Source organism: Cryptomeria japonica, chromosome 4 (genome assembly GCF_030272615.1).
Source record: "Cryptomeria japonica chromosome 4, Sugi_1.0, whole genome shotgun sequence".
Lineage (NCBI taxonomy): Eukaryota > Viridiplantae > Streptophyta > Pinopsida > Cupressales > Cupressaceae > Cryptomeria > Cryptomeria japonica.
The window spans coordinates 318,785,281-318,857,369 of NC_081408.1; the positions used below are offsets into that span (position 1 = coordinate 318,785,281).

The 72,089-nt window shown below is 35.1% G+C and overlaps 1 long non-coding RNA gene across 1 annotated transcript; it reads right to left on the bottom strand.

Annotated features, from left to right (window-relative positions):
* Positions 1-35,296: 35,296 nt before the first annotated feature.
* Positions 35,297-36,259, bottom strand: LOC131041661 (uncharacterized). Its single transcript, XR_009105063.2, has 4 exons — positions 36,081-36,259; positions 35,915-35,992; positions 35,580-35,696; positions 35,297-35,469 (listed from the first exon to the last, which is right to left on the bottom strand). It is a non-coding gene; the product is annotated as an uncharacterized LOC131041661 (long non-coding RNA).
* Positions 36,260-72,089: the final 35,830 nt, after the last annotated feature.

Sequence of the window (72,089 nt, forward strand, 5' to 3'; positions counted from 1 at the left end):
ATTACATACCACCAAGCACCAACCTGATGACCTTGGAAGAGATAAAGGCCAAGCAAGAACATATTCAAGCTATGATTGAAATAACATCAACATTGACCGACTCAGAGTTTAGTGATCTAGAAGGTTGTAATGATGCAAAAGCAATGTGGACCAAGCTCATATCTGTGTATGGCGGTGATGAACATGTTCAAAGAGAAAAAGTAGATAGTCTAAGAGGAAAACTTGAATCCATGAGAATCAATGAAGGTGAGAACATAACCCAATACAGTACAAGGTTAAAGGAGACTGTCAACCAAATTAAAGGAGCAGGAGGAACTATTGAAGAAAAGGATGTAACAAGTAAGTTGCTTAGAACCCTTCTACCTTCTTATGCCATTCGAGTCTTTGCAATCAATGAACTAAGGTCTGTACCAAACATGTCAGTTTCTTTGTATGCTACTATTGGTAAGATACATGCATTTGAGTTAAGTAATTTTGATAACAGTGGGTCTTCGGTAAATAAAGTAGAATCTGCATTCAATTCTTTTCATATTGGTGGATCTGTTGATTACAATGATAGAATGAGTAAGTACTCTAAAGGGAATCACAGTGGAGCAAGTGAAATATTTCATAAGAACATGGAAGAAGTGCACAAACTGTATGAGGAAATCAAGAAGCAAGAAGGGTTTGAAGCATTATTAGCCAGAAGGTTGCCGAGAGGAAAAGGTAAGTATAAAAGAAAGGTACCTTTAAAATGTTTCAATTGTGATAAAATAGGACATATGGCTTCTAACTGCCCTGACAAAGAATCTAGTGAAAAGAGAGAATACCGAGATAATAGGTAGAAAGACAACCAATATAGAGGACACCGAGACTTCAGAAGGAGAGACAGAAAGACATGCCTAGTAACTAATGAGGAATCCAACGATGATAAATCTGATGAAATTGATACTGAGGAAGTTGTTTATGTGGCTATTAAAGATGGATCAGATGAAGAAAGGTATGAAGAAAAAGCCTTAATATGTCATATAAACAATAATGATTCTTGGATCATAGACAGTGGATGCTCACATCACATGACAGGTGATAAACACAAGTTTGTTAAATTAGAAGACTATGATGGAGGCTATGTAAGATTTGGTAATGATGCACCATGTCTGGTGAAAGGTAAAGGATCTATAACACTTCTTGACAATGCTAAATGTGATGATGTATACTGGGTTGAAGGATTGAAATACAATTTGTTGAGTGTAGCACAGCTAAACAATACAGGATACCGAATAGAATTTCAGAAAGGAATTGTCAAAGTTCATGACAAGCATGGAAAGTTAGCTTCTACTGGGACACAAACAAAAGGTAATACATTTCATCTTGACTCAACTTAGAACAAGTGTCTTTATGCTAAGATAGATGATACATGGTTATGGCATAAAAGGTTTTGTCATGTAAATTTTGATAATCTGATCAAAATAAGTAAGAAGCAAAGAGTATGAGGTCTAGCGAGTTTGGAAAAACCTGAGAATGCTATATGTCGAGGATGCCAGATGGGTAAGATGACAAGATCAAGCTTTACAAGTAAGTCCTACACTTCTAAAGGAATTTTTAGATCTAGTACACACTGATCTTTGTGGTCCCATGAAAGTTCAAAGTTATTATGGTGATAAATATTTCATATTATTTGTGGATGATTACTCAAGGATGATGTCAGTTATGTTTTTAAAAGAAAAATAAGAAGGTTTTCAAATGTTTAAATGGTACAAGGCAAGATTTGAAAATGAAATAGGAAGACAAATGAAATGTCTTAGATCTGATAGAGGAGGAGAGTTCACTTCTGATGAATTTAACTTATTCTGCAATGATCATGGTATAAAAAGACAAGTATCTGCTCCGAGAACACCTCAAACATTTTGGAGAGAAGCAATCATCACTGCATTTTACACCCTGAACCAAGTTCAACTGAAGAAAGGAACTATGAAGACACCATATGAGATTTGGTATGACAAGAAACCCAATGTAAGTTATTTTAAAATCTTTGGAAGTAGATGCTATATTCACAAAGATGACAGAAATGGAAAGTTTGATCAAAAAAGTGAAGAAGGAACATTTCTTGGTTATTCTTCTAGAAGTAAAGCATTTAAATGTCTGATCAAATCATCTAACAAAATAGTAGAAAGTGAAAATGTGAAAATTGATGAATTTGCATAAAGAAATGATGAAGGAAATTCCAAAGAACTAGAAGATTATGAAGAATTTGTTTATGTTCAACCGAGAAGTCCTACTGAGAAAGTTGTTGAAGAAAATGAAGATAATGTCCAATTACCAAGTGATGAAGAAGATCAGACAGAACCTACCGAGCCTATATTAGCCAAATACATCAGAAGACATCATGCATCAAGTCAGATTATAGGAGATAAGGATGATCTAGTGATGACAAGGAACAAACTGAGATAGAACACATGTCTGATATCTGAATTTGAACTGAGAATAGTAAAAGAGGCATTTAACAGTGAAGATTGGGTAAATGCTATGATAGAACAGGTTGATCAAATCAAGAAGAACGACACATGGACACTGATCCCAAGACCAAAGGACAAAAATGTAATCGGTACAAAGTGGATTTTCAGAAACAAGCTAAATGAAAAAGGTGAGGTCATTCGGAACAAAGCAAGACTAGTTTGCAAAGGTTATGCTCAAGAAGAAGGAATAGATTATGGTGAGACTTTTGCACCTGTGGCTAGACTTGAGGGAGTAAGAACATTGTTGGCATATGTTGCTCTCAAAAATTTCAAGGTATATCAAATGGATGTTAAATCTATATTTTTGAATGGTATACTAGAAGAAGAAGTTTATATTGAACAACCTGGAGGATTTGTTGAAGACAAGAGTAAAGATCAGGTATGTAAACTAAACAAAGCTTTATATGGTCTGAAACAAGCACCTAGAGCATGGTATGAAAGATTGCACTCTTGTTTAATCAAGATTGGTTTTATAAGGACAAGTGAAAACAACAACATGTACATGATGAGTGATGAGGACAATGAAATATTGATCTCAGCCATATTTGTTGATGATATTATTTTTTGTGGTAATGACTCCTTATGCAAGAACTTTGGAAATGAAATGAGCAAAGAATTTGAGATGTCATTAATCAGTGAGATAAAGTATTTTATAGGTTTATAGATACTGCAAATGAAAGATGAGATTTTCATTACTCAATCCAAGTACATAAAGGAAATCTTGAAGAAACTTGGAATGGAGGATTCTAAACGAGTAAGTACTCCTATGACTACTAACTGCAAACTATCAAAGAATGATGAATCTACATCTGTTGATGAGACACTTTACCAATCTATGATTGGGAAGTTGCAATATGTTGTGCATAGCAGACTGGATATAGCACATGCAGTAGGTATTGTTGCAAGATTTTCTGCAGATCCCAAGGAAACCCATATGACAGCAATCAAGAGAATTTTCAGATACCTGAGAGGCACTAAAGATTATGGCTTAGTATATGAAAAGAGAAATGATTTTGATTTAAAAGTTTATACTGATGCTGATTGGGCAGGCAACATAGATGACAGGAAAAGCACAAGTGGTGGAGCTTTCTTTTTAGGAGAAAGACTAGTGAGCTGGCTTAGTAAGAAACAAGGATGTATCTCACAGTCAATAGCAGAAGTTGAATATGTTGCTGTAGCAATGAATTGTACCAATATAACATGGATCAAACAACTATTGGAAGGTATAAATGAGAAAGTTACCGAGCCAGTAACTATATTCTGTGATAATACAAGTGCCATTAACATTTCAAAGAATCTGGTAATGCACTCTAAGACAAAGCATATCTCTATAAAGTATCATTATCTCAGAGAAGAAAGTTGTGCTAGAATATATCAGTTCAAAGGAGCAATTAGCAGACATCTTCACAAAGCCACTACCAAGGGACACTTTTGATTATCTCAGAAGCAAGTTAGGGGTCCTACCCCTATCTTCTACTCACTGTCAAAGTTTGGTGAAAGAATCAATTCTATGAATCTACAGAATATTATGTGTGGATTGATGTTGATTTACGCACTTTAGAAGGTTTTCTAAAGGTGTGTAGGAAATAGTGAATAGAGACAAGTTGCTCTGATCGAGACTAAGATGATACACAGCAAGGAAAATCACTTCACAGAGGAAGAAATCATGATTTAGTTCTTTTACCTTTTGGCATTGTTGTCAAAGGGGGAGAAGACTAAATGGTAAAATCCTAAATGAAGAAGATAACAGAAGACTAATGACAGGGGGAGAAGACTACAAAAGGGAGAAGACTTTAGATGATTTTTAACAGCTCAAGGATAACAGGAGAAGTCTAACAGCAATCTGAATCTGAATCAATTTGAATATCTTGTTGGTATTACCATTTAAAAGTTGGTTTTTCCATCAATTCCAAAGGGGGAGATTGTTGGCATTTCAATAGAAAGAAAGATTGTTGATATTCATTAAGGATATTGAGAAGGTTGTTGAAGATTATTGATATAATAGAAAAAGGATGATAACTATCTTTATAACATTATTTTGTCATTGATGTCAAGAAATTGATTTTCTGATTCAGTATGATGTTGCCATATCTTGAGAGGATTGATTTGAAGAGAATTAAGATGTCGGTAAAAGACACAGAAAGAATGTGATAAGAAAGGGGAGAAATAAGTTATTCAATGGGCAACTATTATTGAGTTAGACAATGATGAGATCATGATGTTTAGATTATTTTGATATCTTACATATGTTGTTGATTGTAAGGTTAATACTATACTATGTCACCGAGCAAAGAACCTAGTTGGTAAACCCTAAGGAACCTAGTCGGTAAACCCTAAGGTTATCGATATCGGTTAATGAAGGCGGAATGTCACCAAGTAAAGTTTAGTATTTACCGAGTTGCAACCGAGTTATGACAGATCACATTGGATGGATAAAAGCATTTTTTAATGAAGGATGCTGATGAGCTGGAGATGTATAAATGATTGGTATGCCATGCATGAAGTTTTTTAAGGATCTATGGCAATGGAAGATCGGCAGGAATATCTACAGTGCAGATTGAACCACAATAACCTTGTGCAAGTTCCAAGAAAGGAATGCAAGTCCCAAGACGAGGTAAAACATTTTTAGATTGAAAGATACATTGAGCCTAGTCAAGATTGAAGATCTAATGGCTAAGATTGATCATGGGAAATGTGATCAAGGAGATTCAGTTGTTAGCAAATTGTTTATAAATAAGAAATTGTTGATGAACAATGTATGCGGGCAAGTGTAAGCACATGGATGCTACATAGTGATTATCGAGCCCAGAAGCTTGAAGACCTATTTGAATAACAGAGTAAGGAGCCAAGCAGAGGGATGAGATAAGTCCTATGACAAGATTGTTTTAAGCAAATAAGAATTTGCTTTAGCATTTTAGATGTGAAGTTGCAAATATATTTTTATTATTGTTATTTTGTAAGTGACAGAAAACTCTTAACCAAGTGGACTTAATAGTCTTATTTGTAAACCGTCTAGCAAGGTAACATTCTAAATGAGTGTTTGAAATCCTTTGACAAGGTCACTTCTAACAAAGTGAAGATCCTAATAGATCTGAGGGAAATCCCTTAACCGGGTCACATCTAGCAATGTGTTTGTAATCTTTAACAAGATTTTCTTTTAACCGAGCATACTCTAGAAGAGTATATTTCTTAGTGGGTCCAAAATCCCACAGTGTTTTTTCCCTATTTAGGTTTCCACATTAAATCTGGTGTTATATGTGCTATGATGATTATGTGTTTATGAGTTTGCATGTTTAGCAGTTTTTGGTTATATTGCTGAAGTTTAAGTTACTGAGGTTGAATCTGTTGATTTTATGGAAGATTAAGTTTGTATGATTCACCCCCCCCCCCCCTCTCATCTTGTTAGCTATTGGCATTAGAACTTTACACATGGTATAAGAAATGATCATAACTAATTCATCTATGACTTTGCCTCCTACAATCATAGGAGGTCCATCTGAGGCTCCGGTATGCTTTAGTTTTTTAGTCTATTCATTTTTAGTTATTATGTGTTATTTGACATATATGTTATTAACTTGTATTAATGTTGTTATACTAGTTAGAGCCCCCTTCAAGACTTCCCATAGATCCTCAGCCTCACCCAATTGCAGAAGACAGAGATGAGGTAATTAACATTTCAACTTCAAACAATTTAGAGTTCAGTATTTAGTTATTTTGATGTTATATTGAGAAAATATATATGATTCAACATTTGAATTTTCCATGTACAGCCACCTACAGAGCCACATACTGCTTCGAAGAGGCTCGATTTTGATGATCCACCATAGTCATAGATACCAATATAGACATATAGTTGTAGTTGTGGTCATTGAAGTGCCAATTTTTTTTATATATTCAACATTGGTATATGTATATATCGACTTTGATAGAAATGGCACATGCCACATTTTTGTAACTATTATTGATTTGGCATCTATGCCATTTTTTGATATGTGCATGATTATTGTTCATTTCAATATATATGAAACTTGATATACGATCCAATTTGTTCATTGATATATATGAAAGTTGATATTTGATCCATTTTGATATATATGAAACTTGATATTCTTGAAACTTAGTTATTTGCAATTAAAATATGATCAAACTTGTTCATTGTGTATATGTCTTGAAATGTGATCCAATTTATTCATTACATGTAACTGATATGGTGTATACTTTTAAACTACATTGCTCATATTGTGTATACCCACGTACCCAAGTACCGACACCAGTAATTCTCATATTGTGTATTTTGATTGAGTGAAATTGCTTTGAGTCCTTTCGAGGATTGATGAAAGTAAGCATGAGTCTGAACATTTGAATGTGCAATGAAGTAATCTTTAGCTCTTTCATAATTTTCCTCACCTCTGAGTCTGCCTTGGATTTCAAATTTTTACTTCATGACTTTACCTTTGGAGAGAACTTCAAGTGTGAGAGTTTAGGAGTGAACTTCGGCTTCAAGCAACTAGGAGCGAAATGCATATTTCAGGTATCAAAAGATTTGAGCGAAGTTTCTTACTTCATGAATCAGTGTTTATGAACAAAGTTGATAACTTAAAGAGCTGCAAGCTTCAAATGAAATTCTTTACTTCATGTTTTACCTAAGAGGAGCAAAATCATTCACTTCAAGGGTTGCTAATGAGGAACGAAATTGTTGCTTCATGAATTGGGGAAATGAAGCGAAGTTCTGCTTTATACATTTGGGAATAGGAGTGAAGGAATCTACTTCATGAGTTGAGTGTGAGGAGTGAAGTTTCAACTTCATTTTCAAACACTTTAGAGAGAACTTAATATTCACCTTTGAGCACAATGAGCGAACTTCGTGTTGGAGAGGAGATGAGCGAACTTCATGTTCAAGAGGAGATGAGAAAACTTCAACTTCCAGAGGAGATGAGAAAACTTCATGTTCAAGAGGAGATGAGAGAACTTCAACTTCAAGAGGAGATGAGTGAACTTGAAATTCAAGAGGAGATGAGCAAACTTCATGTTGAAGAGGAGATGAGAAAACTTTTTTGTTGGAAGAGAGATGAGAAAAGTTCATGATTTATTAAGGTAAAGCAATCTTGAGGGTAAAGTTGAATCAACTTCGTGTGCTAAAGGAAAGGAGCGAAGTGCTTACTTCATGAATTGAAGGGAGTAAGCGAGGTTTTAACTTTGTGTTCAAAGAAGAATAAGCGAACTTCAACTTTGAGATGATAAGAGTGAACTTCAACTTTGAGGTGATATGAGCAAACTTCAAGTTCAAATAATTAAGTGCAAAATGACAACTTCATGAGTTGAAAGTTTAAAAGTAAAATTATTACTTCACATAGATCATTATTTAAAGTGATGTTATTACTTCATGTGTTTGAGATAAGGAGCAAACTTCATGCATGAAGAGATTGGAGTGAAGTTATTGTTTCATAAACTCATGCTTTGGAGCGAAGTTTTCATGTATTGAATAAGGAGAGAGAAGTTTTATTACATAATGAGTTGAGAGAAAAAAAGATAACTTCGGGAGTTGATATTATGGAGCGAAGTCCATCATTTCAAGAATTAATTAAGACAAGATTTTAGCACCCAAAGAAGATTTGAAATTTATTTAAGGATGAGTCCGCTTAGGTAAGGTTTTCATTTAAATTTTATTCCATAACAAGTCATCTTTAGGGTAAGAAACACACCTATTCATCCAATTCATCTATAAAAGAAGATTTGAAGAAATCATTTTAACATCAAATCAAACCAATTATCTCTTCTTTTGGCGAAAACCATTAGTGAGAGGTGGAAGAATAGTGCATCATCTATTCTTTTGGTCATGGGAATGACCCGTTAGGGAAACCACATTTTGGTGTATGGGTTTATGCTAGGTGTGCCCTTGTCTCTCTCCAAGACATCTCATCGTTCTGAGCACTCAAAGTGGTAAAAGTGATCAAACTTTGACGTCGTGTAACTCGGAGACCATGTAACTTATGGATGAGTCATTTGAACCTACAAGGTCTTTTTGTCACTACCTAAAAAAGCCTCTCTTAGTTTTGGAAAACTCGATTTTATTTTCTTGTGGTGAGATTTTTTCTATATCAAAAACCGTCAATGAAAGGTGGCAGAATAGTACATCTTTCATTTTGCTCATCGTGGGAATGAACTATCAGTGCGAGTGCATCTGAGTGGCTTGGTTTATGCTAGGTGTTCCGTTTTCTCTCTCCCCAAGACGTCTGATCATTCTGAGCCACCTCATAGCGATGCGTTCCCTTAAGCGCTCAAAGTGGGAAAACGGCCAAAATTTGATGGTCCGTAACTTGGATACCATGGCACTTATGGATGATTCAATCAAACCTACTATGTCATGTTGTTTCTGCCTAAAAAATTCTCTCTCAATTTTGGACAACTCGATTCTATTTTCTTGTGGTAATATTTTTTCTGTTGCATCAAAAATCGTCAGTGAAAGGTGGTAGAATAGTGCATCTTTTGTTCTGCTTGTCGTGGGATCAAATCATCAGTGTGAGCACATCCAGGTTGTTGGTTTTACACTAGGTGCACTATTGTCTCTCTCCCCAAGACATTCAACTATTCTGAGCCACCTCATAGCGACACTTTCCCTTGAGTGCTCAAAGTGGGAAAAAAGGTCAAACTTTGATGTCGTGTAACTTAGAGATCGTGGCACTTATGGACAAGTCCTTCAAACCTACGGGGTCATATTGTCTCTACCTACAAAATCCTCTCTCAGTTTTGGACAACTCGATTCCTTTTTCTTGTGGTGATATTTTTTGTCACATCAAAAACCGTGAGTGAAAGGTGGCAAAATAATGCATCTTTTGTTCTACTCGTCGTGGGAATGAACCGTCAGTGTGAGCGCATCTGGGTGGCTGATTTTATGCTAGGTGTGCCCTTGTCTCTCTCCCAAAGACATCTGATTGTTTTGAGCCACCTCGTAGCGACGCTTTCCCTTGAGCGCTCAAAGTGGGAAAAAAGGTCAAATTTTGACATCGCGTAACTCGGAGACCGTGGTACTTATGGATGATCCATTCAAACCTATGGGGGTCATGTTGTTGATTCCTAAAAAATCCTCTCTAGTTTTTAGACAACTTGATTCCGTTTTCTTGTGGTGATATTTTTTATGTTGTGTAAAAAACCGTCAGTGAAAAGTGGCAGAATAATGCATCTTTCATTCTACTCATCATGGGAATGAACCATCAGCATGAGAGTGTCTAGGTGGTTGGGTTTACACTAGGTGGTCCCTTTTCTTTCTCCTCAAGACATTCGATCATTTTGAGCCACCTCGTAGCAACGCTTTCCGTTGAGCGCTCAAAGTGGGAAAAAAGGTCAAATTTTGACATCGCGTAACTCAAAGACCATGGAATTTATGGAAAATATCCTTGAACCTACAAATTTATGTTGTCACTACCTAAAAAAACCTCTCTCAATTTCTGACAACTCGATTCTATTTTCTTGTGGTGATATTTTTTTGTCGCATTAAAAACCGTTAGTGAAAGGTGTTAGAATAGCGCATCTTTCATTATGCTCATCGTGGGAATGAACCACTAGCGTGAGCGTGTTTGGGTGGTTGGTTTTATGCTAGGTGGGCCCTTATCTCACTCCCCAAGACGTCTGATTGTTCTAAGCCACCTTGTAGCGACGCTTTCCCTTGAGCGCTCAAAGTGGAAAAAAGGTCAAACTTTGATGTCGCATAACTCGGAGATCATGGCACTTATGGACGAGCCGTTCAAACCTATAGGGTCTTGTTGTCCCCATTGGTGGGCTTATTAGACTATAAATATAAAATTTATTACATTTTCTTGTTCACTATTTACCCTAGGATAGGGTTATAACAATTTTGACAAAAATTAATAGAACTTCCTCAATATACAACCAAATCAAGTGAAATAAATTACAAATGGAAGATAAATCATCAATGAATAATTCCCAATCGGTTTGCCAGCCAAATGAAAGAGGAATCAACAATATTTAAGCCTGTGATAAGGCTGTTACACGTGAGAATCACAAGAAAAATGCAGCAAATGGTAAGTTTCTTATTGAATATCCTTCAATACATCAAAAATCCTTCGAATGTATTTATAATCAAATGGTACAAATTTGGGCTCTCAAAATTTACTGTGTGAGCTTGAATTTCATCCTTAGAATATTACCTGTAATAAGTTAGTTTCACAAAATACAATGGAAATGCATACAGGAAATCCAAAATCCACCAATGAAACTACATGAAATATATATTAAAATAAAACATTATTTTACCTTCATGGCTTATGTCTCATTGTGTTCTAACTCCACTGTTCCTGGTTGCAGATGGTGTGCTCTCAGACAATGCACTATTGGCTTCCAAGATGGCATATGAAGAATGGACTGATAACTTGTAGTTAACTGATAGTATGATATGCAAAGCTACATGATTGTGCTAAAATGATAATGCTATATGATTATATTGCTAAAATGATATTTGCTATTTGCTTCAAAAACTCACGAATGCATATGATTGATTGAAAACTATTTTTTAAGACCCTCTTCCTCTCAATTGAAGCTCTTGATTTTATAGACCTTGAGAGGATAAGATGATGTGGCTTAGATCAACTGTCTTGATCCTAGAGTTATTGCAGCTCATGGTGGTGATGATGAGGATCCTGAGGATCATATTCCCCTGATTAGACAATGGGTTCGGAGAGTTACTCGGACTGAGGTTCCAGCAGTTGGACAAGTTGGTGGTGAGGGGATTGGGATTTGTGCACTATAGCAGGATCTACCAGAGTAGGTTTCACCAGTGCAGGATATGGCAGAGCATGATGTGCCAGGGCATGATACTATTGACAGTCTGAGAGCATAGATTGATCAGCTTCGAGCACAGATACAAACTCTTATGACTGAGAGAGGCACAACTATTAGGAGACAGCAGGATACTCAGGGTCTTCTAGATCATATTTAGCAGGTTGGGTCAGGTACTCTCTCAGCGGACACAGTTAGAGCATTATTTCAGGCCAAGAAGGAGACTTCCTATTGGTGACGACAAAATGAGAAGGCAATTGCAGAGAGCCAGAGAGCAGGTAGTTATCAGACCACCGTGTTGATGGATACTAGCAGTGGTGGGGTCATGGGACCTCCTCAGAGGAGTGGTGAGCATGGTAGATAGGTATCTGGAGGATCGTCTCACCCACATCCACAGAGACGGACAGAGTCAGGTGGTAGTGGTACAGGAGAGCTGTGACTTTGATTTGAGGCACTTGTATTGTTGTATCTGATATCATTGTATACTTGGACTTTTATTGTTTTATGATGAGCTATATGTAGACATGGTTTCTATATGATGATGCTTTAATTTATGCATGTTACTTTTTTGATGATGTTCTATATGCTTATATGTTTTAATTTGATGGATGCAAATGAGTAGATGAATAATGATATGATGATAATGACTTACATGATGCAAATGATAAGTGATTTTGATGACCTTAGATGGAAATGCAAATGATTACTTAACTTAAATAATGCAAATGCAAATGATATATCTAAAAATGCAAATGAAATGATTTCTTAATGCTTAGGATGATGTATATGCAAATGAAATGTTTTTTGGATTTTTTATGTATGCCACTAAATGATAAATGGAATGATAATGTAGATAATAATGATACACTATATGAAATGCACTTAATTGAATGCAATTAACGCAATTATTTATACGGATTTACACATGAATGATTGATTTGTTTTTTTATATGTTATGCTTATAATGATTATGAATCTAAGTGAAAAAGATGCAACTAAATGATCTTTATGAAATGATAATGTAGATAATAATGATAATACACTACATGAAAATGCACTTAATTGAATGCAATCCAATGCAATGATAAAATGCAACTAAATGAAATGGATAATGATTAAAATGATTCTAAGGATAAATGCTCCTAATATGATAAAATGCAATTGTTTTTGTTTGTCCAAGAATACTCAATCTTTATTTATGACTATTGATTTGTTAATGAAATGATATGCTTATAATGCAACTTGACAAATGAATGCTTATAATGCAGATGAATAATAAGCTAATGAAATGATCTAACTAAAAATTGTACTGCCATTCTTCATATGCTATCGGACAATAGTGCTTGTTTTCATCATTGAGATTTAAATGTTGTAAGAAAATACAAGCAACTTGACATAATGATTCAAGATGACTTTAGTATTGCTTACATGGATTTTGACATAGCAAGTTAATACAAGAAACTTGATATAATGGACCAAGTTGACCTAAGTATTGCTTGCAGAACAGACAAGGAGTATCTCCTTTCATGCATGACTTGGAACGTCCTCCTTGATCTTTTGTTGATCATATCCCAAGACAAGTTCATACCGTAGTAAGAGATAAACCACAGACAGCAATCAAAGAAAATAATCATGCCCCATCATAGCTCCTCTAGTCATGAACATCCTTGAGTTGCATAGAGTACATGATTAGCAATAAAATCAATATATAAACACTGAATCTTGTATGTCATTCACATGTTCTTATGGTCATTAACTGATATTATCATCTTTGATTGATTCTTTATAGCTTGTTGATTTATTCTTCAGTTTCTGAGTTTCATGATTCAATTGTTGAGGAAATGCCTTGATTTTTGTTTCTTTGTTACTCGTTATCTATTTCGAAATCCTAGGTGTTTTTGGTTTTTCTAAGTTTTTCGAATGTTTTTGGATTTTCTAAATTTCAAAAGATCACCTTAGCAAAAGGAATTTAGGATTTTGCCCCCAGTGGAAACAAAAAGATTTTATTATGGATATATGAATTGATCAAGATCCAAACCTTAGTGGGATACAAATGCAGATTGGTTTTGATAAAGTCTAAGACAGTGACTATGACAAGTATGTCAAAGATTGATAAATGTTGGTAGGCTGCATATTTTTTGCTAAATGGTTCAGAGAAATGGATGCGAAAGATGGAATGGATAAGCTAAGATAGATGGAAGTGATAAATACAAGAGGATGGAGTGGATAGGTGCGCAAAGCGATCTCATGGATGGAGGAACTCACTTTTTAGATAGTGCTTGTTTACCAAGTTTTTACCATCTAAATTTATTGTATTTTTGTTGTTTTATATATTTTTAGGGATTTTCTGCTTTTCTGATTTTTATTGATTTCTTTAGGACTTTATAAGACTTTTATTGATTTTTCTAAGACTTTATATCTCAAGCATAGAATTTCTTGAGATGGATGGAATTGATAGGTTCATCAAACCAATCACCTTCGGGGGTAGATAATTTGTATGCTCCTAATCCATATGTTGCTACTATGACAAAAGGTCCTAGCCAATTTGGTTCAAATTTGCCCTTCTTTTCCCGATCTTGCTGATTTCTTGGATTCTCCCTTAGAACTATGTCTCCAATCTAGAAAATGTGTGGCTTGACTCTATGTTTATAGCTTCTTGCCATTCTTTGTTGATACACTTTTAAATGATCTGTTGCATTTTGGCGACATTCCTGAATCAGTTCTAGTTCCTGGAGTCGAGAGACTCTTTGTTCTTCTTCTGGTATAAGACCACACAAGGATACTTGTAGAGAAGGTATCTCTACTTCTATAGGTAATAATGCTTCTGATCCATAGACCAAACAATATGGAGTTGCCCCTGTTGGAGTGCGAACACTAGTTCAATATGCCCAAAGAGCAGGATTTAGCTGAATGTGCCAATCTTTTCCAGCTTCATTGACTGTTTTCTTCAATATTTTTAAAATAGTTTTGTTTGATGCCTCAGCTTGACCATTACCTTGCAGATAATATGGAGTAGAGAACCTATGTTGGATATGAAATTTTTCACATAGCTCTTTTACATCTTGATTTTTGAATGGTCTTCCATTATCAGTGATAATGGTCATAGGAACTCCATAGCAACAGACTATGTAATTCAAGATGAATGATGATATTTGTTTTCCCGTCACTATTGTTAAAGGCACTGCTTCAATCCACTTAGTAAAATATTCAGTAGCAACTAGAATGAATTTATGGCCATTAGAAGATGAGGGATTGATCTTTCCTACCAAATCCAGGCCCCACTATGAAAATGGCCATGATCCTGTCATAGGATATAACTCTTGTGTTGGTGCATGAATTAGATTTCCATGAATTTGACATTGTTTACACTTTCTAGCATAGGTGAATGAGTCTCTTTCCATAGTAGGCCAAAAGTAACCCATACGAATAAGTTTCTTAGCCAATGTTAAACCACTTGAGTGTGTACCACAAATACCCGCATGAATGTCATTAAGAACTCTTTCAGATTCATCTTTTTCCAGACATCTCAATAATGTACCATCTAGACCATGCCTATATAGGATATTAGCAATAATGGTATAGCGAGAGGACTGATGGATAAATTTTCTGCGTTGATTACAAGATAATTCCATAGGAAGGATATGATCATTTAAAAATTGGTAGGTTTGACTGTAAGGATTGACTGGTTCCTGATATATGGCAAATTCAATAGGTATGCTGGGATTGAATGGTAGGGGTTAAGATATCTTCCACAAGAAACTCGTAACGTTGTTGATTCTCTTTATTTTGCAAGAGAGATGCTATTGTAGCCATTGCATCTTCTGCTTTATTTTCATTTCTAGGAATCTGGGTGAATATGATTTCTTTAAAATGTCCTTTAAATTCTTCCACTAGCTATTTGTACGGCATAAGCTTATCATCCTTTGTTTGATATTCATTATTTATTTGATTAATGACAAGTTGTGAATCACCATAGACATGTAGTTCTTTAACATTCCATTCAATGGCCATTTTGAGCCCTATAGCCAATGCTTCATACTCTGCAGTATTATTGGTGCATGGAAATCTTAGTCCAGATGATTTCGAAATTGTATGTCCTTGAGGTGTGATAAAAAAATTCTTGCACCTGATCCATATTGAGTATAAGAACCATCAAAGTACAATTCCCAAAAGTTTGTACTTATTGTCAAGATATCTACATCAGGAAAACCAATATACAAATGCATGTCATTTTGTAGAGGTACATCAGCTAATTGATCAGCAATGACTTGTCCCTTGATGGCTTTCCGATCAACATATTCTATGTCAAATTCACTTAGTATCATAACCTATTTGGCTAGTCTCCCTGTTAATGTTGACTTACTCAATAAATATTTGAGAGGATCTATCTTTGCTATTAATTTTATAGAATGAATCAACATATAATGTCATAGCTTCTGAGTTGCAAATACAACTGCCAGACATATCTTTTCAATTGATGAATAATTTAACTCATATCCAACAAGTGTTCTGCTGATATAATAAACTGCTCTTTCTTTTCCTTCATCATCATGTTGAGCTAGGAGAGCGCCTAATGATACACTTGTTGCTGAGACATAGAGTAACAAGGGTTTCCCTTTGGTTGGTGATATCAGTACTGGAGGACTCATAAGATATTCTTTTATTTGCAAGAAAGCTTCTTCACATGTTAAATCCCATTTGAATGGAACATTTTTATGTAGAAGATGGGTAAAGGGAAGACATCTATCGGCCAATTGGGACACAAATCTCCTGATTGATTGCAACCTTCCTTGTAAAGATCACAATTGACTTATGTTCTTAGGTGATTCCATCTCCATGATAGCTTTAACTTTTCCAAGATCGACTTCAATGCCACGAGCTGATATAATGTACCCAAGGAGTTTTCCAGAGGTTACCCCGAATGCACATTTCTTTGAATTTAATCTCAATTGATATCTTTCCAACCTGTCAAAAATCTTGCTTAAAATGTTCAAATGTTCTTTTCTTGTGTGAGATTTTGCAAGTATGTCATTGACATAATCTTCCATAAATGTATGCATCATGTCATGGAAAATTGTCGTCATAGCCCTTTGATAAGTCGCTCCTGCATTCTTAAGCCCAAATGGCATAACATTCCAGCAGTATGTTCCCCATGCACAGGTGAAAGTTGTCTTCTCTTGATCTTCAGGTGCGATTCTTATTTGATTATATCTTGAGAAGCCATCCATTAATGAAAACATCTCATGTCCTGCTGACAAGTCTACTATGATATCAATGTTTGGTAGTGGGAAATCATCTTTTGGACATGCTTTATTCAGATCTCTGAAATCTATGCAGATTCTTATGTTGTTATCTAATTTTGATACTAGTACAATACTTGAAACCCATTCTGGATAAGCGACTGGTCTTATGAATCCCACTTCTAATAATTTCTTGAGCTCAGTTTTGAAAAGGAGAGCAATATGTGGGTGCATCTTTCTTAGCTTCTACTTAACAGGTTTTTCTTTTAAATCCACATTAAGATGATGCATGATAAGATCTGGGTTTAGCCCTGGCATATCTGCATAAGACCAAGCAAAATTTATTTGTCATTGCTTAAAGAATTCCATGTATTCTTTCCTCTCTTTTTTTGATAATGAGGCAGAAAAATGAAGTATTTTAGGATCCTTTGATGTATCAATGTTTACTGCTTCTGTTGGTTCTATCAGGATAGCAGATCTTTCTTGAAAATATGCAGGAAAAATGTCAAACTTTCCATCTTTTGACACCTCAAGGAGGTTTTCATTATCAGATATGCCCTTTATTTTCTCTTTTGATTGATCTAATGTCGCCATGAAATGGTTTTCAACCATAGGTCTCTTTCCTTGTTTTGTTTCTCTTTTTTGACTGAAAAGTTTGGCATTTTCCTGACTATGAAAAACTTTACTTGAATCTATAGTAGAAGATATCTTAGGTGGGATGTGTTCAATAGCGTTGAGGTACACAGCTAAATCATGATCATTGGAAAAGATATTTAGTTCGGGGTTGTCTAAATTATCCCAATCAATTAGTTTAGGATGAAGAAGGGGTAAATCATAATCACTGTCATCATTAGGTGTTTCAACGTTCATGACATAATAATCATAATTTATCGTCGAATAGGTATTGTCATAGATTGAATATTTTTGAGGATTGTCTTTCTTAAGAATTTTCGAATTAGTCTTGACAAGATTAATATTAGCATTTTGTATTTCACACTCAAGTGGTTCTTCAATTGACGTTTGTCCCTTAAATGAATGGATTATATCAACACACACGTCTTTGGTATTGCAAATTTCTTCCTGATTGACTCCATTTGCAGTTTGGAGTTTATAGACTTGTGTACATGTTAAAGAGGATTCTTTTAACAGATTTTGTCTCCTTTCAAACTCATCTTCTTTTGGACTAATAGTTAATCCAACTTGACTATCTCTTATTTCTTCTATAGTTCTTGCATATCTGATTCTTGTTTGCACTTCTTGAGGCATTGTATCACTGTTTTTGTCATTCTCTTTTCTTTTTGCATATGCCTCTTTTCTCTAAATTCTAAGTTTCTCTTGTCTCTTTTCTAATTTTATCTTTTGTTCTATAATGGACAAGTCTTCTTTTGTAATGGCTGCTTGATCTTCATTGTGTTCATTACTTGATGTAGTAGATAAATTATCTGGTCCCCATTCATACTAATTGGAATCTGTTTCTGAATTCTGATCTAAGATTACTCCACTATAGCATATTGGAATGTTGTATGGTTCAAACAATTCTCTGATTTCTGTCATTTCTGTTTTTACTACTTTTGGAATATTTTGTTCAGATTTTTCTTTTGTTTGTATTTTCAGAACTTGTTGACAAGATTTTTCTTCACCTTTGATAGTAGTCTTTTCTTCTTTCTTTTCATAATCTTCTTGCTTATTTTGCTTATTGGCTACTATTTTGGCTGCTTGATGTAGCTTTTCTTGCCAATTGTGTCCTTGAGAAACTGATTTCTTTCTCCATTTTTGCTGTTGAGTATTATGTTGCTTTTGATTAGACTTCATATATCCTAACCTAGATTTATCTTCTGTTGATTGTGAATGCGGACAAATAGGTTTTGAAATACCTTGATGCTGCTTACCAATTGGTCCTTTCCCTTCATATCCCATCTTCTACATGATTTCATATCCTTTGCCATATTGTTTTATGGGAATATTGACTTCTGCTACTGTTGCTATGGTTTTATCTTCATTTTTGTATAACCAACCAAGAATGTCCTTGTCTTCATTTTCTTCCTCAAGAGTTCCAGCACTAACAAAGGTTCCCTTAAACACACGTTTTGATTTTTCTAATGATTTTGATTGAATATCTATAGGTTTTCCATATGACTTAGGGGAAAGTGGAAAATTATTCAAAGAATATTTTCCCATTCCTTCATCATTTAACTTGAGTTTTTCTTCAAAAGTTTCCCATAACTTTGCTTGAATTTCCTTGGTAGGATATACTGATTCTCTGTTATGTGGAACTGTGGTATCTTGTGTTGGCTTCAAATTGTTGCAATATTGATTGGAATCTGCAATTATAGTGATTTCTTTTCCTTTATGAGGAAATTTTACACATTGATGATATGTAGAAGGAACTACTTGCATCTTGTGAATCCAAGGTCTTCCCAAAAGAATGTTGTAGGAGAGATTTAAGTCTAAAACTTGACACAATGTATCCTTTTCCACAGGTCCTATCCTTATTGGTAGCATAACAGTTCCTTTAGAAGAACGTTCTGCTTCATCATAAGCCTTGATGGTTATTTTCTTTTTTGGGTCCACTACATTCTCTGGGCTTCATCATAAGCCTTGATGGTTATTTTCTTTTTTGGGTCCACTACATTCTCTGAATACCCCAAAGCTTTTATCAAACTTAATGCACAAATGTTTAGACCAGCTCCTCCATCTATGAGTACACGTTTGACATGAGTTTTATTAATGGAGACTTCAACATGTAAAGGAGCATTGTGAGGATGTTGTAAGGAGGCATCATCATTTTCAGAAAATGATAAGCAATGAGGAGCTATAAGATGTCCTACCATGTTTTGGAACTGATCTATATCCAAATCCTTTAATACTGTTGTTTCCACTAAAGCTTTCTCCAAAATTTCCTTATGCATAGGTGAAATCTTGAGAAGTTCCAAAATTGACATTTGAGCTGGTATTCATTGTAATTGCTCTACTAGATTGTATTGTTGTGATGTGGATGTTGAGTCTTTTACTATACCTGGAAAGGTAACCTTTGCTTTTCTTCTTGTGATAACGTTGATTGGTTCTGAAGATGGATTTTTCATTAACAATTATTACATTTACTACATCATCGTATGTATAAGTGTAATTCACTTTGGCTTTCCCTTTGTCATTTTCCAATTGGGATGATTCACCTTTATCATAGTTTGGAAGTGGAGTTTTAAAAGCCAAGTGTGATTCATTTGTCTTATAGCTATCCACCGTAATGGTTCCATTATCAATTAGATCTTGGATAATGTGTTTCAATCTTCGACAATCATTTGTTAGGTGTCCTTTATTCCAATGATAATTGCAAAAATGATTGTCATTCCACCAGTTTGGCTTAACTGGTGGTTCATAAATTCTTGCTTCAAGTAAAACAATCAATTTATTAGCAAGCAAAGTTTTTAGAGCTGATTCTAAAGGTTCTCCAATATTTGTGAATTTTCTCCGAGGATTAGAGAAAAAGGACTTGACTTTCTTGTTTTCCAGATTGTCGTTGCTTGGGATTTGACTTGATGGATTGAAAATTGGTTGTTGTTGTTTTGTAGTATTGTTATCATCATTTCCTTCATTGCTGACATTCCTATTCTTTGACCAGAACTTGGGTTTATCATTGTTGTTGTTATTGTTGTTGTATGAATTATTGTAAAGTTTTAGTTCTCCTTTCTTTACCATTGTGTTCTCTATTTTTAGACCATTTTTTATCATTTTGGCAAAAGAGGGAGGACATTGCATCCTTAGTCGATAACTCATTTCATGATAAGATTATCAATGAATATGTCCATTTTTTCTTGATCAGGTACATCCCGAGGATACCTATTAAACATGTGTTTCCATCATTGTAAAAAGATCATAAAGGATTCACCATTCTTTTTTTTAACATTGCAAAGATCTAGCATTGTTATTTCATTCCTTATATTGTAGGAATATTGTGAAATAAACCTATTCACAAGTTCTTCAAAGGATTTGATTCCAGATGGTAATCTTGAAAACCATTCCATTCATTGCCCATTTAAACTCCTAGGGAAAAGACACATAAGGTAAGTCTCATCATGAGCAAATTCCATGCTCATAGTACAAAACTCCCTAATGTGATCTTGAGGATCTGATCTTCCATCGTATTTGTCATATTTAGGAATCTCGCAATGTTGCGGAAATGGTATCATATTTAGCTTTTTATCAAAGGGATATGGACATATGTCTTCTAATGAATACTTCTTGGAACTTGTCCCATTTTGCATGTCTTGTATCTGCTGTTGTAGAGTTTGTATTTGTTGAGTAAAGTTTGAAAATGGATTATCCACATCGCTTCTTTTATCATTACGTTCTTTTCTTTTGTCATCCCTTTCTTTCCTTGTTTCTTCGCTACTTTCTTTGTTCATATCTTCATTGTTTTGCTCATATGTGTTTTGGGTGTTACTTGTTTCCGCATCTTGTTTTAAGCTTTCTATATTAAAGTCTTGTGGTAGTTTAGCTCTAGATTTTGCCAATATCAAGAGATATTTCTCTTTTTGTTTTCTCAATAATTTTTCCATTAGCCTATCAAATTTGAAATCTTGTTCAAGGTCTCTAATCATGCTATTGACAACTTCTTCGTCGACAGTGGTAAATCCAAAAGTAGTATCTTCTTCCTCCATTTGTTGTTGTTTTCTAAGCTGTTCGTATTGGGCTCTAGTCCAAACTTGCATGTGTTTATCTCAAAGTTGTCGAAAAATTCCCAAGGACAAGGTCAATAAGTAATTATTGGTTTAGGAAGATATGCTTTATTGATCTTACCACTATTGTTTGTTCGTTGGGATAAAGCATCTCTTTGTTTTAAATTTTGTACCGCAGCCACGTAAGTAGTGGCAAAAACGGTGTAGGAATGTCCTATGTTTCAGTAAGATCTTACGATTGATATACAAGAATCTTATTCTTTTCTGAGTAGCTTTGTAACTGGGTTTTATTTTCTTAAGGTGATACTTAAAAGTCATATAAGCATTTGACAGTTTACAAGTTTGATTCCAATGTTGGTGCAATTTTGGTTTTGATGTAACCTAGGTTCAAAATAGGAAAGATATATCCAAGATTAGTAACCTAGTATAGATTGATCAAGCTTCATGATAGAGGATTTGATTATCCTGATGAGAGTCTTAACAAGGATGTTGATTTTTGCACTTAAGATGTTTGAATCAATAGTTTGTTGAATGTTGATGTTTATAGAACCTTTTGGAAATAACCTATAGGATTAGCAACCTAGTTGTTTTGAGCTATCTTGAAAATACGTGATGGTTTAGAGACAAACCTACTTCAAGGATTATTTTGATGTTTTGATACTTTGATTCTGAGTTGGTTCTTCAAGTGTTGGAATACTTTTTGTTTTATCCTTTTGATCACACTTTTCAGAAATTTGTTGATTTTCAATCGCTTGTAGATGATAATATTCTTCAATTTTTGACCATTTGGAACATGTTACAGACATAGAAGACACAATGTTTAATAAATAAAATGCATAGGCAAGTACAAATCCCTATGGCAAGCTGAGACAATAGTTGTTGAATCTCACATGGAGTTTCCCCTGAGGCTACGATATTCAAAGCGGATATTTAGATGCTTGACCCCACTGGCTCCACCCTCGGCACTCACTTCTTCAGGGCAGCCAAGCACCAGTTTCCATGAAATATCCTCATGGCAAACTTTATATCTCTACTAGGAACCGTATGTGTGTGAGCCGCTTCAGAGGTCCGACCTCCTGCGCCAACAACTAGAAGGTTTTTGGCAACTAGTACAAATAGTTTTTAGTAAAGGCTTTCAGTCATGTGGCCATACATGCAGCACTTTCAGCTCTATAAATACAGAAGGTTCCCAGCCTATAGAGGTTATGCTCCATAGGGTTTATGGGGAAACATAGTGTCGGTATGAACTTATCAGCACATGTTGTTTGAACTTTCATTACAAACACGATTTATTTAGAGTGGATTGGAAGGACTCGGTATTAGCCCCGTTTCCACTTTAGGTCGTTCCCCTCTCATTGGCCCCCTCAAGGCAGCTCGGGAAGGCAGGCCCTCTAAAGGATTAATTGCTTGAAAGTAAAGAAAGCGTAAAAGAGTGGGTTTAAATTTTTTATCACCCTATTAAGGGGAGAGCATATACCTACCACTTTCGAGACACAAAATACAAGCGTTCTTTTTAACCTTTTCAAAGAAATTTGTTGGCTAAGTCCTATTTGGAGATGTTGTTCCAACAAGCATGGTGTTTATTTTAGCCCCACATAGCAAATGATTTTCTAAACTAGGAATTGGAAATCCTAGTCAACAAAATGAAAATCATTGCAAAAAGTAACTTGCTTTGTAAGAATGGACAAGTTGATTGTTTTTTTTAACTTGCAAAATATAAGATTGATTGTGCTTTTTACCTTTGCAAGAAAATAAAAGATTGTTGTTCTTTTTAGAGCCCAAGATTTGAAGTCCGAATGTCCTAACTTTGCAAGAAAGTAAATGTTTGATTTGTTGTTCTTTTTACCTTGCAAATGTGATTATTTTTAGAGCCCAAAAACAAGTGAGATACTTTTTAGAACACCAAGTTTGAAAATGAAATTTTTTTTATCCAAAAGGAAATATGAGTTCTTTTTAACCAACTTTGAAAAAGCTAGGAAAGAAATCACTAAATCCTAAATTGTCTTCTCCAAACCTGCAAGAAACTGTTAGAAACCTGCAAAATAGTAAAAAGTTAGTGAAAAACCTTAGGTGGGCTTCCACAAGCCTAATTTCAAATCGGTTACAAACTTTTTGTCAAATGCGCTATCCTATGATTTAAAAGCGCTAACTTGCATTACACACGTGCTAACCTTCATTACAAAAGCGCTAACCTGCGTTACAAAAGCGCTAATCTTTAGACAAAAGCGCTAACCTGCATGACATATGCGCTAACCTACTATGCAAAAGCATTGATTTTCTGACAAAAACGCTAACCTGCATGACATATGCGCTAACCTATTGTGCAAAAGCGTTGATTTTCTGACAAAAGCGCTAACCTATATGACATATGCGCTAATCTATGATGCAAAAGCGCTAACCTACAATGCAAAAGCGCTATCAAAATTGGCATATGCATGAATTTGCATTACAAATATGTTAATTTTATTTTTTTGCAAAATTTTTAAAGGTATATGTGAGGTCGAGCCCCACGGTGGGCGCCAAAATGTGTAAGCTTGAATTTCATCCTTAGAATGTTACCTGTAAAATCCAAAATCCACCAATGAAACTACATGAAATATATATTAAAATAAAACATTATTTTACCTTCATGGCATATGTCTCATTGTGTCCTAACTCCACTGTTCCTGGTTGCAAATGGTGTGCTCTCAGACAATGCACTGTTGGCTTCCAAGATGGCATATGAAAAATGGACTGATAACTTGTAGTTAATTGATAGTATGATATGCAAAGCTACATGATTGTCCTAAAATGATAATGTTATATGATTATATTGCTAAAATGATATTTGCTATTTGCTTCAAAAATTCATGGATGCATATGATTGATTGAAAACTATTTTTTAAGACTCTCTTCCTCTCAACTGAAGCTCTTGATTTTATAGACCTTGAGAGGATAAGATGATGTGGCTTAGATCAATGGTCTTGATCAAATCTACAATTTTAAATGGCTATGAGCAAAGGTGAAGGTTGAGAGAAAGGGAGAAGGAGAAGACAAGTGTCACTCATCTCACCTTGACTGGGTTACTGATTGAGAGAATCTAGGGATGGTTGGAGGAAATTTAAGCATGGTAGGACAAGTGGACTCAAGTCCTTCCCAAGATGTAGGGGGTGTTGGAGAGAATATAGGAAATGGTTATGAAATGTGTGTACGTACACAATTTTCATTAAGTTTGGAGGTTGAAGATAAATCATGAATTAATATTTAAGGAATATTAATTTCCTTAGCCACATGTTTGATGAGTTGGCAAAGGGAAGATGAAGTGGAGATGGAGGGTGAGTTGGAAAAGGGATATTAAATAATTTAAGAATTATTTAATATTTGAGACTATAGGATAGGAGAATAATTATTAAATATTGGATATTTAATTGTTTGGAGGAGATAATTAAATATTAGATATTTAATTAACTTGGTTAGAAGGAATAATTAAATATTTAATATTTAATTAATTAGAGGAATAAGATAATTAAATATTAGATATTTAATTAACTTGGAAGAATAGGATAATGAATTAATTAATAAAATATTAATTAATAGAAAGATATGAAAATGAATTAAATAAATTAATCTTTTCAAATTAACTATTTAATAGATGAAAAATTATTAAATAAATATATTTAATTGCTATAGCCAATTTTTAGGTGTATACAATGGTTATATTAGTTTACTATTGAACTGGCACATTGTGTTCACCAGCAAGGTCAGTGACTTATGCACAATCATCGGTATATGCTCACCGACAGGATTTATGGTTCACCGACATAGATGATGACTTGTTATCATCTAGAGATCACTTGATTATGTCGAAGGCATGGTGTTGATACTTGGTTTTGGTATTTTGGTTATTGGTCTAATCGGGTTGACATATTTGTTGTTACTGGCAGATTGGTCTAGGTTATGGACTGGTATGTGTTATTTATTCCAGATCAACACGACATGTTATGGAGATGATTTATTGATTGGATATTTTTATAAATGTATTGAGCCGACATGATGCATCACATCAAGACTTATTTGTAATTGATTTAATTTTAATATTCTTAGTGAGACGTCCTACACATTTAGTCTTAGGCTTTGTATATATGTAAGATCTCATCTATGAGATAAACATATGATATAGTTATGGTATGGTATCGTAGCATGGTATGCGCAAATATTGAAGATCATATGAGCAGACCATAGAGAAGGTTCAAGGAAGGTTTGAAGGTGTTTATCAGAGCTTAACCGGTACTAAATCCAGCATTGGAGATGCTATTTTGAGTAGTTAATTATTCTAGGATTTAACCATCCTACTGTAGTAATTGTGACTCCCATTTGAGCAGTGTTCTCTAGGCGGTTGGCCTTTCTACATGTGCAGACCCCATTTGTATACACATACTATCTGCAATAGTATCATCTGATTGTGGGTAAGGTTTCCCACCATGGTTTTTCCCCTTACAAGGTTTCCATGTCAAAATCTTTGTGTTATGTGTTGTGGATGTTGTTTCTCTTTCTGTTTCATGCATTAAGTTTCATCGATATTGATATTAACTGCTAATCTGTTAATCGACAGTAAGTTTGGTTTATCGAAATTAAGTACTAAGTTTGATTAAGTTATAATTGAGTTGAAATTCATTGACAACTGATTCACCCCCCCCCTCTCAATTGTCCTTCTGGTTCCTAACAGTATGCTCATATAGATAGAGGATGGGAGCTCATGGCCTAGAGTGCTTGTCCTGACTCAGGATGAGGTTGGGAAGGCCTTATTGGCATGACTGTACTCCGTTGTTTTCATGAAAGGTTGAGTTGGTTCCGTATGTACATCAAATAGGCATCAAGGTCTAGAGTTTGGAGAGGGCTAGACTACCAAGAAAACCCATGTTGATGGAATATTATGACACTCTTCCCCATGTTTTTCCTAGGATCTTAACCTTTTTTTTGTGCAAATGCCTTTGGTGAGTTTGTATTTTGTGATTGATCATATGCCTTGTTGTTTCAATTCTTGTTTGTGTTTGTTCTTGTGTATATTTTTATTCCCTTGGTTGTTTAGGTATCGGTCTAGGTTTAGTGTGTGTGTGGGGCCTTATGTCATTCTCTAGAGCACAAGAGATAGACCTTTTTGGTTCCAAATGGTCAAGTGGTTTGATGCTTTCTTCCATTGGGATTTTCCTTGCTGGATTTTCGTGTGTGTGATGGATGTTATTGCTTCTCTTTAGTTCTAGTGCTAAGGATTTGTGATATGATTATAATCTATGTCATATGTAAAGATTCATCTATGCAGTTGTATTTGTATGTCACTCATGTGATCATAGTATCATGAAATTATATTTGTAATGATTAACTTATATTAGTAATGTATTCCATATATGAGAGGTATTATGTAATGTAATGATGCTTTCATATGTTCATTTTATGTGGTATTGGTGTTGGCTATATTATAGGAATGGATATATTCTATCATGTTGTTGTTGGAATACTCAGGATCACTAAGAGGGGGGAAGAATCAGTGATCCATAAAAATTTGTAATTAGCCACTTTCACAACCAAGTGCATATTCATGAAAGAACTTAGAAAGAATGACAAACATATAAGACACGTAACAACACTAGAATATACGTTAAAAACCCTGTATGGGAAAAACCATAGGAGAAATTCTACTTGGATCTACTATCCAAATCCAGTCTCCAAAAAACCTAACTGATTACAAAAGTCTCACTGACCAAACCCTCACTAGGAAAATTCAGAGCACCAACTCCTTACAAATTTAAGAAGCACCCACTTCAAGGAGAATCAAACCCTTACAATGCAAATAAATTGAATACATAGAGTACTACTCTGCTCTCAATATAAACCAATGGTTGTAGATGAGTTCAACTCTTTTATACAAACACAATGTATACTCACAAATTCCTCTCAATACAATGTACACCTTTGAACAACATTTAATTCTAAACATAAATCAAAATAAATTGATGTAAGTCACCTTTGTTCACTTTCTTTTCTTGGAACACATTCTTCAAACTGCATACCCTCTGGTTGTCTTGGTCACACCTATAATAAATACAAAATACCTTTATAAAATAAAACATGTACAACTTTGCACCATCACCAAACACATTAACCACAACATCATTTTGTTCCCACACTTGTAAACAAGACGGCAATATTTGATTTTTTTATTTGCAGCAACAATCTGGGGGGTGGCTACAAGAAGTTGAGTCCCACTTTTGGGCAATAAGTGGAAGAGTTTTCTTTGTTTTTCAATTTTTTTGTCGATTGATGTCAAAATTTAAGGCACTTAGAGATTGAATCTCAAAAAACTTCAGTAATAGAAAATATAGTGCTCGAAGTCTATTTTTCAAATATGTATTTTTTTCAATACCCGTATGGTAGAAATTTCTTTTTAGTAGGCATGTTTAAAAACCACTTTTTCAAAATGCTTGTTTCAGGACCATACCACACGTGTACGACCACCATTTTTTGACGCAAATAAATGAATTTTTGCAAATCCTTTTGGGAAATGATACCTAAGACACCAAATATTGATGAGAATATTTTTGTTTATTTTTTTATTGAATTTGTTTTCTCATTAATAGTTAATTGACAATAAAGTACATTTTTAAAACATCAGGTGTACGACCACCATAATTTGATGAAAATTTCATATTTTTAAATTTTTTTTTATCTTCAAAAGAATTGTATTTAGACTAATGTCATATAATTTATTTTTCTAAAAACCTAAAAACAAAAAAGTTATTAAAGTTTTACTAAACCTTAGTATTTTAGGTTTAGGTACCACTCTTGACTAATAAATAATGCAAAAATAATAAAAATAATATTATCACTATGAAATTTACATTTTGAAATCAAGACAGTGAGAACTCTAATGGGTTTCCGTTTCATCAAAAAATTAGGCCAAGGCAGAAATCTGATATTCTTTTGCCTTAGCCATTTTTTTGGAGGTCCAATCATAGGCTTGGTCCCACAAAGCCTAACCCGAAGCCAAAACCAAGGCAAAGGGTTGTTTCCCGCTCCGTCTTTTATGAAACGGATGCCTATAATTTGAAATTCAAAAAATAAGCACTCGTTTCGCTTTGTACTGTTGAAAGCGAAACGGGCACCCATTTTTCAGAAACATGTACCCGATTTGAAAATGGGCACCCATTTCATTCAAATAACGGGTGCCCATTTCGTAAAAGATCTATTGGGCAAAAAAATGGCCCACAAGGAAAAATTTCAATGATTGAATGATTATTCAATCATTATCCAACAGGTTTGATCTGCAAAGAGAATATTTTGTTAAATAATTATCTTTTCTTGTTTTGTTATCGATTTGACAATGAGATCCATTCAAATTCAAATTTTGGTGCAGCCATGGGATCAAATCAACGTAGAAAGAGGCAAAGGAAGGTTCTGATAGCTAAATGCATTGCAACAAATAGAGAGAAGGAAGCAAAACATCAACGAGAAAGAAGAGCAAGAATTAATCAATTGAATAATGTTGGAGCTTCAAGTTCAACAATCATTTCAAAAGAGGAGAACATCGAGGACAACATAAATGTTGAAGAAGGAAACACAATAGAACCAAATTTAGGTGCATCTTCTAATCCATTATTGGATACAGGTATATCTTCACAGCCCCATTTTTATTCTCATAAACAAATTGGTGATTTAGTAGAAGCAGATTACTCATTAAATCAAACTCCAAATGAAAGTAAAACTCAAATTGAAATTGAAATTGAAACCAAAATTGAAACCCCAATTGAAATTAAAAATCAACTGACAATTGAAATCAATAATGTGGATGTATACATGGAAACACCAATTGAAAAAGAAACATGTTTGAATCATAATGAAATGAATGAATATTTTCAAATTAAAAGTGATGTGCTAGACAATCTTCCTGGCTTGGTTTCATGGAGACAAATTAGGACACATGCAAATAGATTGTTTAGACAATTTTTTTATAATAAGAAATTTGGGTTTCAATGTCAATTAATGTTTCAACTAATTAAAATGACTAAAATGTGAAAAGTGATGAAGAAGTAAGGTTTTTATGTCAAACCCAAGAAGAAGGATGCGTATTTAAAACAAGTTGTATTGACTGTTGCTAGCGCCTTTGACACAATCGGAAAGAAAATGTTCTAAAGATAGGAATGTGGCATGACGGCCAATAACAATGGCTTTAGTAAGGAAAACAACTTCTGATAAAAGAATGATGACTAACATAAGTGGATATTTTAATATTCATCGTAAAACTTTGTCAAGAGCTGTAAAGAGAAGAGTTAACTTTGAAAGTGATCTGGCAAACAATTTGTGGACTTTTAGTGGTAGACTACCAAGGTCTAATATGAAACTTACTGGTGAAGTCAAAACTTTGATCGAAATATTCTAGCATGATAATACGAGAGTATCACCTAATGCTAGAGATGTTCTTAAATTGAGAGTTGGGTCAAAAATTCATGAGCCACATCCAAAACACCTTTTGGACATGACTCAAACTGAATTGTACAAAATAAAATTGGATGATAAGGTGTTAACTATTAGCATTAGTCAAAAGTCTTTTGAAAAGTGTAAACCTTGCTATGTTCGGATTAACAAGGAAAGAGTCACATGTTGCAAAACTCGCGTTCAATTTTATTACCATTATGATGTATTTTGATATAAACGTGTTACCATGCATAGTAATGAAATGCTGCAAGAATGTGGTATAAATATACCACCTAAAACTATAAAGGAGTTTATATCAAGTTTGTTTTGCAACCCACCTAATGACAAATATTTTCTTTTCAATGCATGTGTTTCTGGTGTATGTGATATATGTGGAAATCTAGCATTGTTGTATAAATGTTTGCATGAAAATATTTCAATTGATTTTGGACAAAAATTAGTTGATGTAAAAAGATTTAAAACTGTTGAGTATCCATTGAAGGATGGAAAGGTTGGAAGACGGTGCGATCTAATTACTAAAAAAGTTAGTGTTCATGCATTTATGAATGATTTTAAGAGTAAGATCGTAACAAAATATGTTAAACACTCTCAAAATGCTAGATGTCTCGATGGTCAGTTTCGAATATGTAAGAATACATTTCCTCTTGGTAGCATACTTTCGATCGTTGACTTTGCAGATAACTACACGCTTACACCACAAGATGAGGTCCAATCACAATATTACAATTCAGTGCAAGTAGCAATTTGTGTTCATATTGTCTATAGGCATGCACCTGATAGTACAGAAGAGGATCGTAAAATTTTGAGAGAGTACCATTTCTATATGAGTGATAATAAATTACATTCATCAAAGTTTGTCCAATATTTCTTCAAGACCTTTTATGATAATCTGAGGGAGAGAGAAATTCAGATGACGCGACATCTAATATGGTCAGATAATTGCATAGGGTAATTCAAGAATACTAGAATATTTTATTGGTTGAGTAGGATACATAAGAAAACTAATATCAAACACACGTGGAGCTTTTTTGAGGTTGGACACGGGAAAGGAGAACATGATGGTGTCATTGCATGTGTTAAGAGAGCCCTTTGCAAAGAGTAACTCAAATTCGAGGAAAAAGTTAAATTTAAAAATGCAAGTGCAATTGTGGATTGATGTAGTGCAACTTTATCCATAGGATCAAGTCAAAACTCTACAATTAGAAGTTTCTTCTGGCTAGTTGAAGAGGAGAATATCCTTCCAAGATATGATTGTGATACAATCAATGGGTCAACTAAAATGACATTCATTTAAGAGTTCTAATTCTAACACTTGGACTATATGAACTAGGGAGCTTGCATATTTTTGTCAATTTTGTGTTGTAGGTGAATGGGAATAATGCGAGAATACGAAATGTGTTGAAGAATGACAACCAAAATCCTTAACACCTAGTGAGACACAATATCAAGATGTTAGAAGAAATGAAGACCCAGATCATACATTTGCATCAGAAGATTATGATCGTGTTTCAGACCTCATACAACCTAGTAATTTAATTCAATTTCTTGTTTATAACTTTAAATTATACTATTTATGTATGGTCATATAATTTATGATTGTATTTGAATTATAAATTCTAATAAGTTTTATTTCTACATGTACTTAATTTTTTTCTAGGACATGTATATGTTGTTGTTGGACTTGAAGATAATGATGAGCAGATTGAGTATTGGCTAGCTAGATGTGTAGAACCTAAGAAAAAGTTGATACGTCATCAAGTAGACGATGATGGTTTTCAGTATCCAGTTCGGTCTGTTGTGGTAGTTGGCACATGTCTACACAAATACCTAACAAGAAGGAATGGCTTACTAGCTTATGAAGACTACCAATCAGAAAAGAAGATTATACACTATTCTCATTTGGTGGTGGCAACAAACATCAAATTAGAAAGATGCAAAGGGAGACCTGCTAATAAGGTATTATGGACACTTTCAATGGAAAAGCATGAGGAAATCATAGGCGTATTGTAGAAGAGAGAGGATGCAGATGGTACATTAGGTTGTTTCAAATTTATGCATGTAAGTTTGTGTTAATTGTGTGAAATTTTTATATGTAACTTTCTATATGTATATATGTCTTCTTTATTCTTATACATGTAGCTAATTAATCCGGTGTTCAGGTGTCAAGTACAACTTTATGTAACATGGATGACATTGAACTTGTGCATTTTATAACTTTTGGCTAATCAAAGTTGTCATACAAGGTGAGTGCAATTCTTTTATTGTTGTTATATGGTAATACAAGATGAGGTCCTAGAATTCAATTTAATTATGATAAGTTTTTGTCTTTGTCCCTTTAACATATATATTGTTGTTATATACATAGGTAAAATTAAATTTTGGTATTAAGATGTCAAGTACAACTTGATGACATGGATGACATAGATACAACATGGTGAGTACATTAGATTGAATAAAATACATTTAACTTTTTGTAGCGTAAATTGAACTTTACTTTTAAATATATATTTTTAATGACATTTGAACATTCATTTTTTTTTGCAGGACCTAGTAGAAGAACATACGTGCATTGATATAATTTTGGTTTCATAAACACCATTGTATTCATCTACTTTTTTCAAATAAATAAACTATGTACATTGGCCCTATGTTCACTAATTGATAATGATAGTTATTTTTTCATGTCAATTGATGTAACTTCATTCAATATAAATAAGTTGATGTTTGCTTATATATATATGTATGTGTAGACACCTAAAAATGTCTCATTGATCATGTACTAATTATTCCTCTAATTGATTAAATAATTCTTTAATTATTTAATTAAGTTAATTAATCTTATTCTTCTATTTCAAATTTCCTCATAATCTTACTAATTATTCTATTTTCTATTTCTATCATCATCATTTTCTAATATTAATTAAATATTTATTATTTATTTAATTATGGTTAAGTCCCCAATTTAAATAATTTTTATTATTTAATTAATTATGGTTAAATCCCCAATTTAAATAATCTTTATTATTTAAATAAATTAATTCTCAATTTCTATCTCTAATCATCTAATCATTCAACCCTTTTCTAAATATTAATTTTATATTTATTATTTAATTAATTGTGATTTAATTCCTTTAATTTAAATAATCTTTATTATTTGATTAAATTCCATTTCTGCATAATTAAATACTTTTTAAAAATTATTTAATTAAATAATTAATTCTTCTATTTCCAAATCCTCAAATTCTAATTTCATTTAATTTCATATTCTTCTAATTTCTTCCAAATTCAATTACATGTGCATGATTTCAAAAATCAAATTGAAAATCAAAGTGAAGTTCTAAATATATTCAAATATTAAATTGAATTAAAATAAATTCAATTATTTGAATAAATCTCATGCAAAGATTAAATTGGAAATCTAAATCTAAATGCAAGCACATGCTAAATTAATTAATTCAATCAATTAATTAATTAAATCATTTATCTCTCCAATCTCTATTTCCATCTTTTAATTACATTTTTCTAGATTAAGCTTTCTTTGTCATCCTCTTTATTTCCTCCAATCATTCTTTTTCTTCCTTCAGTCAGCTTTTTCTCAATCAGTTGACTCAATTAATCTATTCAATCTATTGAGTTTCACTCCTACAATCACCAGTTCAACTATCAATTTTCATTTGAGCTCACCTGAGTTCCACCTCTTGATCAATTTGTTCCGCCTTTCAATCAATCTTCTCCAAAAATCTATAAATTGAGCATCCAATCTCCATTTTCGATAATCACAAACTTCAAATCTTTGTGTCACTTGCAGGTTACCAATGCAATATTTGAGAGCCATCATACCACAGAGAAGAGAAGAGCAATGGAAACAATAAGCAATCTTGGAATGGGAAGTTTGATTTAATTTGATTTATAATTCTTATTTCTTGATATTGCATTATTTCATTGTCTTGTTTGTTAGATTATTTGATTAGATAGGGATTAGTGATTTCCCTTTGATTTCTAATTGATTAGTGTTATTAAGATTAATTTTACACGCATACAGTATGTATATGTCCTACTCTAATCTAGTTCTCATAAAGTAAATTCATCTTGTCAATTACATGAACAGATAAGTACATAATAATGAATGATAACAAGTCTATGTTATAAGTCCACCATAGTACTCATTTTGAATATTATTATTTCAATTGTAAAAATGACCCATTCAATTATTTAGGATATATATTCTTTTTTAAATTACATCATTTGGTGAACTATTCAACAACTTCATCCTATCTTTTCATATTCTAATTTTATTGCTCCCCAAAATGTCAATTTTAAAGGCTAATTGTTTCCCATCACTATTTATGCTAAACCAATATAGATCTAGCATTTAAGATTTTGTGTTCAATGACAAGTTCAAAAGTAATTGGTAATTATTCAAATTAGATTGAAAAGAAGAATGAACCAATTATTTTTTATTACATCCACGTCAATAGATAGAACATTATCATAAGCATTTACATATATATGTCATGTGTGTCTTTAATTTATATGTATATTAGAAAACAGATTTGGCTTAATGTCAATAATGTGTCATTATTTTTCTACACATGATAAATTCCCAATATGTTTGTAGTACCCCATTTGTCTTTGACACATTTAAGCATATGTTAGATTTCATTGAAATCATTAGATTTAAAGGATGTAACCACATCAAGTGGACAAGACTATATGCACATGTATTCATCTCAAATATCACAAACATCTTTCTTAGGTTTTATTTTCCATATGTATAGAATTTTAATATTAGATCTAGACTATCACACTAGTCATAACATAGCATTTGACCCAAAGGGAGAAGTCAATAGTAATTATTAAAATAGTTGAGTATTCCTTATCTATCACATTTTCAATTATCATTCTCATCTCTTTTAATAAGTTTAGAGTTTATATTGCATTGTTTGTTCTATTATTTTATTATACAAAATTGATGAGCTTTATGTGAACATGCAAGATTTAAAACTGCCTATCACATTGTTCTAGGTTAAATTTTTTCTCCACTCATAGTTAATTGAATTTTATTTTATTTGTATAAAATTTCATAACTTATATTTTTCATCAACCTATGCTTCTAGTTAAGATTACTTGATGTCTTTTCATAATTAGTAGTTTTATCTTTGATCTTTAATAATGTCATATCATGCGCATGTGTGAGCCTCTAGAATGGAATATGATATTGGAGAATATGTGCATGTCATATAATAATTTTCTTTAATAGTTTTAGAATGTCATATCATGTGCATGTGAAATATTTTAGCATGATTATTTTCTACCTAGGATGCATGTGTGAGCCTAGAATGACAGCATGACACACAAATGTCTTGCGCAAGTAAATTGTGAAAAATGCATACTAGAGGGCACCAAATCACATAACAACTAATGATATATATAATCACATAACAAGTCATGATATCATAATAGCAAGGAAATGACCTAATAACAAGTCCTAGTCCAAATAACATAACAAGTCCTGATAACATAATAACAAGTCTGGATAAATAATAACAAGGAAATGACATAATAACAAGTCCAAATAACATAATAACAAGTCTTGATAACATAACAAGTGGCATCGTAAAAAGTCCATAATATAATAACATAACATGTTCTAACATATATAATCTAAGAGCTCTCATGCATCTGATCTGCAGTTCTCTTCACTCCACGCAAAGATGACTGAGATGCATCGTCCTGTTGGATGTGCTCCTGAGATGTACCATCATGTGTGTCTGCAATATCAGTGCTTGCACCCTCCTGTACATTATTAAAAGATAACATGAGAAGAAGTTATGTGTGTTTAATTCAAATGACTTGCATAATTCACTTATAAAATAATTAAATAATGAACATTTAAAATAAATTACCATATGACCATTCTCTGTAATGCCCTCAGTGGTGCGAGGAGGTCCACTCTCATGAACAAAAAAAGTGGTTGCAGTCAAGTCTTGTACAAAAAAACATTACATCAATTTTGATAATTCCTATAAAAGACAGGTACACAATAGACAAATTAGAATTTATTTTTTTAATCATGACCTCAAATGACAATATCGATGGTTGCATTTAGCTCAATCTCATAGCCATACCAAGACTAATAGTGGTGTCAACCTGAACAACATATATAAAGAATGAATCAAACTTGTATATACATAAATTATAAAGTATATAAAGACTACAAGTTTATGGAAGAAAAACATACATATGGTGTCTGATGTATAGCCAAAGTCACTGATGGGTGAGGACGTATACCTGATGCATCATCAGACAACCCAAAAGCCTACAATTGTAAAAAATAGTCATGAATCAGAGTTGTACATAAATTAGTAAGCATATAAACACTCAAAATTAATGGGTGAAAAACATACTAGGGGTATATGAGGCTAAGCCTCAGTGATTGATGGGCCATGGCGTGAAGAACTGTCAACCTCAGTGTTACATGAAACACCCTACAAAATTAAAAAAAAATATCATACGCATTATTAAATTCAAGTTTTAATTGTTTATTTTAAATGTACTTCAATGTATCTAGATGAAAGTGCATACCGTAAATAGGGCGCCGACATCTTGAGGTATCAAGGTAAGATGATGGGGGTCCCTCGATGATGTGGTATGAACCCTCCTCTATTTAGAAAAAATGACTCTTGTTATGGTTCATATGTGTATATATATTAAATTTAATATTGCACTGTAAATTATATAAATAAATTTGTACCTCTATAGGATGATCATCATCTGCGCACGGGAGATTAACATATGAAGAGATGACATCATCATCTACACCCTCACCAACATCATCATATCCACCATGGGTTGCATCAGCATCGACAAGATCACCATCTCCTCCATGGGCAACATCACTCTGGGGACCCGTACGTATATCCCTGCAGCTCGTGCAAACATGTGCTATGATGGGGGCAACCCTCACCTGGTGCAACTGCTCTAACAAATTTCCTGAAAGGGCACTCAATGAACCAAGAGAAGATTCAACTGCTCGATGATGAACAGGTGCAGGAACAACTCATGTGGGAAGAGGAACAAGGGGATCATCATGCACACAATTTCTAACTCTATCACTCAATTTGGCTCCTGGCTTATCCTGTGGCATGGCTTGGCCAACCCCTTGGAATGATCTGATGTCAAAGTAATTGGGTTTTTTACCCAATTCAAATTCAACCCATATTTTTTTCAAAAAATACATCGGCACCTCATGATTAGAGTGTGGTGGATGGTCAAATACCATCCACCAACGCTCCCAAAAGTGTGCAGCTATATGTGGGTGCCTACACCATCTAATAGATATATGTGGCTTCTTGGGATCTATCTCCTCACCCGTTTTTCAGGTTCAAAAAATAACATTTCAAATCATTTTTTGTTATTTTCAACTCATTGACTTGTTTATCAGACATGCCATTAGATTAATAAGCACACATGGACTCCCTCAACATGCGATATCTATCCAACTCCCCATCCAATCTCTGTACAGAATGGACAACGCCTTGCATATTATCTGCAAAGCGTAGTAGTTGCAGAGGAGGATGAGGATCATGTCTAATAGTATGAATATCCCTCAAGAGGGAAGCATTATTCCTCCTCATGCTCTCCCTCAACTTCTTGGGAGTAAGTGGAGGTGGGGGTGGAGGTGAAGGTGGACGGGGTGGAGGTGGCATCTGACCTAATAGATCATCCATGTCAAACTCATCCATTATGTGAATATAATCTCCATATATATACAAACATGAAAATTTACAATTACTATTTAATTTACATTTCACCTTAAAAAAAAAAACTTATAATTAAATACAACATTTAGAAGTATAAATTTAAACATTCTAACTTTTACGCACAATTAAAATAAAGAGAGATAGAGAGAGAGGGAGAGTAGGTAATTTGAGAGACAATGAGTGAGAGAGAGAGTGAATGAGGGAGAGAGAGAAAAGAGGAGAGAGTTCATAAAGAGAGAGAGAGAGAGAGAAGAGAGAAGGTAATGAGAGAGAGTAAGCGAGATAGAGAGAGAGTGTGTGTGTGTGATATATATATATATATAGAGAGAGAGAGAGAGAGAGAGAGAAAGAGAGAGAGAGAGAGAGAGAGAGAGAGAGAGAGAGAGAGAGGGGTTATTGTTCATTTTCTATCTATAGTTTATTGTTTGTTTTCTGTCTAGGGTTTATTCTTCATTTTTTTTCTAGGGTTTATTGTTCATTTACGTTTTTGTTTTTGTTTTTTACCTACGGTTTTAAGTTTTAACTATTTTTTATTTTTCATGTTTTCTACAATATTTGAAAACTAAAAACAATTATTTTAAACATAAAATTAAATAATTTTTTTACACTATTAAACAAAAACGTTTTTCAAACTTTGAAATTTTGACCTACTCGCTACAATTAAAAAATGACAATAAATTAACATGTTTTTTTTTAAATAATAAAAAAAAAAGAAAAAAAATATAAAAAAACAAAGGTACGTACCTGGAATGAGGAAAAAAATGGTCAGGGGGGTCGGCTGGCAAGCTGAAAATGGGAAACCGTGCTTCCTGAAATCGATTAACCATTTTCTGAACAGTGAAAATGAGGAAAAAATGCCTAAAAAAATTTAAATACATTTACAAATCGGGCACCTGATTTGTAAAAATCGGGTGCTCGTTTTGCTTCAAGCCTACATTTACAAACCGGGCACCGAATTTGTAAAAATCAGATGCCCGTTTTTCTTCGGGGGCCCGAACCAAAACGGGCACACGTTTTTGAAAATGTGTGCCCATTTTATTCACGGCTTGAGCCCTCGAAGTGAAATAGGCGCTCGATTTGTAAAAATCGGGCGCCCATTTCTAGTGGGTAATTTTTCCAACCCGCGGACTTTTGCGGGATTGGGACCCAACTTTCAACTCTTACCCTGGAAATAAATAAAATGTTCATGAATTCATAAGAAACAAAGAATAAACACAATATCTACCATAACCCTCATTCCATTAAATACCATTATCTCTTTTTACCAAACCCTTGCATACATAATCTTCTAAACTCTTACTATATCATCAATCATCATCTTTCTACAACAACAAATAAACAACAAGCATGTTGTTTCAATCAAGTTTTATGATCTGCTTTTCTTTTTCAAACAATGGATGACTTTACCCATCAACACCCATTCCAACCTCCAATTTGCAGAAAAGTAGAATAACTTTTCTATCAATGCACATCTCTACTTTCCTCAACCTCACTTCTTCACCTTTTTAATCTTTTAAAGTAAAACCTTTAGACAGTTGGAGAAATCTGACTAGTAACTTCCTATCAAGATTTTACTGCTGAAACTTGCTATTAAGATTTTAAACTTTAGTGCATACCCTTGATTATTAAGGCTTAAATAACAATGTGGGTCATAACACTATAGCATATATTTGATGACTTAAATAACAACATGGGTCATAACACTATAGCATATATTTGAGGAATAATGTTGTTAATACTTAGTATTATGCATTTTATATCAATCACTGAAATTTTAGTCATGATAAATAAAGTTACGGTGTTCCTGTCGCTAGAATGAAATGAACTAAAAACTTTGTTTCAATCCTTCAAAGATCAAGCCCAGACATATTATTGTCACCTTATGCATCTCATCGGATCCCAACTTAAGTTTCAAGACATTCATGGCAACTATATTCTAGCTTCAAAGTATGTTACTAGTCATTCACATCTTCCAAACCACTCTTCATCCAAACCAATCTAGAACCTTGCGAACATGTGCCACCAGCTTGCTAACATGCACCACTATATAAACCTACCTTCCTTGCATATGCACAAATACTACCATCATAACACGATGATGACACTATGAAGACTGTTTCCACCATGATGATGACACTATGAAGACTATTTCCAATAAGCCACCCTATTGATAATGCACTTAACTAAGTATGCACCAATACTCACCCTTCGACATCTTGTCATCTTGTCACAATAATGTCATCAACAACACCATGAACAACACTTTTTGACATCAATGACAAACATGTCAAAGCTAACAAACTCCCTTTTCAGAATTGATGTCAAAACCAACCACATGACTCCTCTTTGTCCAGGCTTTTTGACATGAATGACAAAGGGTTTCACATATCTTCAACTTCATAAAACAATATATCTACGACGAACTAACTTGCTCAGAAGCATCAAAGCAATTAATGTTGTTCTCTTGCTATCAATTCTGCAACATTGTTTCCTTGCAGCATGTGGAGGCTCACCATAAGTGATCTATGCATTAACATTGTGCATTCCCACTCATAACACTATTGAGTATCATCAACTCCTTGTTCATTGAGGGATATTGCTTCTAGCATTGTTTTTATCACTTCTAATTTAACCCTACTATGTCATTATTTTTTACAGTCAAAATATATCTTATGTTATTCATGATGGCATTGAAACTATGAAGGCTAGTGACAAAACCAACATACATACCAAACTCTGGTCTAGACTCTCCCTGTCTATATTAAACTTGTCACTCCACAATCTTGACAAATACTTGTCATGGATGCATCTTGAAAACTCTTACTATCAACAACCAAACTTTCTAGGTTTCAATAACAAAAAGAGATATTAGATCAACTTCACCATTTCAAGTCAAGTATCAAAACTCAATCCTGAAGGTATGCTCTTCAATCATTACTATTGATCTTCTTTGCTACTCATTGTCACTTCATATTATCCAATCACCAACTTCAATATCAACTTATCAAGTAGACAAACAACTATATTATCTAAGCTGAAAATACTTCACTTCAAACTCTGAATTTTCACTTTAGCAACATTGAACTTTATTTAGCATTACTTCTCTCTAGCAATTGTCTATGTGAACAATACTTGTGTAATTTGTTATCAACTGCAATCGCTGCTTTTCAATTACATTCTCTACACTATTATTTGAACTATATATTGAACTAGTATGTTGATATAATGCCTTTCACTATACTTGTTGAACCCTCTCTCAAACTAATTTTTTGCAACTACACAGACCTCTTTACTTGTGATATTTGTGACTTTCTTAATCAGCATCAATATGCACATTGCACCTTAACTTGATGTCAGTTTGCATGATGAGAAAATCTCTTTTTCAGAATCTCCTTCCATAGAGTGCATTTTGAACACCATTATGGTCTTTACTATGTCTTCAATACATGAACATCATCCTATTTGTTCTTTCTTCTTCATAACAATATATCACTTCATCATTTCTGCTCCTTATTACAATGAGAGTAATCCTTTCTTTTCACGATACATGGAGATTTTAGATTAACATAGATTTGTTTAGAGTTCTTATTCTCTGTAAGGAAGTCAAGTAGCGGAACAACTTCCTACACTAACCTTGAAAGGAGGGTAATGCAAAAACTTTTACAGATCATGACAATAGTTACAGAAAACAGAAATAGATATAATAACATTCAAACCATAACAAAGTGATTTACGTGGGGAAAACCCTTTCGGGAGAAAAATCTCACACTCTAAAAGCCGTCCAATATATTATTAAGTAATCAAAACATATTACAATATACTTGCAAACCAAGCTTTTCACAAGAGTACCACTAATCAAAGATTCAAAAGTAACTCAATAGCCATAAGACTCTTACACCCAACCTCTATCTCACATTCCTCATATATAGGAGATACAATACAAGAAACTGTCAAATGGTATTACAAAACCATAGGCTAAAACCACCCAATAAGGTGTAGCCAACCTTATCTCCCTTCTAGATGCCCTATGACGTGTCCCTCCCTTTTTACAACTCATTTATGTGTCTGGTGTATTTTACATTTCCTATTTCAGGAGTACAAACTTCCAAAGGCCATAACTTGAGAACCATGTGTCCTATTGACGAACCATTGGAAGCGCCAGAAAGCTGGCGAAGTGCTCTGTTGCCTCGTAAACTGCAACGTTGTTCACATCCACCTTTCAGGGCATTTGGGGGCCTCTAAAGTCATCAAAATCAAATTTAAACTTTTCATCGGACCCCTCCAAAACAAAAAATTTAATATCTTCAAAACTAGTTGTGATCTTGTGACGTAACTTTACCAGAATGCTTATCTAGCCAACTAGAAGCTTTGAGGAGAATTTTGCAACATTTTGTGTTCAAATGAAAACTTACTATAAATAATAACCTCATGTAAATGCAAAGTTGAGACACCATTTTCCCAACATTCTCTTCCCTCAAATAATAGTGTCTTCCAACTTTTCAAGAGAATGACTTGAACCACTGTCATAACTGTCTCCATCTTTGCATTTATTTGTTACATGACATTTCTCATTGTAGATTTGACATTTGATCTAAACCTTCATAATAGAAATCAACATATTTGACAAACTATTACATCTGGAGAGCATCATAGATGGTCAACCTAGTTCGGATTATGCAGTTTTAGAGCAATTGGTGACACCTTGAAATGAATTCCCTTATAGGCATCTATTAACATTAACGTCGAGTTTGTTCCTGTGATCACGATCTATGAAATATTATTAGCATCACATCTAATGAGATCTACAAAGATAAGTCATGTTTGCGTATCCAACAATGTTGTGTGAGCACTATAGTCTGGGGGAATTGTTCAAGCTAAGCATAAATAATATACTTCCAAGATAAATTAGAAGATACAATGTTCGAGCCGAATAAACATAACATCAGCTGAACCAACATCAGCAACCAGACTCTTTAGCAGCAAATCCATTCATATCTTCAAATATATGCAAAAATACTCTCCCTCTTTGTCGATAATTTAGTATCTCAAAGATCAAAACATCACACATAGTCTTGTTGATGAGAACAAAATGCTAAATTTGTTCTTTTCTTGATAGTAAATTAAAATATGCTTGAAGTTCCAAAATCTTTGTCATGACCCGTGCTTTCTATTTTGTAAGCAAATCATATTTGTCTGAATGTTTCTAAGACCTTTTCACTAAATCCATCACTTATGTGTTGAAGCACTGCGAAAGTAGAAATTTTGAAGACATAATGTCGTTGTAGCAGTACTTTCACTATGACTGCAATGGAAGAATCATGTCTTTATATGAACGGATGGACATAAGATTGAGACAATGTGATAGACATAGTATAATATAGCCCTCCTTGACTGTTGTTGTATTGACTCCATTTAAGTGGTATATATGAATAACATGTAGAACGTGTACAGGAATGATCACTGTCCTGTGAAATTTTCGGCATACATAATCCAGCAAAATGCTATATAAACTGAGATTAAGAAAATGTGCAAAGAACAGAGCTAGTAAATATTGTTCTTACTGTGGTCTTATGCTCCCCTATCTTGTGATATGCATGAGAAGCTGAGACTTCTATGCCAAGAGAAAGAGTAGATAAACAAAGAAGGAAATGTTACTAACTAAACAATGACATCAAGCACAATATGATGTCTGATACCTAGACCACTACCCCTTGTGACCATAATCCTTAGCACATGCCACTCAAAGTAGCTTGCTGAACAGAGCCATATCAATCCATACTAAATATGACTTGCCAATCAACTTCATTCTTTCTTGTGAGAGATGATATAAAATTTCAGGGATATGAATAATAAAGAACTATGCTCCCCCTGAAACCAAGGCAGTGTTTGTTGAATTAATGAATGGAAGAGAGGAGTATGACACCCAATCTCTTACTGCAATATGGACCAAGACTGTGTCATTGAGTATTTGCAAACAAAGGAAATCCAATTCAAAGTACAAGACTAAGATACCACCATCACTGTTATCTTCATATTTTTACTTTCACTATATGCAAGGTCACTTGTATTTAACTCCTTTATCAATGTCCTCATTTCATGGTCTTGGTGGCTATATTTTAGGACTGTGACTCAATCTTTATTGTGTGCACTTGTATACCTAACTTTCTCCAATATTACCACAACCCAATTGTTCATGACACCCATGAAAGTAGCAAACAACCTTATATTTGTGACTAATCACTCTAACACACAAGGATTGAACATCCTTTTGACTATCTTGTAGGGTTAAAGATAACACATTATACAACTCTCCCAAGATAAGAAATTCTCTCTATGCACTTGAAAATGTATCTTGTGCCTTATGCATAAGATTAGGTTCTATCTTTTCTTGTTGTAACTTTCTTCTCCAGACTTTTGTAGGTTCTTTCTTTCACTTGTCTAGAATATTCATCTTCTTGTTGTCTTTGGATGATTTTACAAAAACATTTCTGTAGAACTGTGCTTTATGCCCAAAATGATTGCATCTATAACAAATGATATTGCGACTAACCAATGAAACATAATAATTTCTTGACGACTCATTGACTCTTTTATCTTTGTTCTGTGCATAACTATGCCTTGTATGAGTTTTTTTTGAGAACCCAAACCATCTCCTATCACCAACTTTACAAGTTGCAACTTTGTGACCATCGTTATTACAAAATAACAATAACCAGAAAAATTAGACACATACCAGTTGATCAAACTTGATTTTTTTGCAGCAGGAGGTCTCCAAGTCTTTTTCCTCCTGTTGCTCTTCATATGAGCAACCTTGTCTTCTTTCTCAGGAGCAGCAGAATGATAGCTTAGACCTATTTTCTTCCTCGGAGTGATTCTAACCTTAGAACTCTGACTTTCTTCATAGCTTATGCCAACAGTATCATTTTGAGATTTTTGCTTGTGTAACATGTCATTTAACTTGTTGGTGCTTTGTTCAAACTTCTTATCCCTTTCTAACTGAATCTTGTGATCTTCAAGATCTTTTCTGAGAGTGAATTTCTCCTTCAATCCTTTGACATTCAATTGTTTTGACTTCCAAATCAGATCTTTTTACTTTTGATATTCTCTTGTGCTCTTCAACCTCTTTATCTTTCAAGGCTTGTTCTGATAATAATGATTTCTCCTCTTTCATTTTGTATACTTCTTTGATCTTATATTATAACAGCAATTATTCTTTCAGATTCTTCAAAGCTTCCAACTAGCACTTCATTGGACTTATTGCTTTCTTGTATTGAACCTCGAGTTTCCTATTCTCTTCTCTTAGACTTTTGACTACATCTAGAGTAGCAATCCATTCACCTTCAAGATCAATAACTCCTCCTTCTTCATCTGGTTCACTCATATTTGAATGACATTCTTTTGAATCAAGATCATTAAAAAAGCTATCAAGTAGTGTATGATGTATCTCTTTCTTTTTAGGCCGAACTTTTTCCTTATTTCTACTTTTCTTACCCATGATTGCCAGTATTCCACTATTAAGATCACCCTAGGCTGTTAGAACTTCACAAGGCACTTGGCTTTGATACCACTTGTTGCAATTCTCAGGATCACTGAGAGGGGGAGGGTGAATCAGTGATCCATAAAACTTTGCAATTAGTCACTTTAAAAACCAAGTGCATATTAATGAAATAACTTAGAAAGAATGACAAACATATAAGACAAATCACAACACAAAAATATACGTGAAAAACCCTGTATGAGAAAAACCACGAAAGAAATTCTACTTGGATCTACTGTCCAAATCCAACCTCCAAAAACCTCACTGATTACAAAAGTCTCACTGACCAAACCCTCAGTAGGAAAATTCAGAGCACCAACTCCTTAAAAATTTTAGAAGCACCCACTTCAAGGAGCACCAACCCCTTACAATGCAAATAAACTAAATACACAGTACTCTGTTCACAATATATATTATAAATCAATGGTTGTAGATGAGTTCTACAACTCTTTTATACAAACACAATGTATGCTCACAAATTCCTCTCGATACAATGTACACCTTTGAACAACATTTAATTCTAAACATGAATCAATGCAAGTCACCTTTGTTCACTTTCTTTTCTTGCAACACATTCTTCAAACCGCATACCCTCTGGTTATCTTGGTTTCACCTGTAATAAATCTGCAACATACCTTTATAAAATAAAAGCTATATAAGTTTGCACCATCACCAAACACGTTAACCACAACATCCTTTTGTTCCCGCACTTGTAAACAAGACAACAATATTTGTTTTTTTATCTGTAGCAGCAATTTGGACATAAATTAAATGTTCATGAACTCATAAGAAATAGAGAATGGACACAATATCTACCATAATCCTCACTCCATTAAATACCATTGTCTCTATCTACAAAACCCTTGCATACATAATCTTCTAAACCCTTACTGCATCATCAATCATCAACTTTCTACAACAGCAAATAAACAGTATACATGTTATTTCAGTCAAGTTTTCTGATCTGCATTTCTTTTTCAGTCAATGGATGACTTTACACATCAACTCCCATTCCAACCTCCAATCTGCAACATATTTCAAACATTTAGAAACCCCCATTCAACATTTGATCATATGCCTTTACTACTATAACAACAGATAAGAGAGTTCATTCTGTATCATTCAGATTTTATTTTTACTTTCATTTCTTTGCAGAAAAGTAGAATAAATTTTCTATCAATGCACATCTCTACTTTCCTCAACCGCACTTCTTCAGCTTTTTAATCTCTTAAAGTAAAACCTTTAGACAGTTGGAGAAATCTGACTGGTAACTTCGTGTCAAGTTTTTACTGCTGAAACTTTCTATTAAGATTTTAAACTTTAGTGCATACCCTTGATTATTAAGGCTTAAATAACAATGTGGGTCATAACACTATAGCATATTTTTGATGAATAATGTTGTTAATACTTAGTATTATTCATTTTATATCAACCACTAAAATTTTAGTCATGATAAATAATTTTTTGTTGTTCTTGTCGCCAGAATGACATGAACTAAAAACTTTGAATTCCAATCCTTCAAAGATCAAGCCCAGACATATTATTGTCACCTTATGCATCTCATCAGATCCCAACTCAAGTTTCAAGACATTCATGACAACTATATTCTAACTTTAAAGCTTGTTACTAATCATTCACATGTTCCAAACCAGTCTACGTCCAAACCAATCTAGATCCTTGTGAACATGCAACGCCATCTTGCTAACATGCACCACCATATAAACCTGCCTTTCTTGCATATGCACAAATACTACCATCATAACATGAAGATGACACTATGAAGACTGTTTCCAACATGATGATGACACTATGAAGATTTTTTCCAATAAGCCACCCTATTGATAATGCACATAACTATGTTTGCACCAATACTCACCCTTTGACGCCTTGTCATCTTGTCACCATAATGTCATGAACAACACTTTTTGATATCAATGACAAACATGCCAAAGCCAACAGTTGCAAGTTTTAATAGCTTAAGAACAAATGGATATTGGCACGAACTAAAATGAATGTAGTAGCTTAGAAGAGTTAGATAAGTTATATCTCATGGTTACAATTCTATAGTTTAAATGGTAAGTTTTCTATGTTGTGGAAAATAGTTTAAGTAGGAAATATCTCAATATCTTCTAGTTGACACTTTATTAGTAATAAGATTAAGAACCTTAGAGGATGTAAGTTGTATGTTAGAGGTTAATTATATTCGTGCTTTAGTATTACGTAATCATGTAGGTTTAAATTTATGTTATTTCTTCAAGAATAATGTGATGTTGTATCGTAGATTTCCTCTTGTGCACTTAAGATGATCTGCTCTTTTTATTTAAATGTATTGTTATTTATCTTGTTTTTAAAAAAAATATCTCTATGTTATTTAGAATGGTTGTTAGTTGACTTAATTCGCTAGGGTTGCATGGCAGTGCCAAGGTCCATTTAAGCAAGTCTCAAACTAGGGATGGGATTTTCTCATCGAAAGGGGCTTTTTGTATCAATAAGGTGAATGGTTATCTGGAGAGGTTCCAGGAGTGCCCTGTTTTGGTTATTCAACTTGAACAAGTCTTAGACGATGTTTCATATTTGTGCAATCATGTCCTCATATGCAAATTTATGGCTCTTCGACTTTCCTTACGAGTCTTGGAATCTTAGGCACATTGGGTTTGTAATCCGGAAGGAGACATGGAGATTTTGTTGGCAGCCAATAATTATTTTCTAGTGATTTTCTCTTGCATAACAGATAGAAATAGGGCTTTTGAAGGGGGCCCTTATTTTTTTAATCAAGTGGGGCTCCTTATCAAACCTTGGCATGTTGGTTTCAATTCTACTAAGGAGCTTCCCTCAAGGGTGCATGTGTGGGTTCGGCTACCGAGGCTTCCACTAGAATTTCGGAGAGATGAGATTTTTCACTCAATCTCGTTGCTTCTTGGTAAACCTGTGGGTTTGGCTTCGCAGACTTGGGATCGAAAGGTAATTTCTTATGCACAAATTTGTGTAGAAGTTGATTTAAAAAACTCATTACTAGACTCTATGGAAATTTGTTTGGGATCATCTTGTTGGATTCAACAGCTGGAGTACAAGAATTTTCCATTCAGATGTAGAATCTATCATGATTATGGTCATTTACAGTGAAGATGTCCCAAATATAAGTCATCCTCCTCAGTAGCTTTTGGCCCTCCTCACTCTTCCCCTAGGGAGGATTTGAGGAAGTCCCCTTTGTCTGATGGGCATGTTGACAAGGAAAGATTTATTCTTGTAAGAGTAGGGGACAGAAAAAAACCTAGATAGATAGACAGACAAAATGATGGAATATTTAACAGGTTTGATGCTTTGGATGATTTGGTCCAGGAGGAGGGTATTCCAATTGAATTATCCTCTTGTGCTAAGTCACAAGGTGTGGAATTAGAGGAAGACAAAGAGAGGGGGAGTCTGTTGATAGCAAGGCAGCAACTGTTAGAATCAATGATAGTCCCAAAGACACTGAGAGGGGGGGGTGAATTAGTGTCTAACCGGTTTAGAGAATATTTATACTTATTTAAAACTTTGCATTCCAAAACAGTGTACCGGGTAATAAGAATTAATGCAGCGAATAAGAATAATAGAGACAGCATAGAGAACACGCCATAACACAAGATATTTAACGAGGAAACCCGGTGTGGGAAAAACCTTGGTGGGATTTGTGACCGACAATATTCACTCACTGGCCAATGAATAAATATTACTTACATGAGGGGCCTGCACATGCAAGAAGGCCAACAGCCTAGAGCTCACTGCTCAACTACAAAATAGAAGTCTCACTGACTTACAAAATGGATGATTAAATCCAATACAATGTACTGCTCAAATCAGCATCAACTATGCCAGGTTCAATACCGGTTTAAGCTCAATCTATAACCAGAACCTTCTTGTCCTTATACAAAATTCTTCTATCAATTTTGCACCATATCGTTCTTCTTTCATCACACATATCACTTACCAAAATGACCTACAAGACTTCATACATATATGAGTCTTTTACAATATACCAAGTCGGCTTACAAAAGGATACTTATATTACAATAAAAGATATTTCCATGTCGGCTTGAGTGCCAGTATACTGTTGCCGATGTAATCTGAATATCGGTGTAAGTGTCTGTCGGTGCCAATGCTTGCCGGTGTATGTATAAATCTTAATGCCAGTGAATGTCAGTCGGTTGCCTATCAGTTTGTCAATCAGTTTGCCATCTATGACAATAAAACCATTCTCATAAGAGTGTAGAATGCCAACAATCTCCCCCTTTGGCATTGATGGTAACACTCATGAGAAAAATAAAAAACTGTTATCCAAAAAGATGTGCTCCCCCTGAGCAAGTGATCTCCTTTGAATAAGCATTTTTCTCCTTCCACTACTCCCCCTTTGACATCAATGACGAAGATTGTCAAAAATAGTCAAACGAGTGTAATAATTTCACCCCAAGGTCTGTAACCAGTTGGTTACAATCTGATAAATATCTGCCAAAATTAAATTCAAACTCTGCATAAACCTTTTGCTATCATTCAAGGTTTCCTCAGTTTGTTGGATCATGCTGGTGAGATAGTGCATGTGTTCTTCCGATGATCGCTATCCTTGAAGTAATGCCTTAGAGACTTCAATTCTCTGAGAGATAAGATTGTCCAACTTAAAACCAAGTTTATCTTTAAGTTCTCGGGCATTTGACCTTATCCTTGCCTTCTCTTTCTCAAGTTTCTCTAATTTCTCCTCAAAACCTGCCATTTCCTGCTCAATAACTGATATATGTCCAGATGAACCAATTATATTATCAACTATGTCATCAATTTCTTTCTGTGTTTTACTGATCTCCTTATCTATGTCCTTCGTCAAAAGGTGAGGTTTGCATGTTTCCCTATATAGCTCCTTGTACTCCAAAATTGTAGAGTTAAGTACCGGTAATAATGTATTCAAGTGTTATGTACACTTCTTTATAGTGTCTTCAAAGAATTTGTTTTTCTCTTTTTCAACTCTCTCCTTAATTGTGTCCTCATTCACCTTGTCAATAGTTATTACATTATCAACAATAAATTTGGACAATGTGTCCAATTTACCTAAAGAATCCTTAATATGATCTATGTTACAATTTGGTGCAATCAACTTAAGAACAGGTAAAGTGTTGTCAAGTGCCTTGTAGGCTAATGCATTGCAATCCGTTATCTTCTTGATTGAATCCAATCGTACCTTTGTAACATTGGTAGGTCTGAATTCACCTGTAGATGTGTCGGATGTCTGACCAATTATCTTTATTACCTCTTTGCTTCTATCAGGTGTATCCATTTTGCTTGCATTTTCCTCCAGTGGATCAGTCTAGGTTTGCATCTCAACCTGCAAAGGTTTCTCAAAAAGTTTTAATGTCTCTGTGATTGTCGGTTTCGCTATTTCTCTATGTACCTTTGCCTCAGTTTGTTTCTCTAAAAGTTCAACTGTCGGTATCTCTATCTCCGGTGGCCTTGTGCAAGTACCTTTATCTTCAGTAGGTTTTTCAGTCTCTGGTGGTTGCTATGTTTGGGTTGGGTTCTTAGCTTCCTGAGAGTCAACTGTTTGTGTCAGTTCCTCTGAAATCTTTTCATTATCAACAATGTCTATTTTAACCTTTGAATTATCTTTATCCACAACAATGTTTACCTCTTGAGTATCCACATTCATGGTAAAGAGTATCTCTGATTCAGGATTAGTATCATCATGTGTAATACCTTCAGTGTTAATAACCGGTGGATCTTCTAAGTGTATCGGTCTAGTATCCAAAGGTGGTAGTGGTAGATTGTCAGTAATCTTAATGTTTGGAACTCCACCAATTTTTCCTTTCCCTTGTCCTTGTCTTTTTGATACATTTTGAATGTCTTTTTAGGTCTATTCATTTCCTCTTGTTTTTCTTTCTCCACAAAAAATATATCCCAATTATCTGTCGTCTCATTTGCAATTTCCTTTACTCTTCCTGCCATCAAGCTCAGTTGTCAGTGCCCACTGGCAAAAACAGACCGGTTTGCTTCAGATATCAATTCATCAATTTCTTCTCTTGAATTAACAGGATGTACGGCTAGAAGTTTTTCAATTTTCAGTTTCTTATCCAACTCCATTACTGCTATCATTTTTGCTTCGAATCTTCTATAAAGTTCATTCAGTAAATCATCCACAACTTCAATCAAAACCTTCTTATATATGTCCAAGTGTAAAATAATGCTTTTCTCAATACTCTGCCTGTCAGAATCATTAAATGTATTATACAATTTATGCACATTAGTCAAATTGTCATCTTCAGTTGTTTCATTCAACAAATTATTCAAAGAAGGGGTAACCGATTGCTGTTTCTTCTTTGGTGTTAGTTTCTTGGGTGGTCCCCTTATTGCCTGTTGTGTCTTTCTCAAGGTCCTTGTTCTCTTAGGTAAAGGAGAGGGTACCGGTGAAGGTTTTCTCTTCCTCCTTTCAACTCTTTTAAATTTTGTTGCCTTATCACTGTCAGTTCCAGAAGATGTCCTAACAAGTGACACATGTGCTTCCGGTTGTAATCCTTCAAGCTCACTAGCTATTATACCACTTATGTTCATGACATTTTCTTTTAACTCACTTACCTTCTTAGAAGCATCTCTTATGTGTTTTTCTCTCTTCTTTCTTTTCTTCAATAGATTTACATCACTCTCAATGGTCTCAGCACTACCAAACAATTTTTTTGATGGTTCTCTCTGTGCATCTAGTAAAGCTTTAGCATATGTCTCCAGAATAGTAAGATCTACTTCATATCCCATCTCGGTGACCCAAATAGTTCTAGGGAGTACTACCTCCATCCATGTCTCATCTCTTTTGATAACAAAACAAATTTCTTTGTCATATTTATCTACTATACTCTGTGGTAACCTTTCTCTAGCTCTCATCTTAGATTTGAAAGTCTTGAAATACTCAGAAATGTTATTCTCACAGTCTGATCCCATACCGGTGAAAGCTTCCGGAATTTTCTTACCTACCGGGATGTCATATGCAAAGTCCTTGTGACCAATACTTGGTATTTCCTTAACAAAGTACAACATCAAACATACCAATAGATTTCCAAAACAGAATGTGCCTTTCTTGTCTCCTTTAATCTTTTTCAAGTTATCAATAAGCTCATCTTTCAACCATTCACAAACATCAATCATTGCTAAGTCACGGGGTGTGGAATTAGAGGAAGACAAAGAGAGGGGGAATCTGTTGATAGTAGGGCAGCAACAATGCAGGAAAACTGAGAGGGGAGGGTGAATCAGTTTTCACCAAACTCAACCAAATTAACCTCAACTTTAGATCTGATTAAGAAAATCAATAGAAAAGATAAACACCACATCAACAACACACATAACACATGGATTTTTGATGTGGAAACACCAGTTAAGGGAAAAATCACAATGGGAACCTACCCACAATAAGATGATACTCTGCAGTAGTATGTGTAAATATTACAATGGGGAATGCACATGCATTTAGGCACATTGCCTAGAGCTCACTGCTCAAAAACAAGGAGGGATACAACCTCGAGGAAGGCTCACTACCTCACAAAGATCGAACAACAATCTGGATTACATAAATTGAAGGAATAGCATCTCCAAATGCCTGATTACAGTTCCGGTTAAGCACATTGTCTGCACAATAACTCTTCTTTTCTCTTCCACACTTCCGAATGATAAATTCACTTGTTCACACATACAATATACTCTCATATCATAAACACAATTGCAGACACACAACTAACATGATTGCATCACCTATTTATACAATTCATCAACCTTACCCTCAAGGACGGCTCAACACATAAGACCTAATTACAAAATTACATCACACGATACATAAATCCATAACCGGACCAATACAATATCGGAAAGGACATAGAATGGACCCAAATCAAATCCTCAAACGCACAACACCACCAATTAATTCACCAAGATCATCTACAACATGCTACACCACCGAATATGCCACATAACATGAAGAAAAACACTGGACTAATAAGATCCTCAATAACGCGCACCATGATCAACACGGACCACCAAAACGCATAGGACGTGATCAGAGAACATAAACAAGCTACGTGACTTCCACCACAATCACCGCAATAGCTCAGATAACAAGATTCATCATTATTCCATCATTGGATCTCAAGAACACCAACTAACAAACTGAAATATACGCTTGCGAAGTTCCAAATCATGAACCATCTGATCTGAGGACACACATAAATGTTCCAAAAACTCTCCCAAATCTGCAACTCAAGATATCATCATTCCGGAGCAACAAGAATCAAATACTAGCCAGAGCTGTGGTATTTCAGCAACACTGAACACTGAAAAACCAGTCCACATACCAAGCCTCGTAACTCGACTAGATCAACTAATAGCATCATGAAACTCATATTGAACCAACTAGAGATAAGTATCTCAAAACCCAATAAACCACATCAAGAAATCTGCAACATATCACCAAAAGAACTCTTTGCAACCAACTAGTTCTCTGCAACACAAGAATATGTTGACATCAATGACAACAACACATTCCAACAACTCTAATATCCAACAATATTCCGCTTTGGCATTGATGGAAACATATGAATGTGAAAAAAGGTCAATGCAAAGAAAGAAATCAACAACCAACAATCTCCCCCTAAGATCATAAGGATCAACTCTCCCTTAAGGGTTTTTCACATGCTCTTCTCCCCCTTTGACAGCAATGCCAAAGACATATACAGATCATTATTCTCTCATGCATCTCTCCCTCTAAGAAGGACAATCTCTCCCCCTTAGGATAAACTCACCAATCTGAACAACTAAACTATACACCAACTACTCCTTCGAGCAACAACACCCACTCATCAATTCGGATAACAAAACAAGATTATGAAGTCCACCAGATCGATGCAACTCAACGCATCTAGTTCATAGTAGGAGGGGAAATCACCCCTAACTTCTCTCTTAGATATACAAATGTATCTACAAGCAAAGGCTTAGTAAAGATATCTACAATCTATTCCTTTGTGGATACATACTCCAATTTGACTTCCTTATCACTGACTTTCTCTCTTAGATAATGAAACTTAATTGATATATGCTTTGTCTTAGAATGAAACACTGGATTCCTATAAATATTGATAGTACTAGAATTGTCACAATAGATAACAGTAGGCTCATTATAAGAAACTATAATATCCTTTAGCATATGCTTCATCCAAATAACCTGAGTACAGTTGCTAGCAGCAGCAATGTATTTAGCTTCTGTAGTAGAGAAAGAAATAGCATCATGTTTCTTACTTGTCCAAGCAACCAACTCCTTTCCCACGAAGAATGCTCCACTGGTAGTGTTCTTCTGGTCATTAGCATCACCTGCCCAATCAACATCATTATAAGCATTTAAAGTGAAATCATCATTCTTTTGATACCACTGACCATAATCTATTGTTCCCTTCAAATATCTAAATATCCTCTTCACAGTAGTAACATGACTTTCCTTAGGATCAACCTGAAATATTGCAACAAGACATACATCATTCATAATGTCAGGTATAGTCTGAGTCAAATATAGCAGTCCACCAATCATAGATCTATACAAGGTCCAGTTAGCCTTCGGAGATTCACCATCTTTTGTCATCTTACATCCAGACAACATAGGAGTTCCAACAGGTTTGGAATCATCTAACCCAAACTTCTTGAGCAATTCCTTCACATACTTAGATTGAGATATGAAAATGCCTTTGTCAATCTGTGAAATTTGCAATCCTAGAAAAAACTTCATCTCACCTATCATAGACATCTCAAATTCTTTTTGCATATCATCACTAAACTTCTTACTCAAATCATCATCTCCTCCAAAAATAATGCCATCAACAAAGACTTCAACAATCAAATTATTATCATTATCAATCTTTAAATACAAATTACTATTAGTGATACCTTTACAAAATCTCGATTTCATCAAATACTTGTCCAATCTAGCATACCAAGCTCTAGGGGCTTGTTTAAGTCCATACAATGCTTTCTTCAATCTGCATACCATGTCTTCTTCATCTGTCAATGAAAATCACTTCCTCTTCCAATTCACCATTCAAAAAGGCTAACTTTACATCCATCTGATATACCTCGAATTTCTTATGAGCAAAATATGCAAGAAATAATCTAACAGCTTCAATTCTAGCCACTAGAGCAAAAGTTTCCTCAAAATAAATACCTTCCATTTGTGAATATCCCTTACATACCATTCTAGCTTTGATTCTAACAATTTGTCCATCTTCATTCAACTTATTCCGAAACACCCATTTAGTACCAATCACATTCTTGTCCTTAGTTCTCAGAACAAGTTCTCATGTTTTGTTCTTCTCAATCTGATCTAACTCTTCTTCCATAGATTTTGCCCAATTTCATATTTAGAAGCTTCAGCTAGGCTCAATCTTAGAAATCAAACATGTCTCTTCAATTGAAATTCTTCTCCTAGTCATCACACCTTTATTCTTATCACCAATAATCAAATTTTCTGAATGAATTAATCTTACATACCTCGGGGTCTTTAGATTATTCTGATTTTCAGGCTCTTGAACTTCTTCACAGGCAATAGCATCAGCATTTACTATTTCTATCTCTAGCAGATCACTCTGCATCATGCTCGGACTTTGCACTTTCTTTGCAGTAATATCCCGATCATCAAACTCGTATCTGCATGCTCTGATTTGCTTCTCATGGTTCTCATCAACCTTCACATTTGCACTTTCCACTATCTTTCTCAATCTCTTATTGTAACACTGGTAGGCTTTGCTCTTAGTAGAATATCCCAAAAATATTATTTCATCACATCTTGCATCAAACTTTCCTATATGCTCATCTCTTTTGATATAACATTTGCTTCCAAAGATTCTGAAATATCTAGCTGTAGGAATATAACCAAACCATAGCTCATATGGGTCTTACTGGAATTACCTTTTATATGCACCCGATTGAATGTGTATACAGGAATGCTAACAACTTCTCTCCAGTAGATATGCGAGACATTTCCTTCAATCAACATAGTTCTAGAAGCATCCAAAACTATTATGTTATTTCTTTAAACAACTCCATTATGTTGAGGGGTTCTTAGAACAAATAACTGTCTTCTAATTCCATGCTCTTCACAAAAGGAATTAAACTCACTGGAGGTGAATTCTCCACCTTTATCAAACCTCAAGCACTTCAGCTTCAATCCAGTCTTTGTCTCCACTTTAGCTTTGAATATTTTGAACTTCTCCAGTGCTTCAGATTTCTCCCTTAGTCCTAGAATAGTCATCAATCAGGAACATAAAGTATCTGTCTCCCTGCAAGCTTCTCACTCTAGAAGGTCCAAATAAATCAGTGTGCACAAGATCTAATAATCCATTAGATGAATACAGTTTTCTCTTGAATAAAATTCCTATTTGCTTTTCCAATTGACATTCTTTACACACTGGATTATTAGGCTTTACTATCTTAGGCATATCTCTAACAACTTGAGTAGAACTTATATTAATCATGCGGTCAAAGTTAACATGACACATTCTCCTATGCCACAACCAACTCTCATTAATCTAAGCAATCAAACAACTTTTCTCACCAACATTCAAATGAAAGATATTACCTTTAGTCTTAGTACCTGATGCAATCTCTATACCGAAGCTATTCAAGATCTTAAATTTCCCATTCTTAATTGCAAATCATATCCCTTGTCAACCATATGTCCAACACTCAAAAGATTATGCTTTAAACCTTCAACATATAAAACACCATTAGTATTATGCTTACCATCAAGAGAAAAAGAACCTCTACGACAGATTACACAAGCTTTATTGTCTCCAAATCTCACTACACCACCATCATAGTTCTCCATATTCACAAATTTACCTTTATCTCCTGTCACATGATGTGAGTAGCAATTGTCAATCACCCATTCATCTTTCTCATCAATCTGAGCAGAACAAAGCTTTCTCTTCAACAGTATAGCTTGTAGAATCAACAGATACCGGATCATCTTCCTTGATAGCAATGAACACAAATTCATCTTCAGAATTCCCTTTCTTAGACTCCTCATTAGTCACACCTTCATCAACAACATAATAACACTTCTTCTGATATCTATACTTCTGGTTAGGCTTGTAAGGCTTATCATACTTTGACACTTTTTCTGCTCTTTCAGGACACCTAGAAGAAAAATGACCAATCTTATTGCATGAAAAACATTTCAAAGGTAACTTCCCTTCATACTTACTGGCTCCCTTAGGCAATCTTCTGACAATAGGTGCTTCAATCTCTTCCAACTCTCTTTCTTGTTCTTCCATCTCTCGCATTTCTCTTTCATATATGGATACTCTAGTTGAACTTTCTCCCAAATCATACTTCTGCTTCCCAAATACAATAGCTTTAAATGCAGTCTCAGTTTTACGATGTGATTCACCAAGTTCGCTTAATATAAAAGCAACAAGCTTACCAGCCAACATATCTCTTGTCACAGTTGTCACAGTCTGGATCTCATCAATAGTAGCAACTTTATGTTTGTAAGCAGGAGGCAAAGATCTCAGCATTTTAGCCACAATCTCGTCTTCTTCAAGAACTCCATCGACACATTTGATGTTCAGCACAAAGGATGTAATATTCTCATCTTCTCCCATTCCCATCAACTCATATTTTCCTTTTAAGCTCTGCAATTTAGCAACTTTCACATGTTTATCTCCTTCATACTAGGTTTCAAGCTTCACCCAAATCTCATGTGTAGTCTGTAGTCCCATCACATTAGTCATTGCTGCATCAGTCAAGACACTCAACAATGCTTCCTTAGCTCTTATATTAATTTTTATACTGGAGATGGTGCACTTGTCAAGATCAAGATTGAGCCAAAATTCTCACTCAAAAGTATCTCAAGGGAGTTAACAATGCAGATGTTCCTTGATGTAGTTTGTTGGGAAAGGGCTTCATGATTCGGGATACTCTTAAGGAGGTGCAAAACTCATAAAAATGGGTCTCTTTTGGATCTACAGTAGAGGTATGGATGCTCGATTCTAACATGACTCTGGGGATGGCCACCCCCCGATCATTTATCAATTTCCTCATCTTCAACCCCTGTGTAATTGTTTGAGTGACAGTAGTTGGACTAGGGTGGTAGATTTTATATTCACCAAGCTCAGGGGATATTTGGATGTCACTTGTTGGAAGGATCCTTATGAATGGCCTATTGGGGGCTCTGAGGAGAGTTGCCAAGAACTAGCATGGATTCTTGCTGGTAGACTTTGCAGTGCCCTTGATTGTAGGGATGTTTTGTTTTGGAGTCCTAATCCAAAGGGCAAATTTTTGGTTGCTTCTGGTTGCATAGCTTTGGATGGTAAGTTGCATGGTTGGGGAGGGGTGCCCTTGTGGAAGCGGGTTTGGAATAGTTTTTCTTGGCCTAAGTGCAATTTTTTCCTTTGACTTGTTGCCCAAAATAGATGTCTCACCTGGGAGATTTTGAGGAAGAGAGATTTTCAAAGCTTGTCAATTTGTGTTCTTTGCAGAAATGGTGAAGAAAGTACTTCTCATCTTTTCTTCCATTGTTCTTATGCACGGGAGGTCTGGTCTCTATAGTGGGGAGTATGTAACCATGCTTATGTTCATGTTTCCTCTTTGGTTGAGTTTTGGGAAAGTTTGGGTTGACCTCCTGCGAAGACTGCTTTTCTCTAGACTACTTGGGTTCTTGGCTAGACTTTCATTATCTGGAATATATGGTTAGAAAGGAATTGAAGAATCTTCCAAGGTTCTAAAATTGGGAGCTTCCTCGTGTGGAGGAAGATTGTTGACAAACTTTAAGAGACTATTTCAAAAAAATGTATCATGACTTCTCCTGTGGAGTCTTGTGATTTGGATACGATAAGGAACCATAATTTGGTTGGTAATGGGATGGATTTTTCTTACATGAAGAGACTGTGAAAAAACCAAACAAAAAATTCAGAGAGGGGAGATGGCTCCCTCCTCCTGAGGGAGTTTTGAAGGTTAATATTGATGGGTCGTCTAGAGGGTATCCTAGACAGGCAGGAATTGGTGGCATTAGTAGGAGCAGTGATGGGAGTATTGTGTTCTTTTTCTCCATTTATAAAGGACACCATTTGAATAATCTAATGGAGGCCCTATCTATTTTACATGGTGTTGAGAGAGGGTGCTCTTTAGGATGGAAAAGAATTTTTTGTGAGTCTGATTCATAGATTATGGTTGATATGTTGAATAATCATCAGTTGAATGGGGTTTATTGGCAGCTAGCCTAGGTGGCTAAGCAAATCTTGAATGTTTTTGGTTCCTTGGATTAGATTTTTTTTGTCTTATTCCCAAGGAGTGGAATAAAGTAGCTAATTGCTTGGCTAAGTGGGCTTCTGAGAGCTTAGAGGGATGAGATGTGGATAACTGGGAGACTCTTCCTCCAGATTATTTGGAGATTCTAAAAAGGTTAATTAGGGATGATGGAAACTTGTAATTATTCCTTCAGTGGTGTTCCTTTAGGAACTCGTTATGCTTACCTCATTTGAAGGTTGTTGTGGGCCTGCAACTTTTTGTTATGTATTTTTTAGTTTCACTTGAATAAATTTTTACCCTTTTCAAAAAAAAGAAACTAATTCCAAATACAATTTAAAAAAATTAAATCCTGATTTATTAAGAATTTAAAAACAATATATATTATTTAAAATTTAATATATAAAAATCATTTATAAATAATTTAAATATTTTATATTTATCAGACTTCGCCTTATGTAAAAATTAAATAAAAATATTATAATATCTAAAGCTTGCATGTTAGAATTAAAAGAATCAAAGAATCAAAATCATATATAATTTCAGGTAAGACAAGAAAACTAAATGTAAAAGAGAATTCTTTGGCTTGTGAGACTCCATAACAGCCCAACTCTTTCCTTTGAACCGATCATAAAAAAATTTGAATAGTCGCAAACTTAAGATGTTAAGGTAAATGAACTTCTAATACTACAATCTTAAAAATATGTCAACATGAGCTCATACAAAAGCTTACATATTTTGTTGTCCTTGAATTCTTTTGCCAAAATGTTATTAGAAGGAGAAGATCAATTTGTAATAATCAGGAGGTTAAACATTAAAAGTCTATGGGACAGTCAGCCTTGTCATCATTGATTTTTACATTTCATTTTTAATTAATGTAAGCTGATGAGATCCCCCAATCTTTCAATGGATCCCTCGTTGAAAAGACTGAACCAAGAGTAAGTTGTCAAAACATTATCATAGTTGCTCATGATGTCTCTATAAGCAACACATTCCAAAATGAAGTGTCTTTCAGATGCAACTGCCCTGGAAGTGCAAAAGATACAAACCCTTTTTCCCAAAATTTCTTTTGACCTTTTCCACCATCCTGTTTCACATCTAAGTTGATGAGAGTTGGTTCACAATTGAACAATAAGAATTTTAGCTTTCCAAAAGATACAAGCCCTTATATACGCTTTAAAAAAAAAAAAAATTATTTGAATGTCCTTTGAACAGACATTTGCCCTTCTCCATACTATGACCCTTCTCATTGCTGACTGGAAATATTTGAGAGTCTGCAACTGAAATTTTGTTAGGCACTATCACAGACATTAAATACAGAGGAAGTAACGTTGAAAACATATTGAACTTGGCCTTTTCAAGTGTTTTTTCATGCTTTTTGCTTCCCAATGTAAAGCTAATCCTCCTGCTCCCCTGTCATTGGTTCCTACAAAGTTTATCGCCCTCTCAGTGGTAGTTCAAGTATCGTAGAAAGAACATTAGCTCTTCGACATTGAAGAATAAGATGAATTCACAACACCTGCCATTCTTTGTTACATTCAAGACTTTTCATAGTCTATCCAAGCAAATTTATTGTGGAATCAATATACCCAAATATAAAACCCTTCGTTCCTCACATATTTTAAGCACAAAAATGCCACTTAAAAATGCAACCACAGTGCCATGTATCGAATAAATTTAGGCATTAAAAAAGGAGAGAGACTTTTTTGAGATACAGTAATGTTCATAGTGGCGATTATTTTATATTCGTAGTTATTGGTGAGGCTAGGGTTGACTTTGGATTAGCCTGGAGTAGCAAGACTGTTTAGAAACAAGTTAGGATTTATTTAATTTTCACAAAAAATCAGGTAAATTCTAATTTTAGTTATAATAAATGATATAAGTTATTTTTACAAAAAGATAAGTTGATATTCATAATATTAAAAATAAAAGTGAGGTATCGGACTTGTTGAAGTGGCAATGTGTCTTTTTGCAAACATGAAGAACTTGGTCCTGAATCAAATCCACACCAACTCCAACTTGGAAAGTTGCTCCCTTTTGTGAAATCAAATATTCACCTTTCATAACTAAACACCTATCACCATCAAGAAGATTGAAATGTGTAATGAAATCTATTCAAATTCTCATTGGAACTCTTGAATCTAATATCACAAAGGGATTTACAAAAGATGCATCTTTAATAGAAGTTAGTGGAAAGACCAAATGTCAAACCCCAAGTAACATCTTTGAACCGTTTTGTGTCTCAAAACTAAGACATGTCCATTGGAATCATATCCCATATTGATACCCTTGCAACTTTGGACTTGATTGAGAAAACGTCACAAGCAGCAAGATGAAATTCCAGCTCATTGGATTTTATATCATGACATGATCCATCTACAAGAACAACCCAGACATCACAGGAAAGTCTACTAGAACATCATTACTCATGCTATTATAATCCTTCCATTACACTTGGCATATACTCTTTAGGCATACATTAAACCTTTGTGTGTACTAATTCTACTTCTTTGCCTCCTTAAATATATTTAAGGCTACCTTCATCTCTTTTGGACTTTTTGAAACCTGGTTTAATATGTCCCATTTTCATAGAAAACTACAAGAGACCTCTTTGAAGCTTCATTTCAGGCCATTCCTTAAAGCAGGGATTCGCTCATTTCCATTCAAGGTGTTTTCACTGTTTTGGGCCTCACAATCCCCATTAGATTCATGTTTAGAAAAGTTGTATTCCAAGTTCTTTGATTTTCTGCATTGACACTGCTACTATGACAAATGTATTGTTAATATAAGGGCATTCAACTTTCAGTAATTCCTTGTGAATTTCACACATGCACTCCTCAATAGAATACTACAACCTTTACATTTGACAAGTAGATGTTAAATTTCTTAAATTTGTAGCATATATGATATACCAACTCTCGAGTATGGCACAGCAGAAAGGTAGGAATTCGCTCTACATTGAATCAATTTGTTGAGAATAAAAGCATAAAGAAAGTTGTCCTTCTGACTCCAGAGTTTTCTTGGAAAACAGTGTTTATGGCAAGGATGGCTGAGGAACGTACACTGAAGTAGAACCAAACAAATCATGTTTCAAAGTCTTCCAAAGGACGCTAAAATCTAGAATCCACCATAACTCAAAGATGTTTGATCTTAATAATAAAACCTTTTCAACAACTCCATTTTGTGCATCCTTGTGCATATTGAAGCCTTGGGAAAATCTTTTGCATGCATGTCTACGAGAGCATTTCCAACTGTAACATATGACAAAAATATCCCTACCGACATGCTTTGATGGATATCTTCATTAGTATTGGATATCTAATATAGTCCACAACATAATAGTGTGAAGTCTCTTTTTCAAAATCGCAGCATGAGCTTTTCATCTTTGTATTCTTGAGTCACCAAGTCCATTGTGGAGATAGGGGCAGAGGAATTGAAATGATAAACAGGGCAGCAAATAAAGATATTTCATACACAGCAGTTGAAGAAAATTAATTCTACTGGAATTAAGAGCTGCTCAGAAAAAAACACACAGAAAAACCACAGCAAGATGGACACAATCAGATTTATATATTCATATATTAAAAGCTACAACAATTTTAACAGAGCTTCAATGCGCAGAGTTTCTTCTTCCTATCAGATGCAGAGCTGCATTGCTCTCTTTTCCTCTTTCTTGCATGATACAAAAATGACCACAAAAAGCAATAATTAAAACTAAACTCTACGGTGGGCAGAAAGGAGAATAAAATATTAATATCTTTTACTCCCCACAAAGTATGTGAGAGTAATTAGCTAGTTAATGTGTATCAAGCCAAATCTGTCAAATCTACTCCAGAAAGCATTCCAAATAAATTGTCTTAAACACAGGTAATTATGCTGAGCTGGAGAGGAAAGCACGAATGGCAAGGTGAGATTAGACATATTTCTAAGACCCCCCCTTAATCTCAACTAGTTGACATTCTTCTCAAAAAACTTTCAGAGCATCCACTTTCAAGCCTAGCATGCTTCTCAAAAAATTCCAGCGCATTCATCTTCTGTCTGAAAAGTTCCGAAGCATCTACCTTCTATCCCTACATTTTGTTCAAAGGTTTCCAGCACATCCACACTTGCACAAAAATTTCTGGAGCATTCATTTTCAGCACATACACCCAAACAACTTCTCAAGTATTCAAATACATCTTTTCCCAACGGTTTAGTAAAAATATCAGCAAATTGATCTTCTGATCTACATAATTCTAAACATATTTCCTTGTTATTCACTAACTCCCTTATAAAATGATATCTAGTATCTATGTGTTTGCTTCTTTTATGAAAAATATGATTTTTAGACAATGCAAGGGCTAAGTTATTATCACAATAAATCTTTGTTGCTTCACCTTGTTTATGCATCAACTCAGCCAAAATTCTCCTCATCCATACCGCTTGACATGCAGTTGTTGTGGCTGCCACATACTCCGCTTCTGCTGAAGAAAGTGTAACAATGGGTTGTTTCTTTGAAGCCCAAGAAACAACACCAGATCCAAAATGAAATTCATAACCAGAAGTACTTTGTCTATCATGTATGCTACCAACACAAACGCTGTCCATATATCAAATAAGTTTGCAGTCATCTATAGCTGAATACAAAATTCCATAGTTCTTGGTTCCACATACGTACCTCAAATTCTTTTTCCAGCTTGCCAATGAGAGTCTTTTGGAGACTCCATGAACCTTGAGATAAGACTCACACCGTACATGATGTCAGGTCGTGTAGCAGTCAAGTACATGAGACTACCAACCAGCCTTTTGAACAATTTAGAATCAACCGATGAACTGTCATCATCCTTGCTTAACTTTAGTCCAGTCACAATTGGAGTAGGGGTTGGTTTGCAATTCAGCATATTAAATCTTTTCAATACATCACTTGCATATTTTGACAGAAATAAAAATACCATCTGCTGATTGCTTAAACTCTATTCCCAAAAAATATTTCATGAGACCAAGATCAGTCATCTCAAACTCTTTCATCATAGAAGTCTTAAAAGAACTTAGAGAAAGGCCTCCCATAAAAATCAAATCATCTACATAGAGACAAACTATCAACATCTTACCTTGTTCATCCATTTTGATATATAAGGTAGGCTCACTATTGCACCTACCAAAACCATTCTTAATCAAGTAAGAATCAATTCAACTGTACCGTGCTCTAGGAGCTTGCTTGAGTCCTGTTGTGACGTTTTCACACATCGCCCCATTGCAAATGGGGGCCCCCTCTTTTTGCTTTTTGTTTTGCCTGTTCTTCTCTCTGCTTTTAGGGTTTTGAGTGAGTGAGTGGTCTGTCTGGGCTAGGGCTAAGCCTTAAGGGTTTCTTTTGGATATTTTTCAAGCTGAGTCCAGTCAAATTTTGAAAGTTATTAAGCGTCCTTCCGAGGGTTGATGATTGAGTCGATAAGGTGAGTTTGTCAAGAAGTCAGATATGTCCCAGGTTAGGTCTAGATTCGGGAATTTTTTTGGGGTAAAATTCAAATTTTGTCTAAGTGTTAGCATTTTGAAGATGAAATTGTATATTCTTGCCTAGGTAAATTTTGATCAATTTTCAGAGGCAAGATGATGCCTGAAACAGAGAAAGTGCTCCTGTCCTTCATTGGAGGCCCAGGGCAAATTTCATTCTAAGTGCAATTTCTTGTTTTGTGAGGGCTTGCTAACTGATTCCTGGCCTTGATGATGACCTAACTCTCCCGTGTGAAATGATTGGAGACCTAAATTTTGAATATTTTAGCCAGAAAGGACAAAAGTGCTCCCATCCCTCACCAAGGGACTAGAGCACAAATGTTATTTTATGCATATTTGTCACTGACTTTTCTATTTTGTTTTGTGCAAGGTCTTCCGGAATGATAATTGGACATGACTTGATACTTTTGAAGATTTTTGAGGCACAAAAATGGTGAATTTTGAAGGTTTAAAGGAAAAAGTGCTCCCGTCCCTCACTGAAGGACCAAGGCGAAAAGACTTATTGGAGCCATTCCTGGCCTTGTTTGGTCAAATTGAAACATCAAAGGCATAGTGAAGGACGAAATGAACGTGATAGAGCATCCAGACTTGATTGAAAACAATGAAATGATGAAGTTTTTGCCTAGAAGGTAAAAAGTGCTCCCGTCCCTCACTGAAGGACCAGAGCACTTTTCTTTATATGCACAATTTTAGACCTTTATTGGACATTAACTTCTATTCATAGCATGAAGTAAGATGAAATCTTCCCTAGCAAAGGAATTTCGAGACGAAAAGTGAGACAATTTGGCTAAGAGGGCAAAAAGTGCTCCTGTCCCTCACTGAAGGACCGGAGCACTGAATTTCAAATTCGCACTATCTTTGCAAGGTTAAGGTGATTTTATGATTTGAAGAGGTTAAGGGAAGCATGTTTTGTCCATTGAATATAATTTAAGCGGTTCACAAAGGAGTAAATCAACCCAAATGACAAAAAGTGCTCCCGTCCCTCACTGAAGGACCATGCCACTTTTTCAAGTTTCTCTTCTTTGTTTGATATTTTATGGCAAAACTTGACTTGGATGGGAAGGATTAATGATGTTTTATGCCTTAGACGCAATTGAGAGGTTTAAAGGACAAAGAAATACACCAAGACGCAAAAAGTGCTCCCGTCCCTCTCCAAGGGACCAAAGCTATTTTACAAAAAGTGCTCCCGTCCCTCTCCAAGGGACCAGAGCGATTTTCCAAAAGTGCTCCCATCCCTCTCCAAGGGACCAGAGCGATTTTCCAAAAAGTGTAAATTTCTTGCAAAGACAAGGCAAGTTTGTGATTGAAATGAATGGAAGAGGACATGATTAGCCCATTGAAGATAATTTGGGAAGCTAGCAAAGGACGGATAAGCTTGAAGTTGAAAAAGTGCTCCTGTCCCTCATTGAAGGACCAGAGCACTTAACATGTTATATCGCCTTTCTCGCCAATTTTGGACAAATTGAGGCCAAGGCGCAAGTTTGAAAAAGTGTTTAAAATGCCTTGAAGTGGAATTGAGATGCGAGAGTTGCAAATTTTGACGACAATTGGCAAAAGTGCTCCCGTCCCTCACCAAGGGACCAGGGCGCAATTTCCAAATATGACCATTTACCTTGCATTTTGAAAGGATATTTTTATTACCAAGGCTCAAGATGGAGTGAAATGTGATATTTTGCGCCTTGAGGGTAAATTGAAGATTAATGTGATTAAGAATTTGCACATGGACTCAAAAGTGCTCTTGTCCCTCACTGAAGGACCAGAGCACTTTTTATGAAAACAACAAATTCTCTCCAAGATTATGTGAAGGCAAAGTTGTATGAGATGGGAAGGATCTTCTAAAACATGGTGAACAAAGGTTTGACTTTAAAAAATTGAGAATCCTAGCCTAAAAATGAAAAAGTGCTCCTGTCCCTCTCCAAGGGACCAGAGCGCTTAACATGTGCATTCTTTATTTTTGCCATATCCCAACGTTGACATCCTCCAAATCGCATGAAGTGCCAAAATCATCAACTTCGAAATAAAAAAAGAATTAATTAAATTGGCATTTAATAAAAGCGCATAGCATTTAATAAATTAATTTTGAGCCTCAAAAAATCGATTTTTTATTAAGGCATTTAAAATTAATTGTTGTGAAATTAAAATTAAAATTGAAAAAGGAGCGCTTGAGGTATTATTTTTATCCATTTTATTAGGTCGGCCTCTTGTTTTTGCAAATTTATTTATTTTTTGGCCTATTTTGCCAAGTCGGCCTATGGGGAGATGAAATGGTGAGCGCCCTATATAATGGGGGTATTTTGAGCAATTTTAATCATCATTCATTCATTATTTCAAGTGCAATTTGAGGAGCAAGGAAGGAGGTGCGAAATCTGGTTTAGTTGGAGCGAATTATCTTAAGTGTTGAAGACTAAAGGTGGTGGAATTGATGCTTGAGAAGATTAAAGGAGGCGCATTTTGCTAAAGGACTTCAATCTACATTTCGCCTAGCCAAAATTCATCCTATTTTTGCATCATTTTTTAGAATTAATTCTCAAGAGGAGGTATGGCAAAATCATCTCGACACCCTTATTCAAGGTTTGATTTTTTTTTTTAGACATTTTTTAGAAAAGTCTAAGTATTGCATGGTTAATTAGGAAATGATAACTCAAGATTTATCATGAAGTTTCCTAATTAAAATCTTGAATCTTCCTTTTAAAGTTTAATTTTTAGATTTCAAGATATATTACTAATTTTGAAATGTTGTGTAGGTATCAAGATGGCGACTCCAAAGCCCGGAGGATCTACAAGTCGGCAGGTTCTCATCAAGGACGATCAAGCAAGGACAAGGGCGACCTCCTCCAGCCTAGCATCAACAAGGACGACCTTCTTCGATCAAACATCAACAAGGGCGACTTCTCCAATCCAGCATTCTAGGGCGAGGTACATCATCATCCTGCAAATCAAGGACACAAGAAGTTAGAGCAAGGGTTCGTTGAAGAAGCAGATAGTTCCAGATGAGTTAATTAAAGCTAGCTTCTCAACAACATCAAATTGAATATCTACCAAGCTACAAGTGTCAGACGAGTTGGCATCCTAGTCATCACTCCTCTAGTCGGATTGGTCCACCTCAACAATGTCCAGATTCAATGTACCTAACTCATAGAAGGTGGCACAAACTTCGATGTACCTACCTCGGCTATCCATTGGTGGAATTTTCCAGAGAGGACATGTGTCCAAGCAATACAATTATTTCATTGGTCGAGCATTAAATGTTATGTAATGGTTGTAACAAACCCTAATTAGGGTTTTCATTATTGAATCTTGGCCATTGATCTCAAATTGATCTTAGCCATCGAATTGTATTGTGGGCACTATATAAGCCCCGGCTCTTCATTTTGTAAAATAGATAGTTGGAAGCAGTTAGAAGATAGATAGAGAGTAGTTAGAAGGTGATTAGCTAGTTGATAGAATAGCAATTAGAGTAGAGTAGAGAGAGAAGGCAAAGATTGTTGCCAAGATGTTGTTGTAAGAGACTTGTAACTTCATTGAAGAAATGGTGAAATTTATGGGTCGATTCAACAATTTGCATGGTCTTTATACTTCTTATATTTGATTTCATGTTATTAGATGAATGGAAGAAATGTGCTTGATTGATGGTGGAATTCGTATATCCATACTACTAGCAGTTTGTTGATTGCAGACTTGCCTTGTGTAGTCAACTGGAATCATTCAGCTTAAGCTTAACTTCAGTTGTCGCTTCTTCATTGATATGCATCAACCTGATGGTATCTATGCCTGCAGTGATGATTTGAACATCATAAAGCTTGCCTTCGAAGATCGCACTAACCTTGTGGAGATGGTCCTGGGATGTCAAAACAAGACTTAGTTAGAATTTCATCAAAGATCAATCATTGCTCCTACATTCCTTAGTGTTAGGATTAGATCCTTTCCTCGCCCTCGTCTTTTTTCCTTTTTTCAAATCTAAGGCAGTAAAATCCTGTGTTCCAGCAAATATTCAAAGCAAATCAGAAGTTCAATCATCAAATGTAAGTCCCCTTGTGATTCCAGCAAATCACATCATACCACAGAGAGCTTATCCACACATAGACATCCTACATACAAGAACCTTGAAGTCATCCTGATTGAACCTTTTTGCGACATCTTCAGCATTCGGAGGCTTTATTCAAGAGAGGATAAGGTACCCTTGGGTATTTTATTCTATGTTTGATAGTGTACAAAAAACACGTCAACAAGTCCATAGAGGGCCTTTTTCAGCTTGTATACTTTACTTTCTTCACCTGCAATTTTATATCCTTCTAGATACTCAACATAAACTTCTTCTTCAATCAAACCATTTAAAAATGCAGATTTTACATCCATTTGGAAAACTTGCCACTTCTTTTGGGCTGCAATGGCTAAAACACTTCTTACCGTATCCAGGCGAGCTACTGGAGCAAATGTTTCATTGTAGTCAATACCAAGCTGTTGAGTGAAGCCTCTAGCAACCAACCTTGCCTTATGCTTCAACACATTTCCATCCATGCCATACTTTGTCTTGTAAATCCATTTTACGCTTATAACATCCTTTCCTTGTGGACGATCCACCAACTCCCAAGTATTGTTCTTCTCAATAGCTTTAATCTCTTCATCCATAACTTCATCCCATGCTTCATCCTTAATTGCTTCATCAAAGAACATTGGATCAGCAACTTCTGAAAATAAAGCAAAAATAGCAAATGAATTTGATGTTTCAATGCTAAAATCAGCTTCATATATATATCTTAAACTCCTTGTTTTTCACTACAATAAACTTGCCAATGTAGGATCAAATGAGTTGCATCTATCAGCTGAGTTTGATGGACTTCCAGATGATGTTATAGTTGGTGTTCTTTGTGGAGTTTGTTGTGTGGAAGAAAAATTTTGATTTCTTGAAAGTCTTGTTGTAGAAGAAAGTGTAGCTTGTGCTACAACTTGTGTTGCTTGTCCAAGAGTGGAAGGAGGTGTTGCTTGAGGAATACTGTTGTCATTTTATGACACCCTTGGTCCATCAGTGAGAACTGATTAGAGATACGATCCATGGAACGGTGCTGCCCCAGTTGATCAAGGAGAAAAGCAGTGGAGTTAAGAATTGTGAAGTGTTGTCTTGCCTGGAGGAAGTTCTTTCCTTAGCTTCTCTTTCTTTTCTTCGAAACCCCGAAGATCCGAAGTTCCCTCCTTGCCTTCTTCCCTTCCCCGGAACTCCGGAACCCCATGGTTCCAAAGTTCCCTCCTTGGCCTTTTCCTTTCTTTCTCCGGAACCCTGAGGTTCCAAGGTTCCTTTCCTTAGCCTTTTCCTTTCCTTGTCTCTTCTTTTGTTCTCCGAAACCCCGAGGTTTCGAGATTCCTTCCATTGCTTCCTTTTCTCTCTAGTTCCCCAAAACTCCGGAACCCCGAGGTCCCGAAGTTCCTTCCTTAGCCCCTTTTTCGAGTTTCCCGGAACCCCAAGGTTCCGAAGTTCCTTCCCTTTGCCTTCTCTTCTTCCCTTTCCCAGAACTCCGGAACCCCGAGGTTCCAAAGTTCCTCCCTTTCCTTCCTCCTTCTCTTCAGTTCCTCGGAATTCAGGAACCACGAGGTTCCGAAGTTCCTTTCCCTTGCTTTCTTCGAAACTCTAGAACCCCGAGGTTCCGAAGTTCCTTCCTTAGCCATTTCTCTCTTCCTGGAACTCCGGAACACCAAGGTTTTGAAGTTCCTTTGTGTGGTCTCCCCTTTTCCTTTTTCTTAGTCTCTTCTTCCCTTTCCCAGAACTCCAGAACCCCGAGGTTCCGAAGTTCTCCTTCCCCTTCCTCGGAACTCCGAAATCCGGACCTTGTCTTCCCCACTTTGGGAACCCGAGTTTCTGGAGTCCTTGGACTTCTTTCCGATTGGCAACACTTCCGGATGGTGTGATCAACACTTAGCTTTAAATGCTCCGATGACTTTTGTGACTTGTGCACCTTCTTTTGTGGAGCTACAGGGATGCATTTAATGATTTTGGTAGGATTTCCATCAAGAGAGGTACGGGGCCATGCTTGTTGTGGTAACTTATGTCATGTTTGCATGCCCTGACTTTGGAAGGTCAATCAATCCACCCTTCTTAGGGTTGCCTTTTCAAGGTATGTCTAGGTTGCTTGCATGTATAGAAGTCAAGTGCATGCACTTCCCTGCACTCCCAGACTGACATTTGCCTACACACACAGCGGTCATGATCACTCTTGTAACCAATTTTCTATATAAAGGTTGTTAAGCCTCATTGTAAAGGGTTCTCCCCCTGCTGGCTTGAGCTATTCTATGCTCTTTCACTTCTCTTGTATTTATCTTGCATTTTTGCAACTGTAAGTTTGGCCATTGGCCTTATAATGAATTGAAATCACCATTCTTGCCTTCCTTCAACTTATGTATGCACTGTATGTTTCCTTACCTTCATCATAGGTGTATGTTTTGTGGCTCTTCTCTCATTTATGTTGTGTTAACCTATTTCTGGGTGTGACTTGTGGGAAACCTTCTCCCCTCTTGGCATTCAACAAGTTCTAACCTCCATACATGCATTGGGTTCACTCATACAACTGAAGTTTGTGCATCTTCTGGGTATTTCAGTAGATTCTTTGTGTCATTTCGGGTAGGGAGAGAAACAATCTCTTATCTTGGTCCATCGCCTCCTTTTATTTTAAGCATTTCTCTCTTCCTTTTTCCTCTACAAGTTGTTAGGCTAGGCTTAGGAGTAAGTTTTGAAGTGTTGAGTTGGTTCAACACCTGCACCTGGATTGAGAAGGAAGTCGGCTTTCTCTGGAGATTCAATCCCCTTGCGCAAAGTCCCACACTTCGGGGTTGTTTCCATGTTTCACAAGGTTGTTGATTTGATAGCTCAGCAAGGGTGCAAGCTTTTGTGATAACAACACAAGGTTGTTGAGTTGATAGCTCAGCAAGGGTGCAAGTTTTTGTGATAATAGTTTTTGGCACACCTGGTGGGACTTAATTTCAACATACATGCTAAGGATTTAGTGTTGTTCTTAGTGTCTCGGCCTTTAGAGGCAGTTATTTCTCAAGCAATTGGTGACTTTGCTCAACAAGTCCAGTTTCTTATTCGTGACTAGGTTCCTTCTCTGGAACCCTAGAACCCCAAGGTTTTGAAGTTTGCAAGTCCAATTCCCCGGAACCCCCAGGTTCCGAGGTGCCTAAGTTCTTAACTCCGGAACCTCGAGGTTCCGAGGTCATGCAGTCCTAAGCCCAAGCCAACTAAAGATTTAGTTTGTTCTTGAGTTCATCAAGCCTTTGGAGGCAACATCTTTCAAGCACCTAGCGACTCTGCAATCATTTGGTGAATTTGTGGTATGTTATCAGTCTCTGGTTGA